At 44.4% G+C, this 72,089-nt stretch overlaps 1 protein-coding gene across 1 annotated transcript; it reads right to left on the bottom strand.

The window, feature by feature from the left end:
• Positions 1-42,998: 42,998 nt before the first annotated feature.
• Positions 42,999-64,771, bottom strand: LOC147732911 (uncharacterized). The gene is made up of 3 exons (XM_086954988.1): positions 64,695-64,771; positions 47,104-47,510; positions 42,999-43,609 (listed from the first exon to the last, which is right to left on the bottom strand). Exons 1-3 carry the CDS (start codon positions 64,769-64,771, stop codon positions 42,999-43,001), a joined length of 1,095 nt encoding a protein of 364 aa, XP_086811114.1.
• Positions 64,772-72,089: the final 7,318 nt, after the last annotated feature.

The following is a 72,089-nucleotide window of genomic DNA, read 5'->3' as shown; positions in this document are numbered from 1 at the left end:
TTGCTCTAAAAGAAAAGAAGCTGCCTTATCCACATCATAACCCCTCCAACGGAAAACAGAAAAGAAGAACTGCAATAAGCACCAGGAACACATATGTAACTTGAGCTAGTTGAAGGACAGAGGGGGCCCAGGGTACCCCCACGGGTCCCAATCGGAGGTCTCCTGGTGAAGGGGGCATTATAAGGAGCCCAAAGTCAGTTTCCAACAGCCGCTTCGTGTTGGACAGACCGATTTGGAAAACCTGTCGGAATCAAACATCATAAGAAGTCGGTCAGAAACAAGCCCATTGAGCTGTACGATTCAACTCTGACCGACCCAGACTCTCCGAATGCTGGTTGGAACCGATTCGGAATGACCAACCTGTTACATTCTATCATAATCAGTTGGTCGGAAATATTTCCGAGTCGGTGGGAAACATGGGTTCCGACACAGGTTAGGAAAATCCGAATGCCATGTGGCGCCTTTCCGACCGACATCTTAATAAGGCGCTCTGTGTTTCAGCTATCTCTTTCCTATACTTAACTACTAAAGACAAAGAAATCGATAATAAAAATATCACCACTAAAAATATCTATTTTTACTTATAACGATGACACAAATATTGCAAACAAAAATGTCATTGCTGTCAAATGCATTTATAAATTGTGAAAAATATTGCGACACAATATCGAGGACATTAATATCACAAAAAATAAAGCCATTTGATTACAAAATTATAGAATGACGGTATTTTACGTTAACCAAAAAAAGTCTAAAACATATATAATCCAACAACATTATAATCATTTTAAATAACTAGATTAAATTTAAAACACCCGAGAAATATTTATAAATTTTAAACATCAAATTATGATCAATCTAAAAACACTTCTACGACTAATTAAATATATACATTAAACAAAGTAAATGAATATTTATACATAAATAATACACCTAAAATAACACTAAAAACAGAAACATATTTAATACTATAAAAACACTAATTAGTTTTCGGCATAAAAGGCATTAACTGGAAAAAATTCTAATTAAACAACAACTAACGAGTAAAAACAATTATTTAGCAAACTAATCAATAAAACTATATAATCAATCAAATTAACAATATAAAAGAAACATAAAAAGTGATCAAGTCAACATTAAATACTAAAAATAAAACTACAATCTCTCAGCCCCACTAACTACAGACAAACAAATGTTTAAAATAAAACCAGATAACTTTTGCCCTAACAGAAAAGAAGCTACCTTATTCACATCATAACCTCTCCAACGGAAAACAGAAAAGAAGAACTGCAATAAGCACCAGGAACATATATGTAACTTGAGCTGGTTGAAGGACAGAGCTGGAAGGTTTACGTTTTTGTGCTTTTAATATTATTGTTCAAATGCTCCACAGTAATGCTTCCAAAGTGAAACAGAAAAACAATCAACCTCTGTTTCACCCCCTCTTGGTGTGCAGGCCTGGGTCTTTCTCAAGGCTTCTAATTAAGGTACCCTTTTTTCCATTTTTACTGCTTTTTTTACAGATAAATACAGACAGAAAACACGTTTTTTCTTGTCTTTATTCTAAATGTGGATAAAAACGAAAATTGATTTGCTTTTTGACTAATGCTAAATACTGTCTGTCATGACTGCCAGGCCATTAGCTGTGTGGATTGATAGGTAAGGGGCTAAAAAGAAACATTTTTCAGTAAAGAGGCTTTAACAGCAGTAGATATTCATATGGTTGATACTAAAATTTGAATATTTTCTTATAAGTGCATTGATTTATCTTCTGCTGGTGTTTGCAGCATTGAAACCTAGTATGTATTCAACTATAAGTGCATATTTACTGGTTAAATAAATGCAAAAATATACTAATTTCAGCTTCATTTTTCCACAAAACCCAAAATAAATATGGATAAATATAGATAAAATTAGCAAAAAATAAATATGGATGAATTCAGACCAAAATGTCAACAAAAAAATACCATGAAATCGGGAGCCCTACTTATAATAAAAGAAAATTAATTTGATTGCCAAATGCAAAAGGAAAAAATGGGGGGGACAGGAAAAGGAGGAGGAAAAAAAGGAAATAAAATAAAAACCATTGTCATTATCATTGTAACAAGTGCAAGCAGCACAGGGAAGCGCAAGAACAAGGAAGTCGGAATGGCCAACCCAGAATTAAACATGATTACAACAATCATCAAATATTATTGTGAAAGCATTAAGCAGATTTCCTGGTTCAAACTGTGATTAATTAGCATTTATAATAAATAAATACAATTTTTTTAGTTGCATGGGTCACTGTAAATGAAGAATACAGCAGACCCACCATGATTACCAACATTCTCAGTGAAAGTCTTTCTAAACTCAAAACCTTCTGTGTTTCTTTCCTTATCCTCTTCAACATTTCCATTGGCAATTTCAATTGACCTTCTACTGTGTTCACCATAAACCCTAAGAACTGAGTTTTGTGACTCTGAACTGAACACAATTTCTGTCTGATCACAACAAACCCTAGATCCTCCAGCAAGGACACTGGCATGTCTTTGTATTCCTCTACCTTCAGTCTCTCCTGATCCATTAACAATATGTCATTCAGATAAATGATGTGACGTCTACCACGTTCCCTTAACAACACTGCTACCGGCCGTAGTACCTTCATGAAATACCAAGGGGCAGAAGACAGACCGAATGGTAAACAAACAAACTTCTAAATTCTTCCGGCCTACCCGAACTGTAGAAATCTCTGATGAGGTCCCCAAATCGTAATTATCAAGTAAGCTTCTTTCAAATTTTATAGGGTCACCCATACCCTTTCTGTAGTACGTTTCTCAACAAATGCATGCCTTCCAACTTGAAATTATGGTACTCCATCCAATCATTCGGGTTTCTCATGTTTATCACTGGTCTCACACCTGTGCCCTTTTTCTCTGCCTTAAATGTATTGTGTACAATGCCCTCTAATTTTTCTCTTACCTCCACAATTGCTCCCTTTGCTATCAGTTCCTGAACTTCCTTGCTAACCATGTCTGACAGTTCTGTACTGCACCTTATCATTTCTGGGAGATGGTACTCAACTGCTTCTTTTATACAGTCTTGGCAGTTCGGGCTGAACTGTTCCCGTGAGGCACAGGGTCAGATTGATTTGCATATGATAAGGTAGGGATTGCCTTCAAGGTTTTTTTTAAATCAAAATATTTCACAAGTTAATTTATAAGAAATAAATCTCAGGCCCGAATAATTTTGGCCCAAGCTAAACAATAGCGAATCACCGCGTAAATTTACAGTGACATTTTTATTTAAATGAAGCACTAAACATTACATAAAACAAAGTAAGAGAGCACAGAAACCGGTGTATATAAAAATTACTTTACAAAGATTCAACCCTAAATCACTCAAGCATACCTGTATGACATACTCGAATACGGTTGCCACCACCTGATATCAAGGGTCAACTTCTGTATATTTGTATAGTCCTGAAGATGGTCTCTGTATTGAAACGATTGAGACCGAAACGTCGACCCACGCTTTTTCTTTCATCATTTTTTTGTATTCAATTTTAACAAAGAAGAAAAGCGTTACATAATGTTACAGTGACGGTACCTTTATTGTGTATTGTTTCCTTTCTTGTCACATTGTTTATATACACTTTAGTACCCTCTTTAAAATACAATTATAAAGTAATTTTTATATACACCGGTTTCTGTGCTCTCTTACTTTGTTTTATGTAATGTTTAGTGCTTCATTTAAATCAAAAAGTCACTGTAAATTTACATGGTGATTCGCTATTGTTTACCTTGGGCCAAAATTATTCGGGCCTGTGATTTATTTCTTATAAATAACTTGTGAAATATTTTGATTAAAAAAAAACCCTTGAAGGCAATCCCTACCTTATCATTTACATATCCCAAGCCCTCAAGGGTATATTGGGTTTCCCATTTTGTGATTTGCATATGGCCATGTCTGAACTAGGGTGGTGGAGTGAGCTAAAGAATGATGATGGATTAAACCCAGATCAGTTGACTAGGGGTGAGTGTTTGATTTGCTCAAGCGCTCCGTCCATCATCCCCTTTGGTACCGCTTTATATGATAATCTTGCATCGTCTCTAGTACCCAAGGATCCCTGTTACCCAGGTCTAGTTGCTGAAAAATTGAGTCTGCTCCCCGATTTGAATGGGGTAACAAACGGGTCTATTCTTACCTGATGCCCAGGAATGACAGTCTCAACAATTTCTCATACCTGGGGGCGTGGCTTAGCCTGCGACCGGAATGGCCACGCTGGGTTGATGCTCTCCTTGTCTAAGTAACCCATCCGACCGTTTCCCGATTGCCAAGGTGGCCCAAAATCTGAGGAGCGCTGGCGGAACAGCGGGTCGCCAACTGGTGAAAATGAGGGCTGGTGAATGACTCTGACGGTGAAGATATCGGGGGGAGACGAGAGGAAGCACGCGCGAGCGCAACCTACAAGATGGCGGCCTGACAAGCGCTCCCGGCATAACCTCTCGGCGGCAGGGCTTGATGTTCAGCGGTGCGGGGAATGGCAGTGGCCATCCTGTGGTGCCCGACCCACACTCTACGAAGCGGTAAGCACCTTGCAACCCAAAAAGAGTCTACGGACCTCCGGCGAGTGGTCCGCCTCCGTAACGGGGAGCCGTGCGGTCTTGCAACAGAGGGGGAAGGGAGCCTCTGTCATGGGGCCTGCACATCCCGGCTGATCTTGACTCGCGGTGAGGCACGACCGACCGCCCTGGCCCACCTGGTAGCTTGGGAGCAGTTGTATTCGGCGGTTGGGGTCGCACTGAGTCCCCGGCCCCTCCCCCCATTTCACCCAGCTACCGCGCTATAAGGCACCTTGCAGTTATCGTGCTGCCCACCACAGCTGAGCTAACGTCAATCCCTCTACTAGAGGGAAGGCCGTGCAGAGACCTTGGCTGATCTGCCTACACTGGCTTGAATACTGGGCGCAATATATTCTTCCCTAGAAAGGCAGTTTTGTACCACGCTGGTGAACACCATGGGAAAGTGAAGTTCTGCTATGCACACGTCATAGGGGTGCCATCATAAACGGCCACATTTCAATTAAGAGACTCCTCTGGACAGCTCCACATAGACGTCTCCCCTACAGATCCTCTGAGGTTAGTGCGGCATGGGCCCCAAAGATCTGAAACAGCACCAACTCCCTTTTGAAAAACTTGTGACGCAAATCGGGAACTGCCTGACAATATGGCAGCGGGTGTACAGGCGCCGATCGCACCAGTGGAAGACGCTGGCCAGCTGGGCTTATTGCTTCTGGAGATGAGGGCAGGGTTCAAGGCGCTGGATGTTCGCTTTGATGCCTTAGATAAACACATGGCAGACCTTGGGGCAAAGGTACAGGTACATGACAGATGCCTGGATGTGGTGGAATCCCCTACATCTGACCTGGAGGATGGAATGGCCCAGTCCCTGAAGAGAGTTGATCGTATGGAGAGAATATTGAAGGAAGTGGCAATCAAAAATGAGGATTTGGAAGTGAGGAGCCGCCGTAACAACATTCGCCTCGTGGGCGTGCCGGAGTCCACGGCCACTGGTCGCATGGACAATTTGGTGGAAACTATCATGGTAGATCTTTTTTGGTAAAGAAGCCTTCACCCCGGGCATTGTGGTGGAGCGCGCCCACAGGTCGCTCGGATCGAGTCCCAATCCTGGACTCCTACCTAGGCCAATTATTGCCAAAATAATGAACTTCAGAGACAGGGACACTGCATTGTGACTGGCCCGCGAAAAGGGAGAACTCACATGGCAAGGCTCTAAGCTGTCGTTGTACCCTGACTTCACCACTATGGTGCAGGACGCTAGAAGAAAGTTCCAAGGGGCTAAGGCTATTCTTAAAAATCTGGGGCTGAAATACGGCATGTTGTATCCTGCCAGGTTAAGGGTGGAAGTAAATGGCCGTTCCCGTATATTTGAAACCCCGACGGAAGTGCAAGAATTCTGCCATACCTACAAACTTAATAACAAATGCCCCTCCAACGCTGTTACCTCCTCCCCCCCTCAGAGTGGGTCTCATGCCAGGGCGGACCTGTTTTCTAACTCGGGCCATGGCTGATTGTTCAATTTGTGTACATTACCACTCAAGTGTTTATTCGTAGCTAAACACTGGGATCTGGATGATAAAAAGTATTATATGTTCTTGGTTGCTAGACCGTTGGATAGTGTACGCCCCCACCTTTGGTGAACACCTACAGATTGTGTTGATAAAGACAATATGTACCCCATAAGTATACATTTACATAGGTATTGAGCGTTGTGGGTATTGTGTACAACTACTGAAAATGGGTATTGCCTGTCCGATTGGGCGTGAAGGCTAGGTGTGGGGTGGCGGGAGGGGTATTGAAGTTCATGCATTGCACTGATTTTATGTTCTATCTAGTTGCAGACATCTTTGTTGGGTACAGGCCTTGGTTATTCTTTAATATTGCAAGTAACATGCAGATATGGCGCAAATAGGTCCAACTCAGGCCCTTCCAACGTTACCCTGGCTACATGGAACGTTCGGGGTTTAAACGACACCCGTAAGAGACGACAGGTGGTACACTACTTGGTCCGGCACAGGGTAGACATCGCCCTCATACAAGAGACTCATCTTCCTCTCGGAGAACGGTCCCGGTTTGCATCCTCATGGGGCCCAAATTGTTACTTCGCCAATGATAGCAATTATGCTAGGGGAACAGCCATTCTTATTCATAAACGACTCCCCTTCAAATTTCATTCTGTCATGCACGATGAGACCGGTAGGTTTGTAATTGTAGAAGGCACGCTTTTTAACTACAAGATTGCACTGGGTGCATCTGTGGACCTAACACTGATTCACCCGATTTTTTTCACACTCTCTACTCGAAACTGCAACAACTGGGCTCCACACCCCTTCTTCTGGGGGGCAACTTTAACGTTACATTCGACCCTGCATCCGACAGCATCTCAACAGCCCCTGACCCGAAACCAAGAGCACGCAAAGCCCTGCATTCTATGTGTGATCACCTCTCACTACTAGACTTGGGACGGGTCCACGACCCGGACCATACCATATATACACACTACAACGGTGCAAGGGACACTTGGACACAACTTGACTACTGGTTGGCCTCCCCTAACATCTCCAGATGGTTAGTCAAGTTACAAACATTGCCCAGATCTTACTCTGACCATTCCCCGGTTCTATTGGGACTGTTGATTCCCTGCCCTGAAGGGTTTGAACGACAGTGGCGATTCCTGAGCCGTGCTCTAGATGGCGAACTGTTTAGGCAGGAACTTTATGTAGCCATTGAAGAGTACTTTGACATAAATACAGGTTCTGTGGACTCTGAGGCAGTGTTGTGGGAGGGCTTCAAAGCTTATATGAGGGTAGTATGTATTTTCCAAAAGCGCCGGGGTACTTCGAGACCTGGATGGGTCCTAGCCCAAATGCTCCGAACTCCCTATGCGAAAACATACATCACAGAGTTACACTCCACATCAGGGAACACACTCATAGACCCGCTAATTATTCAGAAATAATTTTTATCCTTTTTCAAGTAACTGTATACTACCAAACTAGGGCATGACCGTTCTGGATAAGAGGCGTACCTTTCGGAAATAGCGTTTATATAGTTGGAGAAATTCATGCAAGATTTTTTAGCAGAACCCATCACGGCTGACAGTATAAATAAAGCCATTACTGCCCTGAACACATCCACAGCCCCTGGGTTGGATAGATTCACAAGCGAGTTTTTAACAAAGCCTACAAAGTTCTCTTGACCCCCCGCTTATTAGATGTCTATGCTGAGGCTCTGGAGAAGCAACAGCTCCCTCCTACCCTGCGAAAAGCAGTTATTATTCTGCTCCCTAAACCCGGTAAGCATCCCCTTCAATGTGGCTCATATCAACCACTGTCATTGTTAAATTTAGACTATAAAATCCTCGCGAAGGCTCTGGCATGTTGCCTCTCGCTGCTCATGGAATCTATAATATCCCCTGCCCAGTCAGGATTCATCCCGCATCGATCCACCGCCTTCAATCACCGTACCCTGTTTAACACCCTGCACAGAATAAACACGGAGGTACCCGCGGTGGCGATCCTACTAGACACTGAAAAGGCTTTTGATGCCCTAGAATGGCCCTTCTTTCTTTCCATAATGCAACGCATGGGAATGCCCCAGGGCTTTATTGCCACTACTGCCCTGTTATACACACAACCTACAGCTAGGCTCCGACCAAATGGTACCCTGTCAGCTCCCTTTAGCTTGTCACGTGGCACACGTCAGGGATGTCCCCTTTCACCTTTGTTTTTTATTTTAGCGATGGATCCATTGATTAGACACTTTCAAGAGAAGCACCTACACAGAGGCTTACAATTCAACATAGGCCCGCTGTTAGTTTCCCTATATGCTGATGACACAATCCTATACTTCCGTGACCCCCAAACAAACCTGGATCCGCTACTTAGCGAGATCCTCCGATTCGGCACCTTCTCCGGTCTGGTGATAAACTGGCGCAAATTGGTTATCTTTCCTCTTACGGCGGGGACGATCCGCTGGGTCCCGGAATTTCCACTGGACTGGTACAATGATTCGGTAAAATACTTAGGGATACATATTCACCCTGACTCTGACCAGATTGTGCGCCGTAACTATGGAGTAGCAATCTCCCAACTAGAGACGCAAATTGACTCCTGGCTCAAACTCCATCTCTCCATGGCGGAACGGGTCGCCTTAATAAAAATGATAGTACTCCCAAAGTTCTTATACCTGTTCCACAAAATCCCAATCTCGCTCACCAACAAGTTTTTCAGTACTCTACGGTTGCACTTAATCAAGCTAGTATGGGGCAACAAGACTCTCAGGGTGAAATGGCAAGTAATGACACTCCCTTGTGACCGGGGAGGATATGGAGTCCCTGATCTGCACTTATATTTTTTGGCTGCACAATGCAGCTTTGCACACACATGGTACCACCCAGACGTAAGGGTTACCTACCTACGTCCCGATTAGGACTTCGTCCTGCCTAACACACTTGCCACTGTTTTACCCACTGGTATCCCTCGAGACCCCAAAGATATACAGCCAGTTTCCACTACCAGCTGGGCATGGCATAAGCTGAGCCGTATCACCCGCACACAGACATTGCATTCCTCCTCCCTTCCACTACCTAATGCTAACTTATTACCCATAACTGGTAAAAAGCTGGTGCAAAGAACTTGCACCAAATTTAACATTACCATGATGGGGGATTTTTTTCCTGCATGCCACGTCTTAAGCCTGGAGGATATGCCTACCTTTTCAGATGCCACATTTATGGACAGGTTCATTCTGGCCAAACTACGCTCTGCTTTGCAGGACCGGTTTTCTGACTACCAGCTGGAACCCCCTCATTTCCCCCCTCACATTGGTGATAGCCAACAGCAAAGGGCTTCATCCTATATTCCAGTTGTATAGGGCATGCTCTGACCTGGTCCCAGTGGACGATGGAAGGGTACGTACTGCATGGGAATCGGACTTGGGCAACCCAATCACTGACGAGCAATGGTCGGCCTGCTGCAAGGTTACTAGAACAGTGTCTTTGAACAGCAGACATAAATTGATACACTTTAAGGTTTTACGCAGAATCTATGTTACACCTGCCCGAACACACAAGATAGATCCCTCCAGACCACACTCCTGCCAGCGTTGTCAGGCCCTGCAAGCGGACTTTTCACATCTTGCCTGGGCTTGCCTGCCAATTCACGACTTTTGGGTGGAAGTTCACAAACTTCTAAGGAAAATGATTCAGGTCCCGATGAATCCTTTACCTGAGATAGCACTCCTGGGATATGTAGTACAGATTCCACCGATAGTTCACAGATTTGCTGTCATCTCCCTACTTCTGGCTAAAAGAGAAGTCGCAATTTATTGGGGTAGCAAGAGGGACCCGACGACAACTGGATGGATCCAAAGCCTAGCGAGCTGTTCCATGAAGAGTGACTTTTATGCTGGTACTATTCCGCCCTCCTCCAGACCTAAAGACATTCTGAGCTTTCCTTGCATTACAGCAGCAAGCCCCCCCTACACAACAAGAACAGGGTATAGTGCCGACAGGGGTGGGTTAAAAGGGACACTACACTCATAGTGTGCCTGCGCATATCCTACATGAGTATAATAAATGGGTCTGAAGCTGCTTCTTGTATATGTGGACTAGTGGGAGACCGGGATGAGACCCCTTGGGTAGAGGATATGACATGCCACTTGCTGGGGTTTTAGACTATAACAGCTGTGCTATTGTTAACGCTGAGGTGTCCTACTGTGCCTTAAAGACTATGCTAAAATACTTATGTTGAAAATTTACCCTATATGTATTGCAATTGAACTCTTTGCTATGCTTGCTTTTCGCAAAATGCTAAATAAAGTTAAAAAAAAAAACAATTTCTCATGCCTCTTGGTCTCTGTTTCCGGAGATATAATCCTCCTGGTCGGTATGAGGTCTGATATTCATTGGGTCTAAAACCTTGTGAAAATAAAGCTCTTGTGATGCCATGACCACGTGTGGAAACAACCCCTCGTGAGGCCGGCCCAACCAAAAACACGTCTATCAAAGACTTTCTTAATCTCATGTTGAGATTTTTGCAAAGAACTAAGGGGCATATTACCAAGCAATAGCGATAATTATCGCTATTGCTTGGTTAGCGTGAAAAGATCATCGCCGAGCTGCGGCGATTTTTATCGCAGATAAACCTTGGTATTACCAAGGTTTATCGCAAATGCGATAAAAATCGGCCGCAATGCATGAATATCGCTGAAAAGTCTGCGATATTCATGCATTAGCGAACTAATGCTCTTAGCCATGTTATCCACCTCCCATTGGATAACATGGCTAAGAACTGCTAAGGGCAGGTGTTAGCTTTTGGAGATATTCGCGCTTAGCGCGAATATCTCCAAAAGTTGGTAATAGGAGATAGCGATGTTAGCGACTGTTTCCAGTCGCTAACATCTTGGCACGCCCACTTTGCATGTCATTAGTGATAAATATCACTGACATGCAAAGTGGGGCCCAAGATGGTCGCTTTCTCCTACTAGCTGTCGCTAACTGGTGTTAGCGACAGCTAGGTAATAGGGAGATAATTTTATCTCCGCTTTCTTGGCTTTTAAAGCCAAAAAAGCGGAGATAAACCCCCTTGATAATATGCCCCTAAATGCCCTTATATATTTTGACATTTCCTTAATAAAGTGATCTCCAAAAAATAACCGATTTGCAATCTCCTATGTTTCGCTATTTGCTAATTTCACCAATTGCGGATCAATTTTTTATAAAATACTTTGCCTACGCTCCACTGAGACAGTAGTATTCACATTTCCTAGCAGACAAACTGATGTCTGAGCCCATTCTCTTTATTCTTGAACAGCCAATGCTTCTTACCAATAAAAGCATCCTCAGCCATATCAAAAACGTTTGTTATTCGCCTTGGAAGATCCAACAACCTGTCCTAACACATCTGTAGTCCTTTATCCAGTCCATTAGTGGGATCTTGTCCCCTTTTGTCTATAAATGCTAGAATTTTGGCATCAAGATCGAGTCATCATCACCTTATTAGCCAGATTAGGCCTTCAACATTCTGACCGCAGTTGCAGCGTATGTTTCAACATACTTGGCACATGTGCTGCCTGGGACCATTCAGGTGAAAGCGGGTGCTTCAATAGTATTTGGCCAAACATAAAGTCTCCTAACGGATTTGTTACAGACTCAGCTTCCCCGCTTCCTATTCCCTCTAAAGACTCAGATGTCTCTATATATTTTTATCGTCTGAATCAAATTGAGATGAGCAACTCAACTCTACTTCTGCGCTCCTAGAAGACTCATCACAGAGAACTGCAGAATGTTTTCGGATGTTTTATACTTCTCATTTATTTTTTCTAGACCCTGCCATTTGTCCCCATGTGTGCCCTGGACACAACAGTGCTGTGTGTGTCCACAAAATCCAACATCTGCTTCTGCAGATTTTCTTTTCTTCACTTTTGTCAGGTCTACCTCAAGATGCTTTCTTTTCCTACTTACTTTGCCACTTTTTTTCCCTGTGACCCTTTAACACCTGACCAAATTCACTCCTCTTGAGGTGTCAAACCCCTTACTAGAAATATATCCTTCAATTTGTTCTCCTTCTTATCATTCAAATCACTTGACTTTTTTTTGCAGCATATTAGTATTATTTCCTCTAAAGAAATCTCCATATCTTTCTGAGTACTAGGCTGTCATTTCTAAACCCAACTCTGCTCAACTACTGTACTGTATCTCAAAATATATATATATATACCCTTATTACTTGCCACAGACAAATAAACACCTAAGCAACACAATCTAAACCTCCACAAACGACCGTATATGAAATACACTCTGTCAACAGAAGAAAACACAACCTACAAACTGGCTCAGCTATTAATAATTACAGGGAAACAGCCGTAAATAACTGTCAGCCATATCCCAATCTGTCGCATGTCGTTTTGTATTTAAATTCAGTAGTTTATCCCAATTGTCTAAAATGGCCGCTTGGTAATGCTTCACATGACCATACAACATTCCTTTAAAGACAGACCTATTGGCATTTCCAAAGCTTGTTTATATGTTTTGGAGCACTCCAGAGACAAAAGAACATTTTGGCCGAAGCACAGAACTTTCTTGCACTGCTCCTGATTGCAGTCCTTGACTATCATTACAGGCCATCAGCTGATGAGCTCTCGCTGGAGGCGACTGACTGGAGAAGAAAAAGCAGAATGGGAGTGACAGTGCAGACACATTCATATGTTCTTTGGAGTATAGGTACCTGTTTCTGCAGGTATACCCAGGGCCGGTCCTAGGATTTTCGAGGCCCTGGGCAAAAGGGAATGTGCGAGGCCCCTGAAATTTACATAAGTGACACCTTCTAATCTCGGAAAGCTGCTTTGTGAAGACTCCAACTGGGCCCCAGCTCCTCCTCTAAGCCACCCCAAACACCTCTTGTACAGCCCATTTCGGACTGAAGGTGAGAGAATTGCTTGGGGGCTGAGTTAAACCTATATGGGTTAAAGTGCCGACAATGGGCACCCTCCAGAGTCTCTGAATGGGCAGCCCGAGAGGTGTCTCCCTCCCCTAGGCCTTCCCACGCCATCCCTTAGAGGCTCCAGGAGGGGGGCACCCTTCCATGAGCCCAATTGTAAAGAGACTTATTTCTTTCACTTTGATCGGCAGGGGTACACAAGGACTGGTGGGGTGTTGCCATTGTGTGGGGCCCCATCCTGGTAGGCAGAGTGCGCGTTACAGCCTGAGTTGGAAGTGATGATGATCCTGAATTTGTGACAGTCAGTTATTCATTCATGCCATTCAGCAACACTAGGGCTATTTAATGGCTGTCATGTTATTCCCGCTGCCCGCAACTGCGGGGCCGGCGGCGGGGCCCCCCTGAGCGCGAGGCCCTGGGCAGCTGCCCATACCGCCCATGGCTAGGACCGGCCCTGGGTATACCAGGTATTTGCTCCCGGATTCTACGTGGCCAATGCACTAGACCGTGAGATTGATCGTGGTGTGGACAGGAAGGCAGGTGCATGCTGCAAGGCCGGAGTTGACTTGTGACGCATGTGCCATTTGAACCAAAGTCTGGCTGCCTGGTTCTGAAAACGTCTGGATGTATGATGAGCCATTCTAATCCTATCAGGCAACAGATGGGCTAGCGAGAATTGGTCTATTATTGAAGGAAACTTATTTAAGGTGTGAAAACAACTGTTACAGACTATTCCAGCAGCAGTAAATGTCAATACTTGAACTCACTAACATGAACCGGGTTTAGCACAAATTGTCCAACATTAAGCCTCTGTGTTAAATGACTGTTGGTTTTCCACCAACGCAGCACAGAGCCATAGACGAAATTGCGTAACGATATCCATTTAATGTGAAACTTAGAAAAATGTGCCACCTGGTCTGAAACACTCAATCAACCCCTGCAGGAATTAGTCCTTGCATTCTATTCCCACTTCTCTCAATTCTGCGTCAACACTTTCACTCATGCTCACGTCTATGAACTCTTAAGTTTCATGAGAAAGGATCCCTCCTTTCCCTAAGTCTTTACACCTTCCGGCACGCAAGCAATCACCAGTACTTGTCAACGTGTTTTTTCTTTCGGCTCGTTCCTTAAGCTACTGACATCATTCTAGCCTGGCCGAGATTTCCCACGTCTACTACAACTGAGCACTCAGAAATTGTCAGAAAAAGTGACTTTCTCACAGTTCTCTCATCGCCTTCCCCCCGATAAGACTCTTGGCTGCTTCCAGTCTGACTGCTTCAGCAGACACCGTGGTGAGAGCAGCCCATGTCTGCGAGTAATTCATCTTCCTCCAGGCTGACACTGGCTCTTCGGCCTTCATCATTAACTGTGACGTCACTTCCTCTAGACAGTCGAGGTTATGTTTTAAGATACAGTACATGCAATAATTACAACAGGTCCAAGCACAGTTCAGGAAAATCGAACGCAATATTTAGAACCCCTTGTTCTAAAACAACTTTCAGTTCAGTGTATTGAAGGAGTCACAGAGGGAAATAAATTCTGTTCTGTTTACCAAATCCTAAGTAGGCAGCTATGTTAGAAGAAGAATACCTCTTCTTCTGGGATGGAATTTGAGAGATCTGCTTCTCTTCTGTAGCACTCGAGGAGGATAGCATTTATCTGTGGCTCAGTATCGGTTTCATTCACTAGCATTTGCAATGCAACAGGTTTCACATTTACGAGCGTTTGTTCTATTGGCATTGTACATGACAATGCCTTATTTAAGTGTGGTTATTAAACCAGGTAAATAAAAAGCAGTGTATTTTACATTGCCAATGGTAAACAGACAAAATATTGACTAGAAAATATCGAATGGACATAATATCGAGTACAAAATATAGGCTGGACAGAATATCGAATGGAAAGAATATAAACATCAAAAATATCGTTTTGATGGTAAGTAATGTAATATCGAATTTTAAAATATAGATAGTCAAAATATCGAAGTACATAATATAGGTTAATTAAAATATCGAACATTAAATAATATCTAATTTTTTATAGTGTATTGTATGTGTTAAAAGTGTTTATTTATGGTATAATGTAATTTATTTAATTAATTTATTGTTATTTAAAGTTTGCGTAATTTAAGTCTGTAGCGGGTTGTGGGTTTTGTAAGGAAAAAGGGTGGGAAGTAATTTAATTATAATTAATTAAATATGTAAATTTTTTTATTGGTATTTGTTTATAATTAATTGTTAATTAATTTTTATTTTGTAATTAATTACATTTTAATTGCCAAATATTGTATTTAATTGATTAATTGATAATTATGTTAAATTAACTAATTTAAATTCTGTAGCGGGTTGTGGGTTTATAGGGGAGTAGGGTGGGAAGTAATTTAATTATAATTAATTAAATATGTAAATTTATTTATTGGTGTTTGTTTATAATTAATTGTTAATTAATTTTTTATTTTGTAATTAATTACATTTTAATTGCCAATTAATTTGATTTAATTGATTAATTGATAATTATGTTAATTTAAATAATTTAATTTCTGTAGCGGGTTGTGGGTTTATAGGAGAGTAGGGTGGGAAGTAATTTAATTAGAATTAATTAAATATGTTAATTATTTTGGGGTATTTATTTTATTTTAATTGTTAAGTACGTTTTTAATTACTAATGAATTAATTGTTACTTTTTAATTAATTAGTATTAATAGATAACTAATTGTAATGATTACATTAAATTAGTATTTGTAATTAATTAATTTTTATATTATATTAGATTGGTAATTACTTGTAAATTTTTTTTTATAGATATTAATATATATATATTTTAATGTAATATATGAAGTATCTACTTTCCCTACTGTTGCACTCACTGGAGTAGGAATAGTAATTTTAACCCCTACGCTATCCAACGCTTTCACTACTGTTGCACTCTCTGGAGTGGGAATAGTAATTTTTGCCCCTACGCTATCCAACGCTTTCCCTACTGTTGCACTCTCTGGAGTGGGAATAGTGATTTTAACCCCTACGCTATCCAACGCTTTCCCTACGGTTGCACTCTTTGGAGTGGGAAAAGTCATTTTTTCCCTACGCTATCCAACGCTTTCCCTACTGTTGCACTCTTTGGAGTGAGAATAGTAATTTTACCCCTAAGCTATCCAACCCTTTCCCTACTGTTGCACTCTCTGGAGTGGGAATAGTAATTTTTACCTCTACACTATCCAACGCCTTACCTACTGTTGCACTTTCTGGAGTGGAAATAGTAATTTTAACCCCTACGCTATCCAACGCTTTCCCTACTGTTGCACTCTTTGGAGTGGGAATAGTGATTTTTACCCCTACGCTATCCAATGCTTTCCCTACTGTTTCACTCTCTGGAGTGGGAATAGTAATTTTTACTCCTACGCTATCCAACGCTTTCCCTCCTGTTGCACTCTCTAGAGTGGGAATAGTAATTTTTAACCCTACTCTATCCAACGCTTTCCTTACTGTTGCACTCTCTGGAGTGGGAATAGTAATTTGTACCCCTACGCTATCCAACGCTTTCCCTACTGTTGCACTCTCTGGAGTGGGAATAGTAAGTTTTACCCCTACGCTATCCAACCCTTTCTCTACTGTTGCACTCTCTGGAGTGGGAATAGTAATTTTTACCCCTACTCTATCCAACGCTTTCCGTATTGTTGCACTCTCTGGAGTGGGAATAGTAATTTTTACCCCTACGCTATCCAACGCTTTCCCTACTGTTGCACTCTCTGGAGTGGGAATAGTAATTTTTACCCCTACTCTATCCAACGCTTTCCGTATTGTTGCACTCTCTGGAGTGGGAATAGTAATTTTTTCCCTACGCTATCCAACGCTTTCCCTACTGTTGCACTCTTTGGAGTGAGAATAGTAATTTTTACCCCTAAGCTATCCAGCCCTTTCCCTACTGTTGCACTCTCTGGAGTGGGAATAGTAATTTTTACCTCTACACTCTCCAACGCCTTACCTACTGTTGCACTTTCTGGAGTGGAAATAGTAATTTTAACCCCTACGCTATCCAACGCTTTCCCTACTGTTGCACTCTTTGGAGTGGGAATAGTGATTTTTACCCCTACGCTATCCAATGCTTTCCCTACTGTTTCACTCTCTGGAGTGGGAATAGTAATTTTTACCCCTACGCTATCCAACGCTTTCCCTCCTGTTGCACTCTCTGGAGTGGGAATAGTAATTTTTAACCCTACTCTATCCAACGCTTTCCTTACTGTTGCACTCTCTGGAGTGGGAATAGTAATTTGTACCCCTACGCTATCCAACGCTTTCCCTACTGTTGCACTCTCTGGAGTGGGAATAGTAAGTTTTACCCCTACGCTATCCAACCCTTTCTCTACTGTTGCACTCTCTGGAGTGGGAATAGTAATTTTTACCCCTACTCTATCCAACGCTTTCCGTATTGTTGCACTCTCAGGAGTGGGAATAGTAATTTTTACCCCTACGCTATCCAACGCTTTCCCTACTATTGCACTCTCTGGAGAGGGAATAGTAATTTTTACCCCTACGCTATCCAACGCTTTCCCTACTGTTGCACTCTCTGGAGTGGGAATAGTAATTTTTACCCCTACGCTATCCAACGCTTTCTCTACTGTTGCACTCTCTGGAGTGGGAATAGAAATTTTACACCTTCGCTATCCTACGGTAATAATATTTGATATTTTTAAATTATATTATGTTACTATATATATATGTTTTAACAAATATGATTGTAAACATTTTTTTTATAACTTTCATTAATTATTTAATTATTATAAGTTATTTTAAGTATATTTTACTAACTAATTTTTAATATTAATGTAATTTAACATTGTTTTTATTAAAGTCGATATTTTTACAAACTATATATTTGTAAACGATATTTTTTACTCAATATTTTTGTACTTACCTTTTTGTAGATACAAAGTCGATATTCTGTCTGTCGATATTTTTTCACCGATATTTCTGTTACTCGATATTATGTCCCTCGATATTATGTCAGGGATCCGTTGCCAATAGCTTAAACTCTCGAAAATTCGAGACCTATTTCACTGTAAATGCATTGGGTGCCCGTGCTATACTGATTTTTAGGTCGAGGACCGAAGGCTGCGCTTGCGAAGTCTCTGGGAGGAGATTTAATGTTTTGGAGTGTGGGGGCTTGAACCCGCCTCTCTCCTCCATAGGCTGGCTTCCTAAACGGAGGCCAGCCATTGGAGGAGAGGGTCATCACTCCTTTAAAGCCCCGTCTCTTTCGGATTCGGGGGGGTGTTTTTTTGCGTTCTTTCGACTTTGACGTCATCCGTCACTCAGAACGCCAAAAACACGCCCCCGAATCGGACGTTTGAGGCAGCCATTTCTTTTTTGGGTGTTGTTGTGAGGAACAGCCCCGCTGCCACTCCAGGTAAGTTTGTGTGTGCCGTTTTTCGTGCCCTTTGTGCCTCTGTGCTCCCCTGTCCGTGATCCCGTTTTTGTGCCTCTGTGCTCCCCTGTCCGTGATCCCGGTTTTTGTGCCTCTGTGCTCCCCTGTCCGTGATCCTAGTTTTTGTGCCTCTGTGCTACCCTGTCCGTGATCCCGGCTTTTGTGCCTCTGTGCTCCCCTGTCCGTGATCCCGGTTTTTGTGCCTCTGTGCTCCCCTGTCCGTGATCTAGTTTTTGTGCCTCTGTGCTACCCTCTCCGTGATCCCGGCTTTTGTGCCTCTGTGCTCCCCTGTCCGTGATCTAGTTTTTGTGCCTCTGTGCTCCCCTGTCCGTCATCCCAGTTTTTGGGCCTCTGTGCTCCGCTGTCCATGATCCCGGTTTTGTGCCTCTGTGCTCCCCTGTCCGGTTTTTGTGCCTCTGTGCTCCCCTGTCCGTGATCCTGTTTTTGTGCCTCTGTGCTCCAGCACTAACCCGGAGACCGTGCGTCTGCAGCCTTGCACTCTTGAGTCTCTGTACATTTCCAGTCAGTCGTTGTAGGACAGTGCAGCTCTAGACTGTGCCCTAGTATGTGCCTACACAGTCCTGTTCCCCCGCCCGGATCTGTGCAACCCACCCATGCTTCCTTAACACCATGAACACGAAGCCATGCGCGAGCCGGGCCAGAGTATCTCCAGCTCGAGACTCCTGAATCCCTGCTTCCCAAGCTGCGTCCCATTCCAGTACGTCTAGGACCGTTTGCATATTTCAATTACACACCACTAATTGCTTTTACCATGTTGTGTCACGTGATCATGAACGTTTTAGAAGTCACTTTTAACTTGAATTCGTTATTGCCAGGTAGATTCTTAATGCTGATTGGCTAAACGTGTTCATTCATCCCACAGTGACATGTTTCATTGTGGGCTTGCGGACTGCAGAGGCAGCAGAATTCCAGTCCAAAAACCAGCCTGCCTACAATGGACGCAGATCTGTGCTGCAGCCTGTGCTCTCCGAGTGTGAAAAAAATATATGATTGGTGAAAACTAGATCAGAAAAGAAGAAAGATAAATCTCAGCTGTTACAGTGTTTACTGGATCGCAATTTACAAGTGCATCTCAGTGGATATCGAAGTGTAGCCTGTTCATTACAGGTTATTTATTTTTTTATCTTTCAGAGGTCAGAAAAACCATTCTGGTTTTGTTTGTGAATCTTATTTACAGTCCCTTAAACACCCAAGACAGTGATCGTGACCGCTCCATAGAAATAGCAGTTTGTCAGAGTTTTTTTAGGCATGTGCATGTAATAATACACATTGCCAGTATAGTGTGTACAGTGTGCATTCATACTGGGTAGACATTCCACTCTACCAGCTGCGCTGCCATGCTTTCCTTGCCTCCTGATCACCTGTGAGATCCACAGGTCATGGTATTCAGCACGGAGGGTTGAAAGTGAAATTGAAACCCGGTGCATTTGATCCGGAGCTTTGCTTCGAAACTTTGTAGAGTTGTGTGGGGTGGGCGCTTTGTGACGGTAATAGGGTAATTTTTTCTCTGAAGGGAACATGTCAACAAAACTCTGATTTTCCGGCACTGGTATTTTGGAAACCCCACACCAATAAATCCTACTCACGTGGTGCTCCCCTGTCTGTGTTCCGGTGTTTGTGCCTCTGTGCTCCTCTGTCTGTGTTCCAGTTTTTGAGCCTCTGTGCTCCCCTATCCATATAACCGTTTTTGTGCCTCTGTGCTCCCCTGTCTGTGTTCCCGTTTTTGTGCCTCTGTGCTCCCCTGTCCGTGTTCCCGTTTTTGTGCGTCTGTGCTCCCCTGTCCGCGTTCCCGTTTTTGTGCCTCTGTGCTCCCCTGTCCGTGTTCCAGTTTTTGTGCCTCTGTGCTCCCCTGTCCGTGATCCCGTTTCTGTGCTGTGTGGGTGGCTTTGTGTGTGTGGCTCTGTGTGGGTGTAAGTGCAATAGGTCATGCATTTGCAAGCGATTATGCTATTGGCATTGTAAATGACAATGCCATTTATTTAACAATTAAGCTATTGGCAATGTAAATGACAATGCCATTTATTTATGATTTAAAAAAAATGTCATGACTAATGCCAATAGCTCTACCTTTAATAATGCAGAGACCATTGCATTGTAAATGCTTGTTTTTAAATGTTAGGAGAGAGCGTATCCTGCCTGCAACAGCAGGCAGGACAAAGCTTTTGGAGAAAATAGTGCTTGAAGGCTGTAATTAAAGCCTAAAGAGTAACAACACAGTAACAGTGAGGGTCCTCATGGGAGGTTACAAAATAAGAGACAGTGGTACTAAGGAGGGCCTACTAAGCCTAATGACCAATGAAAAGCCAGCATATACAGTGGACAATGACACAAGCCAATGAAAAATATGGGCAGAGAGTGGGCAGAGATTCAAGTCCATACCTGAATACAGCATGCCTAGCCGAGCAGCAAATGCACCGCCCAGGCTCGATCCAATAAACGGCTGCTGGGAATATGTTCACTTTATTTCTAATCTGAAGTCAGTTTTAGAATTTTTCAGATTCATATATACATATATAGTCATAGTATTTCGCCATCTCCCTTATTGTGCATGGTCCTTAACTGGACTACAGGAGTCCAGGGCATGTATCCCAAACCAGAAGATCACAGTTGGAAAGGAAATTAGAGCGCCCTTGGAAAGAAAAAGCTAGTTTTGGACTAGTTTGTGGGCAGATTTGCACTGCCAGATGGGCAAGCATGAAAAAACCTCTGTGTGGGACGTTTTCCTTTGGTCCCATTATGACCCACAGAAAAAAACAGCCTACACACTGGACTTTCTAAGCTGCTGCATCAAGCAGTGCCAGATCGTCCAAAAGGCTTATCCAACACTGCACCAGGTTGCAACAAGTCATTGCCTCGCTAGACATGGAAATACTGAGAATGGAATTGAAAAGGGGTATAATGTACGGGGATGCAAATCAGTTATGCTTGACAATAAGTGTTTATTTTAAAGTACTCAACATTTAACCCTTGTTTTGCAAAGTTTCTTCTGCTGTTGATTCCATAGCTCTCTGCATTGCATTGCAAGATATTTTTTGATTGTGATACAATCCAGTCAAGTCAAAAACAACCAGAGGAATGTGATTCACTTTCTTTGCATATATATATCATAACTCCACAATAAAAAAGTATGCAGAATTTTTTTCCACAAGTTTACATTTTAATGAGCTTTTAATACACAATGGTAATGTAGAGGGAAAAAAAACTTAGCATTTTCTGGAAAGAATATTTTATACAAAGCATTTTTTTGCTTAACAAGGATATATGTAACATAGGGCCTGATTAGAATGACGTGGGACTGCAACCGACAGCCCATCAGTGGCGGTCCCACCACCATCGTAATGGTGTTTTCCACCCGCCACATTAGGATGGCTGACAGATGGGTAGCAGTCGGAGAAACCGACAGCCACAGATCCGACGGGCTCAACTTTATTAAGTTACTCAAAGGGGAGGAACCAGGAGCTTTTTAGTTGGTCCTGTACAGTGCTCCTAATTAAAGGTATGAGAAAATGTTGGTGCGAAGTTCCTGAGGTGAAGGAGTGTTCAGGTATCTTATGGAATGCCCTCACACACCCCGAAGGATGTCATGCTTCATCATTGGGCAGTGCTCCTCGTCTGGCCGGCGCTGCAATGCCCAACGGGCACCCGTGAAGGGGTTCTTTGCCAGAGATCTTTTAGAGGAAGCCCTTTGGTGTGTGAGGGTCTGTGGTCAGGGTAGTGAAGTGAGTGTGTGTTGTGATTTTAAAATAGGTCTAGTACCACCCTATGTGAAACTATTTATTCTGGGAGTGTACTAACCTAACTAAAATGTGTGAGCCCTGGCTGGAGCCAATGATCCAACAGGGTCTGATTGGTGTAAATGATTGACATGTTTCTTGCCTTCAGCCCCTAATGGGTCGAGTGGCAATTCATCAGGACCGGTGTCTAAAGGGAGGATAAGGTAGTCCTAACTCTTACACTACCGCAATGCTGGTGCTGAGTATCATAGTGTCACCAGCGTTGATTAAGCGGTACCAAGACAATAGGCCTGGACTCGTTGAGACCTAAAAAGAAACAAAGTAAGATAAAAAATAATAACGTTGGCGATAGAACCTGGTATTGGTAACATACTAACCCAAACGCCTGCTGGGTACTGGTGGTTGTCAAAGAGGTGAATCTACACTTAGGGCTTTATTACGAATCTGGGGGTCCATAGACTGCCATACAAGTGGGTGTGCAGCGGTGGTGGTCCAGCCATCCCCACACAAGTGGTCCGACCGCTGTGTTATAAGTTTGGTGGTCAGACCCCCATTTGACGACTACAACCACCAGGGAACCATGTTCTCTGGTAGTGGCACAACAAACAGGGGCTCAAAATATGCTGGTGATGGTGGTGTGGCACCGCCATACATATTTTGAGTTTCCCCACTGCCAGCCTTACGTGATGGTCAGCATCACCATGTAAAAGCTGGCGGTGGGGACACAAAGGAAGCCCTACAGGGCCCCTTTACTCATGCAGGTAGGTGCATGCAGAGGGGCACCTGTTGTGCCCCCCTGTGTGCAATCATCCCCCTCCCCAGTTCTAGGACAACACCCTTTTTACTGCCTTGCCTGCCAACCCCCACACTGCCCGCCTGCCAGACAACGATTTGTATCATAATCTGGTTGGCAGCGTTCGGGTTTGGGGGTTAGGGAGCAGGCGGTGGTGATCCACCCCCTCCCGCACCCCCAAACTAGTAATAAGGCCCTTAAGCTGTGGTGATCTCCAGGCTACCTTTGGAGAGTTTACTACCACTTTAAAGAGACAGATCAATAATTTCCTGTGATTTCATCATTCTGCAAATAAGCATGTTTGAAACTTTAAAAATCCCACCACTTTTTGGTCTTAGAAGATTGTTAAGTATGTACTAGAACCACAAATTTGAATGTGCCTACTTCCTGTGTAGTGTTGCTACCTCTACTAGTGTGCTGTCCCCAGAGTCAATCAGACCATCACTTTCTTGTGTGACTGAAATGCAATGAAAGATATCTGGTAAAAAAATAACATAGAAGTTTTCAAATGGCATGGAAATCTTTGTAACTATGGAAAGGACAAGTTTAAAAACTGAAGATCATCAATTCTGAAAGCACAAGGAGCAGCTGGTGAAATTTTCTTTCCGGAATAAGTCAGCTGAAATTTCAGGCAGGTGTCTAGGTCTGCTTTGAACTAGGTACTAGTTTCACTAAGGTGCTCTATCATCCCCCAAGCTTCACTGGGGTAAGAGTGTAGGAGTGCCTGCATTGCAGAACATGATTGTTTATGTGCAGGAAGGTGTGTCTTCCTGCACATAAACAATCACTAATGGTGATTTGTTACTTCTATTTGCCCTGAATTCTGCAGCACACAAAGAAGTAGCAAATCGTCATTACTTCATTACTTGCTTATGTGCAGGAAGGTATCCCTTCCTGCACATAAGCAATCATTAAATAATGACTAAATAATGACTGATTTGCATACAAGAGTTACATTGGCTACCCGTAAGGAAGAGATCATACTTTAAAGTTTGCTGCCTCACCTATAATGCTTTGAAAGGCAGAGGTCCTTACTATCTGCAAAAGAAGCTCGTAAAATATGTACCTTGCGGAAATCTTAGATCCAGTACACTAGCCCTTCTACAGCTACCCCGCTGAGTCACACAGGGAGAAAAGCTTTTTCGTATCTGGCTCCAAGATACTGGAATAAACTACCTATGGCTCTGCGTGAAATCTCCATATATAGTACCTTCAGGAAACAACTAAAAGCTTACCTGTTTTAATTTTTGCTGCAGATCCGATTTCTGGCCCTCGGGTTCTATTTCTAGGCAAGCGCCGAGATCCCCCCCGGGTGAGTTGTGCACTATAAAAATAATCTTAACATAACATAACATAACATATGGCTGGGTCCAAACTGGGGTGTTGTGTTGAGCAAAAGAATGATGGATTAAACCCAGATCCTTGTGACTGGGGCAAATGTTTGCATTGTCCAGCATTCTATCCATCAATTGTTTCTTTTGCATTTGTCGCCTTAAGTGGGAAGGGTATCCCAGATGTGGGTCCCGTGATCACTGGACCACTAGATTCAAGCAAGCCTGGCTGATGAGGGGGATGGCTCAAAACCGGTCCCAGGATGCTGTGTTCAGTCTAAGGTGGACCTGGCTTGGCAGTTCAGGCTGGAATGTTCCCATAAGGAACAGGGTCAAGACTGATTTGCAAATGGCTGGGTCCAAACTGGGGTGGTATGGTGAGCAAAAGAATGATGGATTAAACCCAGATCCTTGTGATAGGGGGTGAATGTTTGCATTATCCAGTATTCCATCCATCAAAGGTTTCTTTTTCATTTGTCGCCCTTAAGTGGGAAGGGTACGCCGAGACATGGGTCCCGTGCTCACTGCACCACTGGATTCAAGTTAGCCTAGCTGATAAGGGGTGATGCCCCGAAACCAGTCCCAGGATGCTTGTTTTCAGTCCAGGGAGGACCTGGCTCGGCAGTTCGGGCTGGACTGTTCCCATAAGGAACATGGTCAAGTCTGATTTGAAAATGGCTGGGTCCAAAGAGAAGTAGTGTGGTGAGCAAAAGAATGATGGATTAAACCCAGAGCCTTGTGATTGGGGGTGAATGTTTGCATTGTCCAGCATTCTGTCCATCAAATGTTTCTTTGGCATTTGTCACCCTAAGTGGGAAGGGTACGCCCAGACGTGGGTCCCATGCTCACTGCACCACTGGATTCAACCTTGCCTGGCTGATGAGGGGTGATACCCCGAAACCAGTCCATGGACGCTTGTTTTCGGTCCAGGGAAGACCTGGCTTGGCAGTTCGGACTGGACTGTTCCCACAAGGAACAGGGTTAAGACTGATTTGCTTTTGGCTGGGTCCAAACTGATATGGTGTGGTGAGCAAAAGAATGAAGGATTAAGCCCAGATCTTTCTGACTTGGGGTAAATGTTAGCATTATCCATCATTCTGTCCATCATTTGTTTTTTTTGCAGAATGCTGCACACAGAAAAAGCAGAATCTAGGAGAAATAAAATTCTTTCTCCTTGTTGCGTCATTCTAACGCCTGTTCTTGGTGGTGTTTGTTTTGGGCACTGCTTTAGATTAACACATCTTTATAAATCTGGGGCAGAGTCAAAAGCAATGGGTTTTGCAGTCAAACGCCCACAGCAACACCCAGTGCACGCACCTTTCATGCTAAGTGATGCATGTAAAGGGGCCTTAATTACAAAGTGGGTTAATGTTGTTTTCTAAATATAGAGAAGGGCATATCGCCACCAGAATGTCAAATAAAGTGTCGTTTTGGTTGCAATATCCCCTTGTAAATATACCCCTAAGTTTCAACAAGAACTTTTTCAGTTTTTTTCAACAGTGATTCGGCACATTTCAAATCAACTGGGAGAGGGTTCCAGAGTGTTGGTGCAGTACCTGCAAATACACTGCAACTTTTTGGATTCCGGACTTCGTAGTATCTAAAGTTACTTATTGAAGACTTCTCAGGTTTCTTCAATCCGGAGGGAGTGGAGGTAACTAGATTGTTGAAGATGTAAAAAAGATGTAAAAAAAATTGTATTTAGTGCATACTGCCTTAAATATAATCCTGGCGTCCTCTAGCAACCAACACATCTCGAAATAAAGTTAAAATGTGGTCATGTTTTTTTGCTTCCCATATAAGCCTAGCCACTAAATGAATCACAGCTTTATTGGCAGTGAACGAAGAAGTTGAGGTACCCATGAGTAAAGAAAGCATTTCAACAGTCAATTCATAACTCGGTTATTATAATCAGCTGTATCAAATCAAATCAAATCAAAACAGACTTTATTCGGTAGTATTTCAACCATAAAAGTACAATAAAAACATACAGTACATACATCAAATTACATTGTAGATTCAGAGAATAAAAAGCTGTGATCATTGCATACAGTGATTCAATCATTGATCCAGGCCTAGTCGCAATTTAAGAGTCAATTTTAAAAATTCAAGAACTTGAAGGACACTGTTGCTGTGTAACAATTGTAGATATAAAAAGGCTGGTCGTATCTGATTAAAATTCATTTCTTTTAAAAGGGCAATTAAAAAGCGTTTACGGGGGAATTCATAGTATTTACATAAAAACATAAAATGCATCATGTCCTGTGGAGACTTACCGTCGCAGCCACAGGACAGAGGATGTTTACAGAAGCTCTCCTTTTTAGGTCTGATAAGCAGATGTTGAAATTGATTGAATCTAAATCTTGTAAGCAGGAATTTATCATGGGTGCTGAATGTGCCGAGTAGATAAGGCTCTGTTGACAAACATGTTTTTACCATAATGAATTTCCTCACACTAACTTTTTGTAGCTCAACACCCTCCCTCTCAGCCTTCTTGCGCTGGAAGAACAACAGCTTAACTGAGTCAACATCCGCCTTCACAATTCCTTCTGGATGTTCAAATAATTCCGGACGACCCATCTCGGTAAAACATGATTTTAAGTACTTCAACCAGGGAGTGCGTGAGGCATGCTCAAGAGCCAGGAAATCCTTAGCAATTAGGTGTGTTAGGGGGATTTCCTCACATAGCCACATTTTCAGCCAGCATAGCAGAGGTCGTAGGGTCAGGATATCACTCAGGTACCCTACTCCTAGTTCCTCATGTACTATGAAGTTTGAGGTAGCGGCCGAAACACACAAAAGCCGTTTAAAGAACAGATTTTCTGTGGTCTGAAGTTGTTCCCCCACCATATAGCCCCAAAGCTCACTCCCATATGCTGCGGTAGCTACAGAATAATCAGCTGTATCACATACTGCAAACAAGTCCAGTAGGATGAGATGCCAGGAAGCGCCAACATCCGATATGCAATGAACATCATATAAGGTTTTTAATATGACTGTCTCTGTCCACTTTTTAACCATGATTAATAGGCCGAAAAGAACCGATTGATTTTGCCAATGCTTGTTTTAATTATCCAGCCTATCAATCCACACAGCTATCAGGCAATCAGCTCTGAGACCACTCAAGAAAATAATACTTTTCGATTTCTTTCCTTAATTAAAAACACGAACTGACATGAAAATAGTTTGTTTTCTGTGTGCATTTATGCTTAAAACTAGTTACAAATGAAAATTGGGAGCATACATAATCAATAGAGGAGCAGCAATTAGTTTGATCGCTGATGTGGCACAGACAAAGATCAAAACCAAGTAGCAAAATTATTGAAAAACTGGATGATTTGGAAGAGGCGTGTAGTACAGTTCAGCATCTAAAATTAGTGGCTTGCGATCGGCCATACTTACCAGTCTGCATTTTCAGGATGCACTCATTAAAGGAAACTGACAAAAAGATAGCACATGCTGTGCCTGCCTGTGACTTATTTTAATTTCCCCTTAACACCTGTTTTTTTCATTTAGAGCAATTATATGTAAAGTATGAAAACTGTTGACTGTGGTTTGTTTCTAAATGTATTAAGTGCAGTACCCTTTACTCGACCAACATAAATTCTGCTCCCTTAATTGCTAGGTATTTTTCCTGCAGCGTTAAGCTTTTAAGATATATATTAAAATGACTGCAGTCAAACTTCAGTAACTGTGTTATCAAGGTACCAAAAATAGGGTTGTTTTTTCCAATAATAAATTACTGCATTGGTGAGTAGGGTTGAGATTTCACTGTTGAAAACAATACAGCAAAAAATGAAACGTGTATTTTTGCAATGAATGTTATGAAAGAGTGTGCTTTGTTGGAGCTTATGGCGAGCACCAACACTTTATAGTTTTAAAATGTATATTATCTGCAATTTACAACATAGATTAATTCGAAAGAATGTTTTTTATTTGGTAGTTCTGTAAAGTAGCATAAGTAAACTTGGCCACTTAACTGTACTAGGAGAATGATTACAGAATAAAAAGAGGAGTAGGGTAAAGGTGGTTAGAGTCTATCAGGGTGTAAAAATTAATCATTGGTGGGGGAGTGGCCTGGGTATGCATAAATAAGACATGGGTATCTCAACCCTCTGGTACCTGTCAGCCTCTTGGCCCCAATCCAGCCACCAGCAAGGCTCCTGAGCCCCATCACCAATAGGGGAAGAGGCAGTTTAGAAGGGTGGGGAAGGGGTTCAGCGATATGCTCAATTGTGAACTTAAGGCAGCGGAAAAGTGACAGAGCTGCCAAACCAAGCACTGAGGTCTTCCCAGAAAAGGCAACTGGAACGCAGACCGGAAGCACAAAACAGAAGAGGCCTGTGATTATGTTGAAGCGCAGGGCCCGAAACCAACATCCCGGTACACCCAGCATAAGAGTAAATCTGTTGCAGAGAAGAGGAGAGTGAGAGGATTTCAAGGTCAGTGAGTGGAGAATGCACCTCCAGGCATGGCCCATGACAAGAAATCCAGAACCACAGGAGACCACGCCTGTGCTCCGTCTGTAGCCAGAGCAGTGCGGCGGTACTGGGGGACTTTGTGTTCGGTCCTGAAGCGAGTACAAAAAACTCATAAGGTCCACACTTTCGCAGACTAGAAAGGTTAGAGAAAGCAGAGGTCAGCTTATGGGGATTGGGACATCCAGGCAGAATAGGATCAAGAGAAGGCACAAGGTAGTTGGCCCAGATCTGGAAGCAATGGGCATCCAGCACCCCCTCATAAATACTGCCCAATGGAGAGACAATCTACCAGGAACCCCAAAAAAGTGCAAGTACTTCCTAAGGGGCCACAAAAGTATATCACAGTGCCAAGGGGGTGACTTGGCAAGTCGTGAGACACATGAAATAACACCCAGGGAGCTACATGTATTTTTTACAATCGCCCCCTGCTGAATTTTAGACACATCCAGACAGACTGATCTGGATATGCAGGTGAGGCAACTAACATCCTCCCTTCCCCGGGGCCATCCATAGGTGTGGGTCTGAGCACCACATGAAGCAAGTATTCAGATATGATAACCTTGTAACATATGGCATCCATGAAGGGACACATTCACAAGATCGTTTAATTCCAAAAGTAACCTACAAGACAAGCAACAAATGGAGACCTCTCCCCACTGCGGTTTAAACTGGCCACAGCTGTGGCCTCATTGGAAGATAGTTCAACAGTGATAAAAGACTTTATAGAGAAGTAATTTCTATGCTTTAAGTGTGATTTGGTGACACTCTGGACGAGAATCTAGCTGGACCTCCAAGAAGGGAAAGCAGATGTTCAGAACCTGACAAAGAGATTCTCACACTTGGAAGATTTCGCTGAAAATAGACCAGTGAATCACCTATTGCTGAGGCAGGAGTTGAAAATCTTACACAACCAGAAAATAATCATTCAAAAGAAGGTTGAAGACATCCAGATCAGGAAATAACCCCATGGAGCAAAAGTGGTGAATATTCATGTTTACATTTAACAGATGTTCCAAATGCTTCTGCAAATGGGTGAAAAAGAAAAGCTTAAATTAGGCAGAATGCATATGATCTCAGACATTGGGCAACAGAGAGGATGAGCCCAAGACACTTTGACGACAGTACAATTGAAAATGGTAGTAGTGGACCCAAATGGGAAAATGACCGCACCTAGTACAGAGACTTGTCTATATTAAATTATAAGTGAGAAAATGTACATTACAATCACATATGTAAAAAAGTGGTGCACATGCAGTTAGTGGCCCTTATACATTAGATATCTAATGTGAAACAAGTAGATAGTTCATAGAACTGCAACACTAGCACCCTCAGTAATATTTGTTACAACCACATCTATCATGGATGCTCATCAATTAGAGCATAGCTTTCCAAACTTTTCATGTTGGTGACACACCTTTTTGGCAATCTTCTCTGAGGAAAACGGAACGCGAGCGCTGCGAGCTTGCCTGAACCACCTAAGGGGGTTTCAGGGCGGTTCTCCCCCGATAACGTTTTGAAAAAGTAGTGGGCAAATGGTGCAATTCTAAGCAAATTTGAGAAAGCAGGAAGGTTAATAAAGCAGTTGTGAATCTGTTCTAGCAGTGACTGGCAAAACTGAGCGTCAGCAGCATATCTTATTTTATTGTCTCTCATAGCACAAGAATTACAAAAAGTGAATAAAAACAACAGCACTTGTCCTACTATTTTAATGAGATATATGAGGTTGATAGGATGAACACAGCTCACAGCTGGTCAATATTTGGTTGAATATGAGATAAAGACACTCGCATTTCATCATCAAACTTTTTCAAGCGTCCACGTTTCAGTGTCTTTAAGTTTGTCATCGTTGAAAAGGAAACTTCACAAATATATGTAGTAGAAAACTGCAAGAGAATTTTTAACGCTTTATTACCTATGTTTGGATGCATTTCTGTAACACGAACCCACAAGCTGTCTAAATCACCCTCTTCATGCATCATTAACATACTTCAATCATTTTTTAATTCAGCTAATTCTTCATCTTCAGTAAGAGAGAAGTTCCCAATTGCAAGAAATGGATTTCTGATCCAATCATAGTCTTGGATTTCAACATTTGGGAAATAATGATAAACTTTCTCTCCGAGCAATGTTAAATAGTCAACAATCAGCGAACTGATATCACATTTCAGCTGGCACTCATCTGTTTTGGAAAACATTTAAAAACTGCCTTCTTTCACTTTCCTTTCCCAAATTTGTATTTTATCTCTCAAAGCACACATTTTATCTACCAAAGTTTGTTTTGAATTAGACAGCAGAATTCGTGCTGCTTATTGTCCTCAAAAATTTTAAGCGTAATTTCCTGTAATTCGTATACACAACAAAGCACGCAACCTCTCGAGAGCCAACGAATGTCTGTGTGCAGTAGGAGCTTTTTAAACGTTGCCCCATTTGTTCACAAATATGAGCAAATATTCTTGATTTAAGAGGTCGGCTTTCAATGTAATTGACCATGTGAATCACTTTATCCATAACTTCCCTTAATTCATTCCCAATGGTTTGCGCGACTAGTGCCTCACGATGTAAAAAGCAATGAGTAAATATGATATTTTCATTTTCTTTCTTTGCTAAAGCTATAAAACCTTTTGTTGAGCCAACCATTGAGGGTGCACCATCCATGCATATACCGGCACAATTTAACCAGGGCAAATTATTTTCCTTCATGAAGCAATTTAAAGTTTGAAATATATCCTCACCTCTAGTTCTCACTGGAAGTTCGAGGCAACACAGGAATTGCTCAATAATTTTGTCAGTATGAATGAAACGTATAAAAAACAGTAATTGAGCTAACCCACTGACATCTATTGATTCATCTAGTTGCAATGCAAAGATCATATTGTCATCTTGAAAAACATCCTTCATTTGCAGCTTAACGTTAGCAGACATATCTTGAATACGTCTTCCAATTGTCTTATCTGCCAAAGGGATTTTATTAACTTCAATCTCAAATTCTGGCCCAAATATTGTTCGAAAACAATAGCACAGCAAGATTGCCTAATGGTGGTTTCGGCAACAGTGTGTGGTTCCTTGTTTTTGGCAATTATTTGAGCAACCAAGTAACTTGCCTTTTGAGCTTTCTCTGATGTCTTCATTCTCTTTGTGAATGATGCAGACTGCTTCCTTATAGATTTTGAAAGCTCAATAAAGTATTCTACTGGTTTTGCTGACAAATGGCTGTGTTTTGTGGTAAAATGGTGTTTTAATTTATTTGGTACCATACTTTTATTTGCAAGTATTTCCCCACAAACCAAACACTGGGGACAAGGATGGTTTTCATTAACAGAAAATGTGAACCCCAGTTCCATATAAGCTTTATTATATAAACGGGGATTGGCGATTTTCCCTTTACACTTCTTACGTACTGAGCGTTCAGTTGATTCTTGGGTACTTTGCTCAATAGCTGCTACATTTTGTTCTTCACAAACGTCACCGTCACCAGCTTTTCGCTTCCGAATTATAAACTTATTAATTTTGATTTTCTGTTTGCCTTCTGCGAAAATGAACAAATGTGGAAATCTAGAGCTAGGAAGAACATGAGATGCGAAGTTTAACAACCTTATGCCTTGCTTATAGTCTTCATTCTCTCCAGTAACATTTCACGATTTGAGTAGTAGATAATCATGTGAAATCAGAGCTCTGAGCATAAGGTGGGACAGAAGTAATAACTGCATAGGTGCTGACTCTGGCAGACTCACGATGCCAAGTGAGCTGCCCAGAACCCACAATTATCTTCCATCCTTTATCAGATGGCCCTTACATTTCCATGCCATGGTCTTCCCCGCCAAACTAGATTGCTTACTTTCCTAAAAAACAAATTGGTGTCTCATTTTTAATCTACTTATTTGAACTGGAAGCAATCAAGAGATAATCACATAAACAACCACATATTGCTCTGCTATGACACTGAAGCCTTTTTGACTGGATCAGAGACAGGCAACCTAATTGAGATAGCAGTGCGCCACGCGGAAAACACGCCATTGAAGGTGGAAGCACCACGTCAACATTGCCCATGGGAAATGCAAATTAAGTTGGAGGACCACGTTTCTGAAACCTCTAAAATGGTTGGGAAATCAAACTGTTGCCCAAGCTGTGTTGAAAATAATGGTTGCCATCTTTCAAGAATCTAGTTCTAATCTAGTCAATAATATCATAGGACTGAAGTTTGGCCTATAAACAATAAAGCTAACACAAGGAGATGGTGGACGGAGCACTGAAAATGTTCAGACCCTCTCCCCCAGGCACAGATCGGAGTTGAATTCATCATCATTCTTTAGCTCACTTCTCCACCTCAGTTCAGACCCAGCTATATTACAATGAATGTACACTAGAAGAGTAAGCAGAAAAACACAGAACTGGAATCACAACCAGTTTTGAAAGCCAGAAATATTAACAAAGAATTTCCTTAAAAGACAAAAACGTGACTTTTGGAATGTACAAACAACCAGAGTGCAACACTATCATAATGGCTAACTGAACAACTCTAGTTTTACAGGTATATTCACAAACTTCTCAATCCAGCATACAGTAAGGCTCACTTCAGTGCACAAGTAACTGAGCAGTCATAGGTGGTAAGGATGTAACACAGGTTATTTGGATATGGTGGTTCAAGTGTCCAGCTTTACAAATTAATGTCTGTATTAGAATTAGAGAAGACAAATTGAGGCAGCTGGCTTCTGTGACTACATGATCCACATTAATCTTCTGAATAGACCAGGTTAGTTTTCCAATTACCTCAGGATTAAACATTTACAATATTTTTGTTGGACAGTTATCTGGTGATGAGCCTGAGGGTTTGGGATTAGCTTTGATGGCACTTTGTATATGTTTGTCGCACTACAGACTTCGTTCTGTGCAGTCCAATAAATTGTTGACTATTTCAATAGCACTTCATTGGTCCTTCTGCAAATAAAGGCGCATGCAGCCTATAATTGACTGGACGGATCAGGTAGCTAAAAGGTTTTTCTTTGGCCCCTCATGTGAGCACTGGTAGCATACAGGAACGGTACGCACCTAGATAAGTAGATGCTGGCTGTGGCTGTGCCGACAAGCCTGGACATGCGCGGCTGTATTTTTATAGGGCAAACTCACCTCAAAGTTATTCAATATGCTCGCTAAAAACAAGCACAAGAAAGGATCAAGCTGCGGCCAGTGCAACTGTAAGCACGAAAGGCCTTTGGTAGGGGTGGACATGAAAACTTACCTTGGGCATAACACAGAAAAACATGGGTGTCAAGGCTCTGTTGTGCGAGCCAAGCAGAGCACAAGTGGAGGGGTACACCCACACTGGCCTTTAATGTCTGCAAGTATATTGACTCAAGCATGTCTTGCACATTATGCACATCATGCACAGGAGGTCTGCCCCTGGAACAAACAGTTAAAATAAAGCATGCACCAAAGCCAGAAGCCCCCTAAAATGAGCCCAGCCCGGACCCATAGCTTTCGAATTTACAGGCACCGGGGCCAAGGGAGGGGGGTGTACATGTAATCTGAAAAGCAGTGGATGGTCAACTGTGTATATATACAAAGTTAGGCCAAAAGAGCAAATTACCTTAAATAAGTACGGTGAAAAGGAATAGCCTTGGGTCATTCTGCATGAGGATTTATAAACTGAACAAGTGAATGGGCCAAATGATTATCTGTCTGTCAAATACAAAGCAAATCAATTTAATACAGTGCCTCAAATTCCCACAATGCACAATTGGTTGATTGAAAGTTTACGGTCAACAGTATCATATATTGATGATAGACACTGTTGACATGAGCAGTCTGTCAAACGCTGGCTAAGGATACAATTGTCACGCCCACTGAGCTACGATTGGGACAAAAGCCAGTCGGGATGACTTCTAAAATGTCATTTTACTAAAGAAATGAGGGGTGATATGCTGCCACGTGTTTCCAGAAGCTTGACCATTGACTGCAAAACAGTAATGCAGTATCACGCTCAGGTGGACATTGGAAATCTGTTGAGAATTCCAGCCTCCCAAGTGTGTGTCTCTGAAGATACTGAGAACTCCAATACCTTACCAGGGAAAGAAGAGGAAAATAGAAGAGCAGACACATGAGCCCTAACTGGGACACTGAGTTACCAGGAAAACTCTGCATGGACTGGCATCTGGTATCGGTCTCATGTGCGACTGCGACTTGAAGAAGGGCGTTCTTAATAAGTCATTTATAACCAGAGGTCACTGCACAAGAATTTCCAAGTATGAGATGCTGCAAAGAGTAGGGACCCACAATCTGAGGGAGCAGCTTACCCTATTCCAGGGCGGTGTTGAAGATAATGAGACCAAACATCAATGAGGAGATCGGTTCTGATCCCATGAACACCAAGCAACAGAAAACTCCTGCACAGCACCAGATGAGTAGGAAAAACAAAGAATGTATAAACAAGACAAGGTAGCGACTGTGATGAGAAAGGGTGAGGGTATTCTGGCCCAGGCAGTTACCACACAGTGATTAGTGATTTAATATCCCTTAGATACCCTTTATGTATATATATGAAAGCTGTAATAATTCGAAGCAAGAGCAGAGCTCTGAAAAACAAGATATGACATTGCAGCTTTTAGGTGAATGGCCAAGACCTTAGTGATCGTTTTTCAAATTGTTGTTATTGATTTTGGAAATAAAATAAATAGCCAAAAACTGTTGAGAACAACGCTCAAATAGTATTGAAAAAACGGTTTTGAGAGTCAGAATGTATCACATTTGCTTCCATGTTTTTTCCAGTGTCTGTAGTTTTACAGAACTGTAAATAAGACGTAATAGTTGCATCCAATTCAGTGACACACAATGAATTCACTTCATTGGGAGGAAAGGACGAATCAGCCATGCATGAATTCAAAATCTGTAACCTACTTTCCATTTGAAGTCAACAGGCGACCACTTTACTGAATAAGCTATTTTGCTAGTTCATTGGTATTTGTGTGCGTGGTTGCTTCTTGAGCAGCATAGAATTACCCATGTGATTCTCTTATTTAACAATAACAAAACCTGATCTCTGCTGCCATAGGGAAAACAAATGTCCTAAAACAGCTTTAAAGTCCGGCCATAAAAATGTGAACAAATAATTTCGATACCAACGAAAATCATCCCTTGCAACGGGCGTTTCCATATTCCAACGATGCACAAATAGCTAAATATTTGGCAAATGTAAAACAGTAGATCGATGGATAGCTTCAAAAATGCACATGCGGTCCAGCAAACGACTATTTTTAATACTTAAGTGACTACTTATAACTCTAAAGTTTAGAGTTGTAAGTAGTCACATAAGTGATAAAATAGCCCTTTGCTGGACTGCATGTGCATTTTAGAAGCTATCCATCGATCTACATTAAAGCCTTGTGTTTTTTAACTAGCTCTGAAGATAACTCAATATCTTATTTACAGCCGTCGGAAACACGGCTGAATTAAGTCTGCACCAGAGAAGATAATGCATAAAGAGAAAATGACTACTTCCGCAATGCGTGAGTATATACTACGTTTTGGTAGTACTGTGCCAATCTTGAAGGTGTAGTAACTACACCTCCGAGCCATACTAGCTAAGTAACCTAGCTGGGAACACAAACAACGGCTATAAGATTGGAGCCATGCAGTTGAAATCTCAATACTTACTTACCGAGTGGCTGAGATGGGGGTAGAGGCGGCTCCGAGGTCACTGCGTCACAACAAGTCTGCGCGCTCAGGGCACAGCAGTGGGCAGCGCTGCAGCACTACCGGAGGGGGAGTTCAATACAATACTTCCACTGGCCTCTCGCTGTTTAAATCTAGGCCCGCGCCAGTCCCAGTGGCGGCTGGTGACATTTGAAAGTGGTGAAGGCGGAAACTGATAATCATACTGCACCGTAGCGAGCGAGCGTAGCGAGCTAGCCTGAGCCTCCTAAGGAGGGTTCATGGGGATTTCACCCTCGAGAAAATTTTGAAAAAATAGTGGAAAAATGGTGCATTTTCAAGCAAATTTGAGAAAGCAGGAAGGTTAATAAAGCAATTATGAAAGTGCAGGTATTACATTATTAAAGAGCTGTCATATAACATAGGTAGCTGCTTATTCAGTAGAACCACAGCCACAGAGTTTTCTAACAGCCTTCTGTGCTACCTTTCCATGAATCAAAACTTCAATTAGACAAAAAACTCTGATCTCTCTCTCTCGCTTGTGCAACTTAAATGTGGCATTCATCAGTGGTAAAAGCAAGAGCGTGAGGGCTGCACTGGTTTCTCTTAGGCCTAACACTGAAGGATTCGAGTTCCTCATGTAATGCAACTGGTGCTATGTAAAGCGCATTGATACCCTATATAAAACTCTATAAAAAAAGAAAAATACAGACCAAATAAATAAGAGATCCAGAATGGAAGACCCCTCAACAGAATCACACACAGTGTGAACCTAATCTGCTTCTGGGCACGCAGCACGGTGCCCACAGTAACACCATAAACTGGGGTGTGGCAAGAAGAGCACGGTGGATGCACATGGAGGAGTGGCTCTTGACTGTGGTATATTAATATAAATTAAGTAAACATTTTACTTGAGAGCAGAAGCCGCAAAGCTGTCAGAAATAAATGAGCACGTGGGCGGGACTGCACATAAACCACAGACCCAAACTGACAGCGTAAATCAAATTTATTTGGACAACAAATCTGCAGCTTTAGTTCAAGAACATACAGTATGGCAGCCAAGCCTCACTATTACAACAACATACCCTAACTAATAACTCCCCCTGCTTTGAGTCACCCCAGAGTGCGAACAGTGGCCATAAAATTAAAAAATACTCAAGACATAATTTCTACATCGTCATCTTCTATCTCACAACCATGCTTCACTAACCCACCCCTCACGAGCCACAAACATATCAAAATGACACAAAAACATGCTCCGCTGCGCTTGCAGTGTATCTAGAAGTGGACAATTGGCCAGAATGTTACTTTGCAATAATGTTCATGCTAAGAGCATTCACTGAATTTTGGTGCAAGGATTCCACACTCAGGACACCTGCCCGTAGCTGTCCATACGCAGGAGGCTGCCTAAAGGAACCAGATGCTTCCTTCCCTCCAACCTGCACTAAATGTGGATGTTTGGCTGTAGGAAAACTGCCTTCCTCTCTATTTCCACACTCTTTTGCTCTCCTAAACATAGATGTCCCACTCTACCTGTGCTGCTTCCCCTTATCCCTGTATCCTGTAGCGTACCAAGGGTTCGGTGAACCACAATGCAGGAAGGAAATCGGACCCTCACCCCACTGACCACTGTCCCATAGTAAAAAACACAACCACTAACCCTGGTGAACATTCCTGTTCCCTCACCCCTGGCGCTGCAGCACCTGCAGCACGTAAGGAATAGCCCTCTGAGTCCGCAGTTGAATGATGCATCCAAAGATCTCTCCTTTGATAACTTGGCATCGACTTCCACTCTAGATCACTCTTAGCATAGGAGTAGAGAAATATAGGTACAGGGGTATGCAAGGAGAGTAAGACACGGACATGATGGAGGCACACGGACGTAGAGGCACACATGAGGGAGGCACAGGGACGCGGAGACACTGTGAAACAGAGGCACGGGCACTGAGAGTTGTAGGTACTGGAGGAATGGACATAGAGTGGAATACAATTTCAGGCATAGCCGGCTATGCATTAATCCTGGCAGGCATGGGTCATTCCTGTTACAGACGCTGTGGGTAGGTAGACACAGGCTCTGTGAAGACACTGACACTGTAGGCCACCGTTAGCAGGGGATCACAGATAACTTTTACACTGTACCCTCTTCAAATCTGCACATAACTTTGCATTTTTTATAAAAAAAATGGCAGTGATGTTATTTAATTCTTTGTCAGCAAGCCTGCACTATTCAGATTTTAAAACCTGGGGTTGTTTTTCATCCCAGGACAGTGAGACTTGGAGACGGACAGTCACAGGGAGATACAGGGAGATGCAGGGATCTTGGCATATGGGGAGATGCACAGATGGGGGATTTGTGAATGAGATTGCTTGGATAATGAGCATTCACGAAGGCATACAGGGGCAAAGGAGATGTGAGATTTTGTAATGTTAGGAGAGTGTGGATGGGCAAACGTGTGGATGGGAGGTACGGAGGTAAGAATTCATTTGAATGAGGAGGCATGTCAATGGAGATGATCACTGATCTGAGAAGTGCATTATTGAGGCATGGGGTGCATGCAAAAGAAGCCACTGACGCAGGTTGGCACAGAACCTGCACATTGAAGAATGTGAGTTTAGAGACACAGGGTAAGTGGAGGATTAAATGACCCATCTCACTCGAACAAAACACTGCAAATGTCTGTTGCGATCCGAAGTGCCTCTACCTGATAGAAGTACTACGAGCAGGAAGACAAACAACCTGTACATGGCACTGACCACAATCATTTGGGTCAGGTCTGTGGAAGGTCAAAAGACCTCAAGGATAGAATGCAGAGTGCAAATGCAAGTCAGCCATCGCAGATACACAACAGCATGGAGGGCCCATAGAACTGGAAAACACGAATCTATACACAAATTGTTCATTAGTATTAGTATTGCAAGGGTTCGTCATGATTAAATGTGGAAAAAGTCCCTATTACAGTGCTCAGGAAGGAGACTGAAGTGGAAGGAGGAACAAAGAAGAGAATGACGGTAGGTAGGCAAGTAGGAAAGGAATCTCAAAAGGAAAAACAGCTAAAATATGAAATACAAAAATAATAAAAAAGGTAGAAGAGTGCAAGAAAAGGGAAAATACGAGAAAAGAGATGAGAGGAAGGAAGGAGGTCCGTGAATACTCCTCTCGCTCGACAAATAGCCAAAAATCTACCAGTTCTGTGATCAAATTAGTGGACTAACTCATGTTTTTAATTGCGTGCATAGAATTACTGGCATATTGAAGTTCATACTGTGCTGCCCCACAGGTTAGCAGCATTGATGAGTATACAGTAGGAAATTCGCTTTGCTGTGACTTAAATGGCCATCTGCAGTATACCATAGACATACGTTTTAAACTTGCAACTTGCAAGGGTCATGAAAGCCTGCTTGGAAAGTCTGCTTAGAAGCTACTAATTACAACAAATCGTGGCATTTTCAAGCATATTGTGATACAAGCTGTCATCCCATCAGAACAGCCAGTATTTACTTGTTTTTAATGTGCATTGATGGCTCTAGTGAGAGCAGTTCTCATACTAAATAGGAGCTGCCTCTCTCATCCATTGCTTCAAGGTTTGTAACTGAAGTCTGTCTAGACTGCTTTGGGTTGGCATCTGCATAAAGTAACTGACAATGGGTGCACAGTAATCTGCGATAGTAACACATTTTCCATATGAAGCCACCCATTGCGCTTTTTCGACTGTGCGTCAGAGTAGATTTGAATACCTGATTGGGACAACATTACACAAACCTTGGACCGATGGAGTTGGACTTTGTACACCAATTGGCATGCTAAGCCCAATCAATTAAAAAATTAATTTTTGCCTTTACTCGGCATCGTACATATTACTTTTCAGTTAGAAATTGCCCAGTTCCGGTAATTTGTATTTTTTTTCTATACTTCATATTCATCAATTATAGGTTTGTTAGTCACTCGCTCTAATAGTGTCAATACTGGTAGCACGAGATGGCGCCTTCCTGTGCTGACTAATACATTTGGCCTGGACCTGTCCTATGCAGCGATCAAAGTGTATAAAAAAAGTAGTGGAAGTATGATCCTGTGCGCAATGATAGTGGGGTTAATGCGTGAGGGACAGGGTCAGACACATAACTAAAAAGAACGAAATAATATGTATCTAGGCTGTTGGACTTTCATTTAGAGAGAACTGCATTATGACGCACACACCTGAAATTAAAAACAAGTGCAAACAAAGGTAAATTAAACTAATATTTTCAGTGCAGCAAACCCCCTCAGTACAACCTGAGGAAACGAACGAAAGGTCGCAATTAACCATAGTGGAATGACTATTCTTCCGCAAAATCTATGGGAACTATATTGGCCCAAAAAAAAAAATCTTAGATGCATCGATCGTTCCCCATGGATACCTGCCCCCCCTACCTTTGATTCTATGTTGCTATGTTAGTGGTCGGAGTCGGACTTCTTGGTGGAACAGCCTGTAATTAGTCACAGACTCGGGCTCTGTTCTAAAGTACATTCCTGTCTTTGCTGCTTCCTCAGAGAACAGCAATCTCCTCGAGTCTGCAAAGTGTGTCTTCAGAAGTTCGAAGCTTCCCGCCTGCCTGCAGCCTCTACCCCACCCCTTCTCAACTCGTCATAGGGCAGGTACCACCCCCTGTGACGAATTGGGAAAGGGTGGGGTTACCATCATCTCCACTCCTTGACTGGCGTGGATCCCCGGTGCTACAGGGCTTCAACCTGAAGCGCCCGGGGCATACTCTATCCACACGTCATCAGGGGGTGGAGACTGGAGCTCGAGTCTATGTATTTGCCGAGCTGAAGACCTCACAGGCCTCAGGGCTGTGAGCTCTTCCGCCGGCAAATACATTAGACTCAAGCTCCCGGGCCCGCCCTCAGGCAGAAAGTTAAGGAATGTATCGAACTGGTTGGCAGTGTCAGCACATCGACAGCCCTGCTCCCAACAAATGTGTGTAAATTATTTTGATAATAATAGATTTACAGAGGTTTTTTTTTACTTTAGCAATGCCGACGCTGGGGGGATGAAAATAAAGGGGGCGGAGCCCCGGCGCCCTTTATCAGAAACCGCCCCTGGTCAGTCCGCTGCTAAGACTTGGACAATGGACCCACTGAGCATCGGTATAGAGGAATCGAGCTCCGGACCATGAGGCTCCGCTCCACTCCGCTGCTTCTTGGGAGGGAGGGGTGAGGGGGGGTGAGCAGACACCAGACCAAATTGAGAGTGTGCAAAAGGCCGCTTTTATTGAAACAGGTGCATATTTACAACAATACAAACCTGGCAACCGCCTCACAAAACTAGTCCTCACTAAATAAGATGTTAACTTACAACCCCAAACGTCAGGCCCGCCCCTAACACGTCACAAACCCCGCCCCCACCCAGCACAACATAATTACAATTCAAACAATACAAAAACCTGATAATCATTTAAATATCATCCCAACCCACCGCAAAGCATCACATTGCAAAATTTACCCACCAACAACTTACATTGCCCGAAACCTTGTAACCACCCCACGAAACAACTATTTAAACTTTTCCAGCCATAGCCCAACTTTATAAAAAACCCAACAACCTTCATGCCCCAGCTGACCAAGAAAGCCCAATTTCCGCACAGCACCTGTTCCAAGCGACAATGAACAACATGTTGAGGTACCCCATATCCACCTGTTCCGACAAAAGACCTTAAAATTATGGAGATAAACAAATAAATAACGGAAATAAATAAATAAATAAATAAATAAATAAATAAAACCCGGGAAAAAGAAGAGAAAGGGCCAACCGAGAAAAAAGGGGGGGGAGGGAGGGAAAATTTTCAAATCACTATGAAGTCCCGGCCACCAGGTCATTCAACCTAAAATGGTGGCCGGGAGGCAGGGCCAGGGGATTATATAGCTGGGCTCCTTCAGTAGGAACCGAGGGAGCCCAAAACCAGCCCAAAACCAGCCCAAGGCTGGCGCTCTGCGCAACCCCCCCCCACTAGCCCCTCCCAATCAGCCCGGGGGTGGGGACCTCCCTACGGTCGGCTGCCCCCCCCCAAGCCCCCCTTGGGAGGGAGGGGTGAGGGGGGGTGAGCAGACACCAGACCAAATTGAGAGTGTGCAAAAGGCCGCTTTTATTGAAACAGGTGCATATTTACAACAATACAAACCTGGCAACCGCCTCACAAAACTAGTCCTCACTAAATAAGATGTTAACTTACAACCCCAAACGTCAGGCCCGCCCCTAACACGTCACAAACCCCGCCCCCACCCAGCACAACATAATTACAATTCAAACAATACAACAACCTGATAATCATTTAAATATCATCCCAACCCACCGCAAAGCATCACATTGCAAAATTTACCCACCAACAACTTACATTGCCCGAAACCTTGTAACCACCCCACGAAACAACTATTTAAACTTTTCCAGCCATAGCCCAACTTTATCAAAAACCCAACAACCTTCATGCCCCAGCTGACCAAGAACGCCCAATTTCCGCCACCCAGAAAAGAGGGGGAAAGGAATTACCCTCCTCTCTTTCTGCCCCCCAAAACCGACCAACCAAGGAATCAGAACCTCAACCCAAGAAATTTTGAATCTTCAAACACCTGGAGAGCACCTCTCGCAATTCCAATAGATATAAATCCATCCCTATACGAGATAAGTGAACACCATCGCCGCGAAAGAATTCCACATTGTCATACCGGATGTCCTTATGGGACACCCGCCCAAAACCCAGATCTCTACAAAAACAGGAAACCTCCAGATTCAACTTCCGCCGAGCCTTATCAATCGCCCTAGGTTTGATCGCACCCCTCCAGGTTCTTCTAGGGACCAATTCTGTCCACAAAACATGGCAACCCGCCCATTGTTGACGAATAAGAGAAAGATCCTTCTTCATTGCTCTCAATAAAACCACTCCCTTCACTCCACAAATGTCATTCTCCCCAAGGTGCAAGAGCAACACGTCAGGACAAACACCTCCCACCAACCAAGAATTCAAGGCTGGGATAAGCTCCCTCCAAATCATACCTCCCTTCCCCTTCCACACAACATTAAAAAGACGAGAATTAAAACCAAGAGTGGAACCAAAATAGCTTCTTATAGCTTGATCTTCCGCGCGCCTAATGAAGGAATGTCCCACTATCCAGATCGTCATGACAGTAGAACGGGGGCCGGCCACTGAACCTGAAAAAGAAAAGCAGCATCAAATTCAAGAAAAATTATCATCCGCAGGCGCCACAACAGGATCAGTCCGCACATAGCGCCTAAAACAGTTGGAGGACCAACGCCCCAAAGACATAATGTCTTGCTGCGACCAACCCCTGTTATGAGCTTCTGTTGCTGCTCCAATCCTGAAGGAATGCGTACCATACTGTGTCTCATCCAACCCCAAGAATCGCAGCGCTTTACGCAAAACCTTGCGCAGTTGGTACTCAGTCACCCTGGAACCATCCATATGTCGGAAAACAGGGCCCTCTAAGGCGGCCCCCGAACAGTCCCTCAAACGCCTAGCCCACCTAAAAGGACACGTCTCAGAAGGGGAAGAAGCTTCCAGCCAAATGCCCCTCCCTTTGCTGTGTTGATCAGTTTTTGCCCGAGCCAACCAGACGTGCAACCCCGTCTCCAAAAATCGAACATTCTCCCACCCCACCCCAAGAGCAACTTTCGACCCCAGCAACTCAGAAACTCTGAAAGCCCCAAAAAACATCCAAACCATAAGAGTAGAAAACAGACAAACCTCAAACTCATTCAAACAAACTGAGGACAAAACCTGCAAAACTCGGGCTAACGTCTGCCAAGACAAAGGTCGGCGAACCATATGTTCCCTACCCCTCTCCCTAGACCAACCTTCCAGCATGCGCTTACCCACCTCCCCTGCCGAAGGAGAATAGCCCCACAGTAATTTGCCCATGAACGCAATACCAGCCAATTTTCCAGCAATCGTCACACGTGTCAGGCCCCTGTCTATCAAGTGAAGAATGAACTGTACCACATCTTCAGATCGTCTCCAGCCCGGAGCGCGCCAGTCGGCCCCAGATTCCAAAAACTCTTTCCATGCCAATTCATACGCTGTCCTAGTGGAAAGTGCAAGCGAACCTACCACCAACTGCAAAACCCTGTCTCGCCTACAGTCCACAGATGTTCTGGCATGCGGGTCGGCGTCCTGTCCGCCTCCGAGGCTAGCCCATGGAATCTCTCCCACTGTGAACGAGACAAAGCATCCGCAATGTCATTGTCCACTCCAGGAATGTGTAAGGCCTTAAAACTGATGTCATACGTCAAGCACCCCAACACAAAGACTCGCAAGAGCTTCAAGATGTGAGCATCCCTGGCCGACTGCCGATTGATAATGTCCACTACAGCCTTGTTATCAATTCGAAACAGCACTTTTTTGTGAGCAAGCTCCTGACCCCACAGAGTCAACGCCACCACCACAGGGAAAAGCTCAAGGAAGGCAATACTCCTGCCTCCGTTCTTCCACGCAGCAGGCCACTGTTCAGCACACCATCTGCCCTGCCAGTAAAGACCGAAACCATCACTGCCTGCAGCATCTGAAAAAATTTGGACGTCCCAAATCCAATTCTCTTCTCTGTACAAAGGAATGCCATTGAAAGAGTGTAAAAAGGCTACCCACATCCGCAGATCCTCCTTAACACCGGCTGACAAGCGGACGTGATGGTGAGGTAAAAACTGACCAGACAGGGCTCTACCCAAACGCCTGCAAAAAGTTCGACCTGCCCTGACCACCCTACAAGCAAAATTAAGATGGCCCAGCAGCACCTGAATTTCCTTCACTGTCACCTTAGCCTTGTTCAACATCACATGTAAGAGGTCCAACATTTTTGCTTTTTTATCCACCGGTAAGCGTGCCTCCATCACAGTAGAGTCAATTTCAATCCCCAAAAAAGACATGGTCGCGCAGGGGCCCATTGTCTTTTCGGGTGCCAAGGGCACACCTAAAAATTCCATCAGAGTTTGAAATGTTCGCAAAGCATTCTGGCAAGCTGAGGAATTGGGAGCGCCTACAAAAAAGAAATCATCCAGGTAGTGGGTCACAAGCTGGTGTCCTGACGTGTCCGTGAAAAACCATTGGAGAAATGAGCTAAAAGTCTCAAACAGCGCACAGGATATGGAACAACCCATTGGAAGAGCCTTATCAACATACCACTTTCCTTGAAATTGAATCCCCAAAAGACCCCAATCCTCAGGATGTACAGGCAATAAACGAAAAGCAGATTTGATGTCACACTTTGCCATTGCCGCACCAGTGCCAGCAGAAACAACCAGGGCCATGGCCACATCCACTGAAGAATAAGACACGGAAGCGGCCTCACCATCAATGAAATCGTTAACTGATGAGCCCTCCGGCCATGACAAATGTTGAATCAAACGATATTGCCCAGGCTCTTTTTTAGGTACCACACCAATTGGGGAGACAATAAGATTTTCTAAAGGCCAATCGTCAAAAGGACCCGCCATCCTCCCCTCACGCACTTCCTTATCCAATTTGTCTTGTACCACCTCTGGATGTTCACTGGCTGACAAAAGATTCTTTGACCACCGCCGCAACCGCGCCCTGTGTAACCAAGACGAAAACCCTCCTGAAAACCAACCAACAATAACTGAGCAGCTTCAACATTCCCATAACCCTTCAGAGCCACAGCCAAGTGAAAAGGATTAACTGGCGTATGAGCCTTTGGGCCCAGTTCCAGAAGTGTTTTTCCCTCCCCTGTTAGGTTGAGGCTGCTGTGCAGGAGCAGGGGCGTTGGCTGACTGCTGTGACCACTGCCTGCCCCTTGTAACTCGAGGCCCCCAACACCTGGACAGTGGGTGCGTTCTACCACATTGTGAGCATTCGTGCCTAAATTTGCAATACTCTCTCGGGCAGTATCCCCTGTTAAAATCCCAACAGGTCCCATCGGCAGGTTGACTTGACGCAGCTGCACCCACCCCTCCCCGAGTGGGCTTACCCTGAAAGGGCTGTGAAGGTAATGGATACCCACTAGCTGTGAAAATCGTCTTACCACCCGCTGATGCTCCCATAGTGTGTTGCCACAGGTCATTATCCAACTCCCCCCATTTCGCTTCAGGATCCCAAGCCATCCGAGCCCGGAATTCCTCATCGTACTGTGACCAGGCATAACCACTGCCCGTAATCTGCGCCTTTCTGATCACATCCATATACTTAAACAGGGCCACACAGCGCTCAGGGAATTTCTCACAGTACACGCTAGCATATATAAGAAATGCCGCAGTCCAATTTTCGATGGTCAAAGGAACCTTAGGGCGCTTGGCCAACTCGTACTCTTCCTCCTTAGACCCCTCCTTAGACCTAACTTCCCTGTGTAAGAGCTTCAATAATTCCACGTACTCCCCTTTCCAAATCCTTTCCTTAGTGGACAGCATTAAATGAGCGCCCAACGGTTTTGTGATGCCCATGTAAGGCAATTTCTTTATTTTAAGCTCCTTGCTGTGTGGGGGATCCTTACCTACCTCCATGGGCTCTGTAACAGTCCCGGAATCCACCTTAGAACCCACACCCCCGTCACCCGTGCCCACTCCCTGATCCTTAACATAACGACCTTTATGGAGCTTAAGATCCACGCCCTCTGCAGGAGGATCCCCCCCCGTTCCAACAGAAACCATCAACGGCTTGTCCCGTGCACCAGCCAGCTCACCTGGATTCAATAAAGGCAGTTGGGCCGGCCTCGCTCTCCATGCCATCTGTTCAACGTCGTCGCCTGACCGTGGAACCCTCACCGCGGGGCCGCTCTCCCGGGTTGGTCTGGAGACTGTAGTTCTCGGACGCACCACCACCGGTGCCTGTAAAACATCATCAGAAGCGTGAAAAAGCCCCCCCCTTGCACCCTCAGCACGTATCTCACCCTCCTCAGGGCTCTCCTCATCATAATCTAAAACCAACGATTCCTCCAACCTAGGAGGGGCCAACACCTTTGGCGGACTTCTGAACCCAACCTGGGCCTTACCAGCCCGTACAGACACCTGAGGCGGGGGAGCCGACTGGACCCGTCTGTACTCCCCCCAACGTTGACCAGTTTTATACACTTTAGCCAACGATGAATCCCTTTGTTGATGAGAAGAAACACGTGGGGCCAGCGAGGACGCGCCGGTCCCGCTTCTGCCAACCCCGCCGATATCCAAAGAACCTGACAATGGGGCCAGCGAGGACGCGCCTGGTCCGCTTCTGCCAACCCCGCTGATACCTGTAGCAAGAGAAGTTGGGGCCAGCGAGGACGCGCCCGACCTGCTTCTGCTGACCGCGCCGAGATCCTGAAAGGAAGACGTTGGGGCCAACGAGGTCGCGCCTGACCTGCTTACGTTGACCGCGCCGGGGTCCCTCGCCGGTACGGGGTATGCCGCGCCAGGCTCCACCCTCCCTTCTCCTCGGTGCAACTGGGCCGCACTCCACCCTACCAAGTCTGCCTCTCCACGACGCTCACTGACCTGCAAAGAAAAAGGCCGAACTGATGTGCCTGGACCCTTACTACCAGAACGGACAAAACTATCCACACCACTAGCCATACAAAATCCAGAATCCTGAAACTGCACCTGACCAACCTCCTGAGAAACAGACCCCTTAGATCGAACTGACAACCCCCGCCGAGGAGGGGAAGGCTCCACGTCCTCACCACCACTACTCCAGTTCAACAACTCCTGAACAATCTTAGACGCAGGTCCCGAAGCCATTCCACCCTGCCCTCCCTGTTGAATATCCGAGCGGGGCGGCTCCAACCTCCCAAGCGATCTGCCCCCAACAGGCAAACCCGGAAAACTCAAAGTGCCCCCAAAACCACTCAGCATATCAGTGCCCTGGACAGGAGCAGCCCTGCCCGCATCCCGAATCCCCTCTGCCCAGGAAGGAAAAACATCCAAACCCTCCCAAGATCCAACACCCACCTGCCTATCACCACTCCCCTGCAAATGCACATCAGCAGCACCACCCCCAGCCTCCTGTGCATCACCCAACACAACCCGACCAGACCGTTCACCTAACAAACCTGCCCCTGCCCTCCTCTCCATTTGTGCCCACTCCCCCTCCCCCACGGAACCACTGAGCACAGAAACTACCTCCCCCCGGGTTGAAGCAGGGGGGGAAAACAACAGGGGGCTATAAGGCACAAAAGCCGTCTGCACTGTACCACCACCCACATCACCGACATGCAGAACCTCCCCAGAGAAACGGACCGGCGTCGAAAAGCGATCACCACCAGCCCCTGCGCATACCAGCGGGGTCACCGCCTGTCCACCCCCCCGAGCCCCCAAAGCCACAGGGTCAACAGACTGTATAATAGGCCCAACAGCCGGCAACACATCCTCACCGCCAGCGCGAGGCCCGGGTAAAACAACGTGCGCATGCGCGTCAACCGCCAACTCCCCCCTCAGCATGTCCGCGTCATGCGACACGGAGGCAGAAGCCGAGCGCTTCCTGCCTCCGCGTTTACCGGCCCGCTTGCCTCTGGCCGCGGGGACCGAAAGCGACCTCACCGGCAGCCCCACAGACACCAGGGGAGCCGGCATCACACCCTCCTCCATTGGCGCCTCGCGCAGCGCGACCGTCTCCACCCCCTCACGCGACACAGTACCAGGGGCCGCTCTCCTAGAGCGCGGGCGGCCCCTCTCACTCACCGGCTCCCTCCGTGACTTCTTCGGCGATCCACACGCCGCGACCACCGCCGCCACACGCGCCGAGGCCTGTCGCCGAGGACGCGCCGCGCCAGGCACGTCACCTAGGACCAAGTCCAGGCGTCCAGCCTCACTGAGAAGGCGGATCGCCTCAAGAACTCTGTAATCCTCCCCAGACATGTCGAATAACACCACTAAACTCGCACAAAGAACTAATAAAAATTTTCAAATCACTATGAAGTCCCGGCCACCAGGTCATTCAACCTAAAATGGTGGCCGGGAGGCGGGGCCAGGGGATTATATAGCTGGGCTCCCTCAGTAGGAACCGAGGGAGCCCAAAACCAGCCCAAAACCAGCCCAAGGCTGGCGCTCTGCGCAACCCCCCCCCACTAGCCCCTCCCAATCAGCCCGGGGGTGGGGACCTCCCTACGGTCGGCTGCCCCCCCCCAAGCCCCCCTTTGCCTTCCATCTGTATGTCGCAATCACGTCCTGACTGAGGCTTGCATTCCCCTAATATCAGCCAGAGACTTAGATGTCATTGCGTCGCATCTCGCGCCGATTCGACACACCCACACATGGGGAGTGACACAATAACATGTCGCGCCACACAGTTTGGAAAGCTGTTAATTAGAGCATAGCATCCTTTCCAGTTTAACAGTCCTTTTTGTGGAACACACAAATACTTTTCCAACGGACGCCAATGACAAGATCCAAAGAGTTTTCACTGTTAGGTTATTCTGTGCAACAATGCTTCCAGCAAGAGATCTGGCAACACGCGTTCCGTCTTTTTAAGAATTTTGCAAGGTTGGAAATACAGATTTAATACATTGTGTTGATGTATGCATATACATTGCAGCTGCCATACAGGTAGTAATCAGTTTCATGAGATAACATTAAAAGTAAAAACTCTCCTACGGATTTTATTCAAAACGAGAAAATTCAATAAATTGCCAAACAGATATATAGAAAAGAGGATGAAAAAAAGAGCCTACAACAGACCCGATGAGGAAGGAACAGAAGGTGGCCATCCACCAACTGCAGGCAACAGGCCATACTCGCACACTAGAGACAGGAAGGAGTAAGGGGCATCAACTGAGAATAGTGATCGAAGGCACTAAGACCCATATCAGGCCCTTCCCTAGTGGTACAGTGAACTGGAGGTGTGAGGAGGATCAGCAGTGGGGCAGGGGTCTGGAAGGGTATTGTTACGAGTAGTAGGCAATGAATTAGTCCTATAAGGGATATGCAGTGGAGACTTTGGATTGCACCAACATTTAGATCGTGTAATCGACCTGAAGATAGTATCCTAAATGTGAGAAGGCCGAACTACTAGCAAAGCATCTTATAACCTTCAAAATACTTAAAAAAATTAGGTAGTGGCCTTTGTCTCATCGAGTCAAAGCATTTAATTAAGAAAGACTACTATTGGTTGCGTTTTTGGTATTTACTCTTCCAATATTTATCATCAATTAGGTCTGAACAGGCCAAGGTAGGCATTTGCCTAGCACTACACACAGGGTTTTCCCTGACTGGCGCTTCATATATAAAAAAGGCATGTGGTTGCTCCCGAATGGATGGTTGAGTACGAGGCAGTAGGTTATAACTTCAAAAAAATACACCAAACTTCCATTAGAAACCCCCTTTAAGACCAATCCCTCAGGAGGTTGATAATGATGTTCATGAGGCCACTAATAGTGGAGAAGACTAGAATATTGATTTGAGGCCAATGCAAAAGAAGACTGGAAGGTAAAGGAGGGAATTCAATGGCTGAAGGAGTCGGGGCTGGTGCACACATGCACCTTCACATTCTGCAGACGCTATACTAGTTACATTATTCAGCATCGTGCAAGTCCTATGCCAGAATAGTCATCTTATAGGCCACACTATGTCACAGTGTAACACAAGCATAGAATTGAGTCTTCTCCTCTGACCATGCCTGAATGATGTGCCTCTTGGCGTGGAACAACCGTGAACCATATGAGGAAAAGATTGACAACTGAATGACCCAGTTTTGCATGACCTGATTACTAAATCCACTATAGCAAAATCATTAGGGAATGCCTCTATTTAAATGACATGACACAGGGAACTGTAGCTTAAATATGACTTGCGGTGCTTTGAAAGTGGTAATAGCTTTGTTACAGAAAGCTATGACCCTAAATAAATTTGGGAGAATATGAGGGCAAAGGTCTTCAACAATCTAAAGGTAGTAGAAGAGCGATACAATCGCAAAAGCTGTAGGGGAAAGTCTTCAGTATTAAAGGCCTGATCTCAACAGATTGGAGTACTCCTTACAAAGATGGGCAACAAACCTGGGAGACTATTAGCATCCATGTTAAAGTCTGGAGTTCCATTGATTTTACTAGTGACTCCATAATGCTGAACAGGCAGGCCCTGCCACACTATCTGAATAATACCAGCCAGCTGGTTCTCCACCGAACTCTGAGAATTTAGACGAACCTGCAGACACCTCGAAAAGTTTTGGAGGAACTCCAAAATCACAGCAGACCTCAACAACTTCAAAGCAGCCACCGCTGCCCACCACAAGCTCATCAGATACTCAAGTAAGAAAGCACTCTAAGACAGAATCTCCACCCACGCACACAACAGCAAGGAACTCTTCGGTATCATCATAGAAATCGCCCAACCCAACAGTGCGACAACTGACATCCCATACACCCAGGACCTCTGCGACAGACTCAGCGCCTTCTTCCATCACAACATCAAGACCATCTATGATAACTTCGACAATGAAAACCTACATGCAGAACCTACACCCACTGTTCGCTACACTACACAGCTGGCCCTTGACAGCTGGACTGCCCTCACCATTGAAAACACCCTGAAGATTATGAAGTCAACCCACTCCGGGGCCCCCATAGACCCCTGCCCCCACAACACCTACCAAAGAACTGCAGATATCATTGCCCTAGCTTTTACAAATCATCAACCGCTCCTTCGAGACCACCTCCTTCCCTGACAACTGGAAACACACCGAGATCAACCCTCTCCTCAAAAAACCCTCGGCGGACTCCACCGACCTCAAGAACTTCAGACCGATCTCCCTACTCCCGGAACCCTGCAAAAGTCATTGAAAAAGCGGCCAACAGTCAGCTCGCCTCCTTCATAGAAAAACACAACACCCTCAACCCCTCCCAATCAGGATTCAAGAAGAACAACAATACCGAAACCGCCCTTCTTGCTGCAACAGACGACATCCACTCCCTCCTCGACAGAGGAGAGACTTTGGCCCTCATCCTCCTGTACCTCTCGGCAGCCTTCGACACAGTCTTACACCGCACCCCATCCCACAGACTCCACGGCGCAGGAATCAAGAACAAGACCCTCAACTGGATCCACTCTTGCCTCTCCGGCAGAACGCAGAGGGTCAGACTCTCACCCTTCCTCTCAGATCCCACAACGACCACTTGCGGAGTCCCCCAAGGATCGTTCATCAGCCACACCCTGTTCAACTGCTACATGGCCCCGCTCACACCCATCATCAGATCCCACGGGCTCAACATCGTATCAAACGCAGACGACACCCAACTTCTCTTCTACCTATTCAACGAAACCAACATCTTCAATCGCATCTTTTAAGAAGGAATAGAAGCAGGCGCCAGGTGGATGAAGAACAGCTACCTACAACCAAACAAAGACAAAACCGAAGTACTCATCATGGACCCACACCTGATACCTGCAACGACACCTGGTGGCCCCCACCCTCAGGAACCCACTCTCCCCCACTGACCACGCATGCAACCTCAGAATCAGCCTGTATTCTGAACTTAAAATGGACCCACAAATCAACATTGTCACTTCCTCCTGTTTCCACACCTTCAGTCTCCTATGAAAAACCTTCAACTGGATTAACCTCGAACACAGGAAAACCATCACCCACGCCCTCATCAGCAGCAGACTGGACTACGGCAACGCACTCTACAATGGGATCAACAAGAACCTCACCTGCAAAATCCAGAGCGTTCAGAATGCCTCCGTCAGACTAGTCCTCAACCTCCTGTGCCACTGTCACATCACCCAACACTTGCGGGCACTACAATGGCTCCCCACCGAGAAGAGAATCACCTTCAAACTTCTCACACATGCTCACAAAGTCCTCCCCAATAACGGACCCGCCTACATAAATCACGACCTCTCACTCCACGCACCCAAAAGATCCCTCCGCTCAGCCTAGCTCTCCCTAGTGGCGGTGCCACGCATCAAGAAGAACAGAACAGGAGGTCGTTCCTTCTCCTTCCTTGGGGCAAAGGCATGGAACACACTCCCTCTCCACCTCCGACAGACACCAACACTCTCCAAGTTCTTGAAGGACCTCAAGACCAGGCTCTTCGAAAAATTACCTTGAACATCCAGGAGCTGCAAGCCCCCCACAGCACCTTCAGACCCTATTGGTGAGTATTTTGTGGTTAACAAACCCTGTATTGATTGATTGATTGTGAGAGTTGAAGACTTGACAGGTTGACTGTTAAAGTCGAAATTGCTCGGCCAAACCAGAAGGAAGACACAGTAAATGCTGCATAACAACTGAAACGTTTCAAGGTGCCTGGCCCAGACAGCTTTTCAAACCTCCATTTATAAAACCTTCTGGCCTTCGGTGGTACACTTCATTACAAGACTTTTCATCTCTCGCTGACTCATCAGGAGTCACTAGCTCCATGGCATAGGCAGCGATCTTTGTGATCTTCAAACTGAGGGATGAGAATGGGGGAATGCTGGTCCTATAGACCTACCTTTTCATTAAATATTGACTCTAATGTATATATGAAGCTCCTGGTGATGCGTTTCAAAAGATTCCTTCCACTGCTACTTCACCTGGATTAAATGAGAAAAATTACACATGTTACAGTTGCACCACTTTGGCTCAGGGGGTATACTATGCCGCTTTCCCTTAAAACTGGGAAAGACTTTGACAGAGCAGAGAGGAAATGTCTGGGAGAAACAATGAGAGCTTTCAGACTTAGGCACAGATTTATGAACATGTTTAGAACAAGCTTCTTACGGATTCCTGCATGCGTGAATCTGGATCAATGGTACAGACTAGTACAGATAAAGAGGGGCCTGGGGAATGAGGTAGGGTTGGTCCCTTCCACACCTCCGCTTCACTCTATATATAAATCCATAGGCAAACAAAGTACACTGCAACCCTGACATGCGGAGGATCTGCCCCGGTCCTGACATTTTCAAACTCACAATCTTTATAGGTGAGGTACTAGTCTCATGGATGTAGTCCATCTCTTTGGTGCTGCTATCTAGGCTAGATTCAAGTGTCAAAGTCTTGGGTTTCAAAGTCAGTATATATGAATCAGAAGCATTAAATCTCAATGTCACCCCTGGAACACTGGTACGGTTGTGTGAGATAGATCAGTTTCAACGGAGCTTGATTAGATACCATTGCCTCAGCGTAACTCCCTCTTGGAGAGTCTATATGCTGCGGCTACTTGTACCATATCGTTTATTGAAAGGGACTAAACAACAATGGTATATCTTGGGTAGCCTGGCACCTGCCAGATGGCAGTTCTGCCCAGGAAACTCTTGTTCCTCCAGGCCCTACCAAAAATAGTGCCCTGAGAGATGCTGACTAACATTCAAAGGTTTTGTACTAACCTCTTGGGGAGTGAGGAGAGGGCTCTGTCAAGGCTTCCCTACCACAAGATCAAAAGGACTTTGGAACCCAGATTTTTTCACCTATTACAAAGTGTCCTATTTCCATTTATGTGGGAATGGTCGAGAAGAGAGACAACTAGGCAGTGGTGTTGTATTGACCACATGCTAGCACAGAGATTGTTCTGGGAGAATCTAATCTTTATTACAATATAAAAACAAAGAAATATGGCAGCATCGAAACAATTATGAATTCCAAAAGGGCAATTTTGTCTGTTTCCTTAAAATGTCAACACTACAAAGCAATCTACCTTCATTTCATCAAAATGAAGCCAAAAATGCAGGATACATTCATATCAATTCACTTGATTTGTAGAGTTTTACTAACATATAGGCACTCTGCTATAAACTTTAATTTAACTCAGCTTCACATTACATTTTTTTGCATAGTCACTGTCCCCTTTTTCAGAAAGAGTAACAGTGCACGATAATAGCATCAATACATTTAGACACTCACACAGAATTGTGAATACACGGACAGGCCACCCTTCTACTTCCAAGCATTCTTAATGCCCACATTGCCATGTGACTGCTAAGAAGAGCATGTTATGATGAGGGCTGACTTTTGTAAACAAAGATGTTGGTAAAGACTTACTACACGGATTAAACAGTGTTTGACCTGCTTTACGCTGCAAGAATCAATAGAGAATTTACAGATACCACCTGCATGTCATGAATTTGAAATATTTATTTATCAAGAAGGGAGCAAATACTTCGCCACCAGATTGGAAATATGATTGTGCCATAGATCAATGGCCAGAAGCCCGGATCACTCATGTGAGAATCTATTTTAAACCCGGTAAGGAGGTCGTAGTAGGCCTAAATAACAACAGAGCCTGTAAGTCAAAGGTGCTAAGGAGTGATAATTAACACTGGTATGATTGCACGGAAGTGAACCTAACTAAAGACTATCAACAGTAGCTGATTAAGTCCTATCAGCCCACCCAATGGCGGAGCCTCATCATGTAGGACTCCAATACCAAGGTAAGTATGCAATCGCCCAGCTGTAAATTAGCGATGCATTACTCGGCCGAGGTAAGGTCACCACCGTATAAAAAATCAAGATACAAACTATTGGAAGGTACATGGGGGGTCTGGGTGATAGTTCAGAAAGCCCTGGGAATCTCTAGATATAATCACCATACTCCACTTTGGAATTCTGGTCTCTTCCCTAATCTGTGTGATGACGGGTTCTGGAGATATTGGGAGCGACAGGGTATTGTGACACTGGGGCAAATAATGGTAAGGGATGAATGTAGATCTCTGGAAGATCTGAAGCAGCGACGTACTCTCTGCAGGGAAGTCAAGATTACAAGTATGTTCAGCTGGTTAATACAATCAAATCAAGGAGGCCTCGTATTACTCTTGATAAGAGGTGTGCCCTTTTGGATTATTTGAAGGGGGGAGGTCGAAGAATTAGGGGAGTATTCAGATTATTTATGGAGGGATCTCTTGATGATATTGTTAAAACTGAGGCAGGCTGGGCCTCTAAACTGGATGATCCGGATATTGACCTGGACAGAGCCCTCTTAATTGATAAAAGATTCCTAAGCTCTTCTAATTTAAGAGCACAGCATTTTAAAACATTATTTAATTTATACTATACTCCCTCCAAGTTATATGACTGGGGCAAGAGGGCGGATAATAACTGTCCCAGATGCTCTAAAGGACCTGCCGATATTATCCACATGTTTTATCAGTGTGAGAAACTTGCACTAATTAAAACGGAGATGGAGGCATTCTTGGAGGGGCTGCTAGACGTTAAAATAGATCTATCCCCAACATTGATGATTGCAAGATGTGACAGTAAACTGAACTTAAATATTGAGATTGAAGCTTTAGTCTTTATCGCAACAGCTGTACTTCGCATATTAATTTCAGCCGCTTGGAAAGATACTGAGGCCCCAACCTTTCAAATGTGGTTATGTAGGCTGTTGGGAATGCATAATGTTGAAGCAGCACTCTATGAACTTAAGGGTAAAAAAAAAAGAGAAATGGGGCTGAAGATCTGGGCACCTATAGCCGCTTGGAGGGCCACTAGACAATAGTGGATATATACGGCGGCCAGTAATGTCTTAGGATATATGATTTTGCCTACGACCATTTTATATATCTCAATCCGCATGCACAGTTATATCCTATCGTATTATCTTACCTGATATCTTTTACACCATGTTTTATTATACATCCCTTTGGCTCAATGTATCCGGCTTATTAATTAACCAGTCAATGGTGCTCATTTTATCAGATTTTAATTAATGGGATCTGGTAATTTGATTCTGTACTTCTCTATTTTTAATATTGCTGGAAGATCATATTTATAATGAATTTGTATCATTGAAAGATTTGCATATTGTTTTTACACTGTCAAGAACTCTCAATAAAAATTTTACAATAAAAAAGGAAATTTGCTGGTGCTCTGTTCAGGCCAAATGGTAGCACTGTTACTTGAAATATATCATCAAGGGTGGAGAATTATAATTACTAATGGAAGCCTAAATTTCCTAAAGATCCTAAAGATTCTAAAGATCCTAAAGATTTCCTGCATTTCCTCTCAGGTCACTGCCGTTCTAGCTATGGGGTTTCTTTGCTATGGGGTTTCTGTTTGATGATTTTCCCTGTGTCAGTCACTGTTAAGTATTGTATGAAATAAGTTTGTCCTGGGTTCTTAGCAAAAGTATAGGAAACCACCTCAATAATTATTGTATTGCGTTCCTTACACTAACTCCTAATTGTTCATCTATATTCAAACCTTCTTCCTCTTGCTTGGTGATGTCAGATAGTCTTACATCTAAAGGAGTAGCCCCTTCCCATTTTTAAAAATATGTTTGTGGTAAAATTGTGCTTCTTCCTTTTTCTGTGGTAACTTCAGCTAATAGGTTCACCTGTTCCACTCTTTTAAGTATCTTATAAGGGCCTTATCATGGGCATAACAACTTATTGTCAGCAGAGGGAAGAAGAAGTAGCACCCATTCGCGTGGCTGAAATGTTCTCAATTTGCCTTTTCATCATAGTCCTGTTTCTGCTTTTCTTGTACGTTTTCCGCATTTTCTTTTACAAATTCTCACAATTTAGCAATGTGACTTCTCAAAGGGTCTGTTTTAGAAACGTCCCTGGACCCACACCATTTAGGAAGTTCAAGAAGTAAGAAAAATACTATTTTCAATAAATGTATTTATTTATTTAATTTTGATGGTTTTATATAGTGCGAATAAGACCCTTGCGGTATCAGAGCGCTTTAAAGGGCTAGAAATCAGAAACAAAAGAAGACAGACAGTGAAACATTGAGTCTTTATGAACAAACATCCGTAATGGGAATTAAATCAAATGTTCATGTGAATTTCCTTAGGAGAAGAGACTTTACTTCTTTCTTAAAGGAGGTTGAAGAGGGATTCTGTCTGGCTTAAGGTGGCAGAGCGATACCTTTTAAAAGTTTTAATTCTTTTAATCTTTTTTGCTTTATTTTCCCCTCCTTGTCTGGTATTTAGTTTTTGTTAGGATTTACCATTTATTTTAAATGTATATGAATTGTAAAAATGTATCTTCAGATGCCTCATCTGGTTGTATGATTAAATCACTACCTCGTAAATCATTAGTGCCTAAACCACAAAGGATAAACAACAACCCAATCTAAACCACTAAGTAAAGAATCTCGACTTACTGAACCACAAACTCTCCCTCAAAACTAACACAAACCCTTCCACCCCCTAAAAACTAACTCGATCCCCTCCCACCCTTTAATACTAACACAAACTGCCCCAACCTCCCCACCCCCTTGAAACTAACTCGATTCCCCCAACCCCCTAAAAACTAACTCGATCCCGTTCGAACCCCTAAAAACTAACACAAGCCCCTTAAAAGTAACCCAAACCCCTCTTACCTGTGCCTGTCCAACGCTCCTCTAAACTCCGCTCTGCACTAACACTAGACCTTCTTAGCCTGAACTACGCACATGCATGGTTCAGGCTAACTCGTTGTTCATGCACGTCGTTGTTCCGGTTGCGTGACTCCGAAACCCATTGTTACGGAGTCGTTCTTGAGGATGTTTCCACCTCATCTACTGTGCAAGACATTAAGCTTTGCCAAAGCCATGAGAGTTGGCAAAGTTTTTTGATGATTTAAAATAGTTTTCTGGATCTAGAAAATATAAGTCTTTTATACACTGTCCTCTGGGGAGTCTCACATTATAAGAGCCATAAGGGGAAATGCAAAGCAATTTCCAAATCTTAGAAAACAACTTTGAAATATCTTCAATCATTATATGGCACACAACATGTAATCAATTATTTCAAGGCAGAAAAGTGAGGATTCCGCTAGGCCTACATCAAGTGCTGTAGTAGTTGCAGAAACACAAACACATGTAGAAAACACGTTATGTAACAATTGTTGGCAAACTCAATAGGCCTGGTGAGTGCTGCCAGTCTTTTGGTGTTTATAATACTTGTTTGGTTCTTTTGTGTTTTGTAAAACTTTAATGTTGGGGGAGAGACTGCTGTGCTCTTATCAGTATGATAAAAAGCAGTGCTATTGTAATCCCTGTCATTAAAATAAATTACTTTGTTTGGCAGCATTCTCCTTCAGAAAGAGCAGTATACTGGCACAGTGAAGTTAGCAATCAGCAGACCCATTGCTCTATCCTGTGTGCTGTAGTGGGCAGAAGAAAAATGTGAATGACACAGCAACAGACCAATGGATGAAGAGGGCTGCTTGAAAGCCCCAATATGTACATTTTATGTACATCATTTTAGTAAAACCAAAAGGGTTTGGCTAACACCAGACCTAAAAAATAATCCAATTGTCAGTAGAGTTGATTCCCAAATCTGATTACTTTTCACTGAAAAGAACACCTTAGTGTCTTGCACCCTAAATCAAGCATTCATGATTGCCCCTCCTTGTAATTCTGTTCTTCATGATACTGTCCACATGAATAAGACTCAGTTTTTATAGATGAATCTACAGCCGAATGCTGACAGGCTGGGTGTCAATAGATACGCAGATGGGCACTGGAAGGTTGGTTATATACCTATGAAGGGTGGGGAGAGAGAGAGAAAGAGATTTGCACATTAGTGAATGCATATCTGTCTGCATGGGATTCTGAAGGGTGTAACTCTGGTATTTAGAGTGTCAGTATTTTGGTAACTGACGGTATGCTGTTTAGGTCTCGGCTAGACAGTGCATGCACTGTCTCAAAGAAATATATTGTATATACTTTGTGGGCTTCAGCCCACCCAAAGCCTTCCCATTTGCTGTCTCTATCGTAGCTCTCATATTCTTTCTCCTATTTTGTCTATTGAATGCATTTGTCATGCTGCTTCCTGTGCTTAGCACTGCCCGAGAGCATGGACCAAGTACAATCTCCCTCCACTGCTTCTATTTTAGGATCTGTTTCAGGAACTACTTTTTTCTTTCTTAAAGAGCACTTAACACCAGTGCTTGTGTTTTCACTCACTTTCCCAAGCTCCGCCGTGAACAGGCTTGTAAATCTTGTTCTTATCTCATCACATTTGCTGTGAATTCAAAGACGGAAGTCAAGAGCAAGACACTGTTTTTTGAAGGTGCCTGTTTAGCTATTTTACACATGATTGGTGTATGTCAGGTCAGGCATCGGTATGATATACTTGTAATTCTAAGTGTCTCTGATTGGCTTTCAAAACACATGGCTAATTCACACTTCTATCACTTCAATTTAAAGACTTTATTTGGGTGTGTGTTTACAAACAAAATCAAGCGATACAAAGACTTTGAGCGCATGTTGTAAAAGTAATTCAAATGCGTTCACAATTAAATATAATGTTGCACCGGCATATCAAAGTTAAATACTTTCAACATACTGTGTTTATTTTATTGTTTTGATTTGTTGGTGCAACATTACTTTTAATTCTGAGTGCATCAGATTTAATTGCAAAACATAATCTTAGATGAAGGCTTTTAATCACATGATTTTCTTTGTAAATACACACCTAAATAACCTCTTTCCATTGTAGTGATAGAAGCGCAACTTAAATATGTGTTTTGGGTGTAATCACAACTAAAAATGTTTCACCAGCAAATCAAAGTACAAATAAATGCAATGATTTGCTGGTGAAGCATTACTTTTAATTCTGATTTACTTTCAAAATACTCATTTAAAAAATACTTTCTATCGACTTTACGTTCCAAGTTTCAGATATGCACTCACATTAAGCCTTTCTGAAATACACAGAATTGCCTGTTTATATTTACATCTTCCCTTGACATATTATTTCATCATTCCTGTGTGCTTGATTTTTATTTGTCACATCCATCAAATTAAAAGCTGATCATCACATGGAAACAACAGTGACTGTGTTTTTTTAAAACTTTATTTATAAACTTCACAAAGAACTGAGCGGCCATATACAGAATCCTTCGAGACAATATCCATCAACTTATTTCCATTTCACGCATGAGAGTCCCAAGCACATAACACAGTTGAATACATTTTACATTTGTCCTGATTTATGCGTTGACACCAGCGCCAACGTTTGCATGCTATGATCACCATCAGACTCACTTGTCTTTTCACTACCTGGCCCCGTTGGATTCAACGATTCTCTGCTTAGCTCTCTCCAACTTGCTATAACCTCACCCAACTTTTCGTCCCTGCAGCAGGTTTTCATATGCAGTTCCTCTGCCAAAGACCATTCCCCCACATCTCTCATCCAATTTACAAAAAGAGGGGGCCTGCTCACCCATCCAGCAGATAGCAACACTCCGTTTAGCCAACACCAACGCTAGCTGTAGTAGCTTGTTGGCCATTTTCCTCTTCTTACGCTGCGGTACCAACCCTAGAAGGCACTGCTTAGGCGTGGCCTCCAGTGCAATTCCCACCCTCCCACGGAGACGGGCTACTACCTCAATCCAGTACTGATGGACTTCTGGGCATACCTACACCAAATGCACAAACCCTGTGTAGGCACCATGACATCTAGGACAATCATGTGAATGGGAGACATCAATGCCTCCCATTCCCAAAGGGGTTAAAAATTCCCCTAAGGAACTTTTCTACACGGTTGCAAGCCTGGCCACGCCCAAGGCAGAAGCTATGCCACCTAGCCAGGAACTCCGTGAAAACTTAGCTCAGTTTTTTACGAACAAGGTTGGAAGGATTTTTGTATCCTTGGAAGCTCAGATGTTACAGAGCCTGCAGGAATCTAGGTTTAGGAGCCTGACTGCGGACACACAGGGCATTAAACTGCTTGCTTTTGCTTCAGTTAAGGGAGAAGAGATCAATAGGCAGCTGCTGAGCACAAAATCAGGTTCACCTCATGACCCCTGCCCGGCAACGGTAGCAAAGCAAGCAGCAGCCCCCATAGCCGATACTCTAGCAGTATTATTTAACCAGCTATTCGAGATAGGGGATTTTCCATCGAGCTGGAAGCGGGCCTCTGTCAAACCCCTATTAAAGAAGCCCAACTTAGATATTACTGACGCCAACAACTATCGTCCGATTGTAAGACTACCATTGCCGGCCAAGATCATAGAAAGAATCATGAACATCCAGCTCAGTGCATACCTAGGAACCACTCAAAGTCTAGAGAGCTCACAACATGGGTTTAGACCTGGCCACAGTACGGAGTCCGCCGTGATCAAATCAACGGAAGAGATCAGGAAAGTGATGGACTCAGGGGGTCGGGTGGCCTTGGTTTTGCTGGACCTATCGGCGGCCTTTGATATGGTCCACCATACCATCTTGGTGGACCGGTTAGAAGAATGCGGGGTCCAGGGGAATGCCCTAGACATCTTGAGATCTTTTCTGACTAACAGGGTCCAGGTGGTCGCGTTGGGTGACTTTGAGTCCAAACCCTTTCAACCACCTTGCGGGGTCCCTTAGGGGTCCTTGCTTAGCCTGACCCTGTTTAATGTCTATGTCTCCTCCTTGGCCCCGGTCATCTGCTCCAATGAGTTCGAATTAACATCTTACGCAGACGACACACAGATAGTAGTGTCTCTGCTACCAGGGAGAGAGGATGACGTGGCCGGTAAATTTCAGGAATGCATGACTGCTGTGAGCACATGGATGGCCAGGAATTGCTTAAAGCTTAACTCGGCCAAAACCGAAGTGATATTGTTTGGCTCCACGGTCAACTTCTGGAGCCCGAGGTGGTGGCCGGAAGAGATGGGGATTCTCCCCATCCAGGTCAGTAAGGTTAAGAACCTGGGGGTCGTGATAGATGATAGACTCTCATTCAGACCCCAGGTAAATGCCTTAGCCTCATCTATTCACTGGACTCTGAAAATCCTTCGGAAGGTTCTCCCGTTTCTTCCAGTTGACTGCAAAAAAACTGTGGTGACGGCCTTGGTGCTTACACGACTTGATTACTGCAATAGTCTACTCCTTGAAGCCCAGCAAGGAGTACTCAATAAGCTACAGATATTACAGAATGCAGCAGCTCACCTCCTCACAGGCTTGCCCAAGTTTGCACCTATTTTGCACGGACTTGTGAAGCTGCATTGGCTTCCAGTGCGGAAGCGGATCTTATTCAAAAGCATGTGTATTGTATTCAAAGCAGTCCATGGAATTGGTCCAGCGTTCCTAAGGCAATATTTTCACTGGTACAGACCAGGCAGACTCCTTAGGTCAGCCACTCTGGGACTGATTAAGATCCCATGCACTAGGAAAGTGTGTTGGGGGTAGAAGCTTCAGGCGAGGGGCTGCTGTTGCCTGGAATGCCCTCCCGGTGGCACTACGATTGTCTCCCGATTTGATGACCTTTCGCAGAAGTCTAAAAACTTGGCTGTTTGTAAATTAAACTGGAGGCCTAGATATAGGAGCTATCTAGACAGCGCCAGGACACCGTACGGTAACAGTGCGCTTTACAAAAGTCAAAAATAAATAAAATAAATAAATGCGATGGAGCCTCGCCAGGGTCATATACACCCTTTGCAAGAAGTTATAATGCAGCAACTTCAACCAGGCATTGCAAGACACCTTAGCCATTAGCTTACATGCTCTCACTCAGTCCTTTTCCAACAATGGCATCTGCAAATCTTCGTTCCAAGTTTCCCACCCCCAAAGAGGTAGAGAACCCGAGTCCGCCCTCATGGTCTTGTACAATAAAGACACCAATCTGGACCACCCTCCAATGTTAGCAATATGTATAAGGTCTCAGTGGTCTGGGGCATATCAGGATACATGGGCCATGCCACCTTGGCCATCTCCATCAGGCCAGCATATTGCAAGTATTGCCCCTCTCCCAGATCGAACCCTTCACACGCTTGCTCAAATGTGAGGTAGGTGTCATTTATATACAGATCCGCCAATACCATGCAGCCACCTTCTCTCCATGCCTGAAGAGACAGGTTTTCCACCATTCTGCGCACAGGAGCCAACTGCCAAATGGACAATTCCAGGTGGAAGTGAGCCCGCCCCAGCACGCCTTCCACAACTTTCTGCCACAAGCAGGCTATTTGCTTAACCACATAAGGCAGCTCCGCTTTCGCCCCAGCACTATCCATCAAAATCATAGGGAGCTCCTCTGACTGCACTCCCCCATCAAGTAATCGCTTTTCCCAGTTATCAACCTCATCCATCCACTGCAGAGCCTGCTGGAGATGGGCAGCATAATAGTAAAGCTCAAATCTGGGCACCTCTAACCTGCCCTCTTCATACCATTTCGAGAGCACCAGCAGTGCAACCCTACAGCGTTTACCTGCCCAAAACAGAGTCACCAGTAGAGAATTCCACTGCTGAAACACTTTCGGGGGGGTCGGGCACTAGGCATTTTACAAGGCATATAGGCATCTTGGTAGCATTACCATCTTGGCCACAGCTATTCTGCTCATTAGGGACAATGGGAGCGCATTCCAGAATTCCACGAAGCGCTTCAGCGCTTCAACCACCCTGCTCATATTCAGCTGGAGCAACTACGCATCCCCATGATTCACCTGCACCCCTAGGCATCGAAAATGGTCCATACCCTACCTCATTCCCAGGCTAGGCAGCTCCCCAGCCTCGTTCTCTCTCAGTTCTGCTAGGGAGAACACCAGGGAGTTGCGCATATTTACAGGCAGCCCTGAATAAATTGCAAACTGGTCCATTAACTTCAGCAATTGGGGTATGGCATCATGCGAGGATGCAACATAGAACAATGCATCATCCACATAGAGTGAGATATGGTGCGTGCTGTGTCCAACTTGTATACACCAGCAGCCCAGTTCCTGTCTTGTCCATGTCGTCATGGGCTCTATGGCCAGTGCAAACAGAGTGGTGACAGCGGGCACACCTACCGCGTGCCCCGCCCCAACAACCACTGCACCATCTGGTTTGTCCTATTCGCATGCATAGCGCAGGATTTGTATATAGAAGTTTAACCCATTTTCAGAATCGTGGTCCAATCTCCAGCCTTCCATGGATTTCTTGCAGGTTCCCCAAATCAACCATGTCAAATGTTTTTTCAAGGTCGATCGACACCAACGCCATCTCCTCAGGGGCCTCCTGCGTCTTGTGCAGTATGTGAGCCAGCTGTCGCAAGTTCATAGACGTGCTAAGGCCCAGGATGAAGCCACACTGGTCCTCTTCAATCAAATGGGTTATGTGTGGTCCCAACCGTTTGGCTAACACTTTACATAAAAATGCTATATCTCTGTTGATCATCGTCAGGGAATCAGACAAATCTCACCCTCGCACATCGAGGAAGGCAACATTCCGCTGTAAAATGACTCACTAAAGGTTTGTAACAATGGCCGGACCAGCACCGCCGAATATGCCTGGTAATACTCAATGGGCAGCCCGTCGCCTTCCGGTGTCTCAGCCCTTGGTATGCCCGTTATCGCCTCCCTCAGCGATTCCTCTGTAATCTGCACATCCAGATCCGTCCTAGCTTCCTCAGATACCTGCCTCAACTGTAGGCCCTCCAAAAAGGGGATATAAAGGTCTGCATTTACCAGAGGATCTACCCTGTGTACTGTCTGCAGGTGGTGCAGGAACACCTCCAGCATAGCTGCCGGAACATAGACAAGCTCGCCCGGCTGAGCTTGGAGGCTGGTAACCAAAAGTGGGGCCTGTTCCTTACACAATATTGAGGCTTATCTCCCTTTGCTTGCAGCCGCTGGTGAAATTTCTTGAGAGTATACTTATCCAATCTATCCCAAGTATCTGCAACCTGATCCCACAATACCCGTGCTAATTCCAGGGCGTCATCTTGCCCCTGCGGCCCTGCCTGGAGCTCAGCCAACATTGTCTCCCCATCCAGTAGCTCTGACTGTAGTTGCCTTCGAACACCATATGTCAGCCCCCATAGCAGCACCCCTGATCACTACCTTCATTGCATCCCACTAAAGGGTTCTGTTGCTTGCAGTGCCCCAATTAAGGGACATACTCAGTCAATGCATTCGAAATTGCCTCCTTCCTGACTGGGTCCTCAAGGATATTGGCAGTGAGCCACCATCTGAGGAAGCCCTGTACCTCCATCGCCCACCACACCGAGCAACATACATGCGCATGGTCAGACAAATAACACACCAGATGTATGACCTCTGCTGCCATAAATCCTGAGTGCTCAGTAGCTAAAAGCCTATCTAAATGGCTAAGCGTATTATGAGTGGGCGTAAAACAGGTGAATATTATTTGAGTCGGTGCTGCTCCCTCCAACCATCCCAGACACCTAGGTCACTAATAAATATCTGCAGCTGCTTAGTCATACGTGGCTTGGTGCCCCTTCTAGGGGGTCATCTATTCAACTCCGGGTCCACCACACAATCAAAATCTCCCAGCTATAGCAGGGGCTTATCCAAATCGACAGTAATCAGGTCCTGCAAAGCTGCAAAGAAATTGGGTTCATCTATATTAGGAGCATAAGTATTTAGTTTAATGATATATTTGCTATCTAGCTTGCCCCGCAATAACACAAAGCATCCTTCTACATCCGCTTCAGTGTACTGTACAGGAAACGGAGCTCCAGGTGCCACCCAAATCAACGTCCCCCTGGCAAAGGTAGAATACGACGAATGGCACACCTGTCCCCTCCACTTTTTGGGCAGACGCCCTGCCCCAGCATCATCCAGATATGTCTCTTGCATGTACGCAACAGTTATGTTATGCCGCTTAAGGAATTAAAGGACCCTATGTAGTTTGACGCAGGTGCCTAATCCCCTAACATTCCAGCTGAGAAACTTTATCACATCTGCCATAGTCATACATTTGCAACTTCTGCCCAACAACGTGCCAGGACTCAACACTCTACTGCAACAACACGCTCTTTTGCTTAACACACCTAACATTCACACAATAACAACTGATCCAATAAATCCCCCCACCCACGGACAATGCTCGACCAACGTCACAGTCGGTTTTGCCCACCAACCTCTCATGCCAGGACGTGCACCGTATCCCACTAAACCCAACAGGGGCAACAAAGAAAGACATCACATCTCCAGTCCGCCCACCCACCATAGTTCAGACGTCCCGCTGCCATTCTGGAATACACCTGCAGCACATACGCTCAAGCCAGGAAGTATCTCTCCCCTGCATCGCATCAAACCAGCAAATAGCTCACTCAATTCCCCTCCCCCACACCCAGACCCCACAGCAACAACCAGCACCATACAGCATAACCGCACTCCTGCGTAGTAGTCCTGGGCCAGCGAACAGCACCGCCTCCCAGCAGCCAATAATTAATCACTGTCTGTTCCACCCTCAGGAAGATCCTCCAACAGAGTCTCAGGCACAACGTCCATTGTTAGTGGCAGAGTCTGATCCTGCGTGCCCGGCTCAGCTGAGACAGCTCCCAACAGGTCAACATCCGCAGCACTCACCACAAGAGGATTAGACTGTAATTTTCCATCCTCACCCACCATAATCCTTCTCTGTGACCTTTCCGGAGCATTTTGCGATTCCATTTGATTCTTCTAATTTTGATGCCCTCTATCCGGCTGAGTCCACCATCATCACTTCTGGCCCCTTGGTTCCCCAGGTGGCAGGCCATCTCCACGGATCTCAAGCCATTCCCAAACCTCTTCCGGGGAGTCAAAGAATTGCGCCTCACCCCCCGGGATCACCTTCAGCTTGGCAGGATATAGGAGCATATAATGCATGTTCAGATCCCGCAGGATAAGCTTCACTCCCAGGAAGGATTTCTGGAGGTCCTGTACTTCCTTAGTGTAGTCCGGGTAGATAGACATTTTACTGTTTTCATACTGGAGAATCTGATGTTCCCTTGCCGCTTTCAGAATGCAGTCTTTATCCCGGTAGTTGAGGACTTTAGCTATGATAGCTCAAGACTGTGCCCCCGGAGGCGGCGGAGGGACAAGGGACTAACGCGCTCTCTCAATCACAAACACATCTGAGAGTCCCTCAGGGCACAGTTGGGTGTAAATCCAGCGCTCCAGGAACTGCTCAGCTGCCCCCATTTCCGCACTCTCCGGGATGCCCAGCACACGAATATTACTGCGTCTCGCCCTCCCCTCCGCCTCCTCAGCACGATTCTCCAGGGCCCTCATAACAATATTCATCTGCGCCACCTGCTGATTGAGGGTAACCACCTCTTCTTTCAGTTCTGCTATATCCCGCTCAGCGCTCGTAACTTTATCAGCTACCTTCCAGAGATCAGCACGCAGCAGGTTCACATCCACAGAGACGGTATCTATTCTGCCTTCCAGCGCCTTCCTGGCTCCCTGTATAGCCACCATAAGTTCCGCCCTAGTGGGCTTCAAGGCTCCCCCCACCCCCCGAATCCCATCCGCCCCCCGTCTGTCTGGACATGCGCTGATCTCATGCCAGAAGAATCTCCTCAACATGAGTCCACCAACCAAGCCAGCTGATGCAATATCACTTGCGAGCCCCCTCTCCACGCACAATGCCCTCGACTCTGTATGATTGCACACACTGCTCCTGCGTCCCACCACAGCGAGCCAAAATCAATTCCAGTCCTCCCCTAATGAACCCACTCAAGCAGCAACACAGTTTAGAATACCCACCACTAGGGCACCGCGATCCACATTAACAGCGAGTAGGGGAGGGCCTCACAGTGCGCAGCCAGTTCAACTCTAAGGCCGCTCCCTATCGCAACCACCTCTTCAGATCCTTAAGGATGTTCTGACAGGTCTGCATGGATCCCACACGCCCACCCGGGGCACCACAGGATTGCCAAAATGCCAATTAATATAGCTGCAAAGTTCAGGCACCTACTCACAGGAAGGGGGGGGCGATGGACGGTACGCACCACCCCGAAATCCAATCAGCCCTAATCCAAGTTCAACAGCTCCCGGGGGGGAGGCCCATGCACAAATGCATCCCCCAGACAACCCCAGCCAGGCCCAAAGCGGACTGCTCTGCCCTCCGACTGTGTTATCTTTATCAGCATTAATTTCCTTCATATTGTTGTGTTTATATCTAGGACACTAATTCTATATTCCCGATTTATGCCCTTGTGAGGTTATAATCAATAATATCCTGATAAAGGCATAAGAATTAGATCCATATTCAGTAATAGCCCATGCAATCCAAAGCACAGCACGGCTACTCCCATCGACTCCTAGAAAGCACAGCGCGTTCTTTAAACAAACCAAGCCTCCAGCAGCCCGGGAAATCCCCCCTGCTTTTGTTTTGATTTGAACAAGAACTCCTGAAGTCCAGAAAGAACTGTTAGTTCTTAGTGATGTCTTATGTCCAACCTTACGTCAAACCCGGCACCTTCCAGGTATAAAATACCAACAGTTGCCTTAAGCAAACACACAGTGGTTTGGAGCAGAGCGGCCATCTACTTGCCCGAGAGCCCAGCTGATGCGAGAAGCCCACGGAAGCCGCCCCTCCTGTTTGACGCACTGAGAGAGACGCTGTCTTTTTCTCCAGCCGAGAAAATCCAGCTCCGGTGTTTCCAGCCTACCCTTGCGGGTTGCTGGAATATCGAGTCCTGAGGAAAAGAGATACCAGACCTCCCACATTCTATTACCAAGGTACGGAGCTGACTAAACCCTTAAGAGAATTTTTGATGCAGATTCTTGGCAAAATAATCTTGACCAACTTAACTTAAAACTGCTACTTACTCATCCCTTCCCAAGTATTAGGCTTAGGTCAGGTACACCGGGGTAGGCTTAGTTAGAAGCACCAGTTGAGTACGTTAGTCAATGTATTTATGTATGTATTTATTTTATCCATTTTAAAGTATCAGATGGCTAAGAAACCATATAAATGCTTTTACAGTATTATTTCATAATACTACTTTTACTGTACGCACTGTACTTTAATTTAAGTATTGCAATTGTGGCAATTCATTTCTCTTGCATGAGAAAGAAGACTGCTCAATAAATAACACCTTTCTATTGAAAACGCCCGTCTCTCTATTTCTCTGCACTCTGGTGAAACTAAGTATGCACTGCTGACTGAGTGAAAAAGCTGTCTATTGTTTTCACACGACTCTAGAGATACACTCTTATTCTGAGGGAGCAAAGTTGTCATGTTTATGCGGTTGTCGGAAACTGAATCCCTTCTTGTCTGAGCCAAGGGAGCTTGTCCCTCCCTATTCATTCAAGAAAGACCTCTGAGCTAGCTGGCGCAAACCTAAATTAAGTTTAACATAGTCAGTAGAGACCTTGATGACCTAAGTCCTACGTCTACACTGCTGTTTATGTTATTCCAATGCGCAGAGCCTATTGGGAAAATAGGAACTACACTACAATATACCTTTTACTAATCTCTCTTACATGATGGAACAAGAAATATATAGTGGAAACAAACATACTCAGTAGGAACATATACACTATTCCATGCATGCAGGGAGACCACAATAACACAAAACAATTGCTTACATCATGCCAACTAATGTAAATACCATTGTTATTACATTGTTGTTACATTAACCAATTTTTAAGCAGAGAACTGCTGTAGAGATTTCACTTCTTTATGTCGATGCGGGTCTGCTGTGCTGCTTTCAGTGCTCCGGTCCCCGTAGAGGCGAGGGCACACTATACGTTCCGCTGGTGACACTGCAGGGAGGGCAGGCCTCACCTAACACCAAGTGTGCAAGGCTGTGCTTATATGCCATTGGCATTAACAATGCATTGACAATCCCTATAGACATTAACTTTGACAACGCCTATAGGTCTTGGATTGCCGAGACCTATTGGCTTTGCCAGTGCTTGTTATACATATGTCATAGCTTTTTCATCCTGCAATTCAGATTTGTGCATGGTACAAACGAGACTTACAGGAAAAAGAATATATTTAACCTAACTGCTCACATACATAACACAAATAAGTGATTTCATAGGACAGCATGATGCTCCCAACAGTACTTGGCACTAAGACACCTCTCACAAATATCCAACAGAACATATTACTGAACATTTAGCCTTCAGCCAACAGAGCATACATATTAAATAACCAGCAGCCGTGCTGCCTCCAACATGGCATATAAACAAGATTCACCATCACACAGATATCTTCCAGAACACAGTGAACAAACCATTTCACATACATCCAATACATCTCAGCTGAGCAATATGGCAGCTATAACAATTCGTGCAACTGCACATACTACCTGGACACAGAGCATAAAACATTCCACCAGTACATGACACAACACACCTCACATACATCAAACACAGCTCAGATATGCCGAATGGTAGTATATCACAGTGCATAAAGGAGTATTTGTCTACATGAAACAACATATGCAAAAATCCAACAGAACACATCACGGCGACCAATTCTCACACATCTAACACAGCTCCAATATGGTTTATGGTTGTTTATGACAATGCTCCCTCCAACACTTATCACTGCCACATACCAAACATAAATATCCATCAGAACCCCTTTGACAAAATAGCACATATTAACTCAACAATGGTAACATACATATTTGGTGCTAAATGTTGTGTGCAAACAGCACTAGCAACCAACATTTGTCATGCATAAACACATTAACATGATTACAACTAACCTCAGGGTGAAGGGCATATCACTCAAAGAACAGATGAGTAAGCATCTGGTATAAGCTCACAAATAAACATGTCAGTGGCTAAATCATACAGCTCACTGAATAAGACATCTGTATCTAGCCTAGAGAACAACAAGATCATAACATCCCAGTACATATCTTCACAGGGCGACTTAGACTCCAATATTCAATGGAAATCCTGGGAATGTGTGTAGAGGCACTCCAAAACAGTCACAAATGCCACAAGGCCATACTAATGACAGCCAAGTGTTATACAACTTCTATTAACATAACATGGCACAAGCCAATAGATTGCAAGTCACAAGGAGATTAGCAGATGGGCACGCAAATCCTGACTTTACAATCAAAAGATGGGGAGAGATAGAGGTTGAGGTTACGTTCACCCTCCTAACTGAATGAAGTTTCACAAAATCTGGAAT

Source organism: Lissotriton vulgaris, chromosome 2_1, assembly GCF_964263255.1.
Source record: "Lissotriton vulgaris chromosome 2_1, aLisVul1.2, whole genome shotgun sequence".
Lineage (NCBI taxonomy): Eukaryota > Metazoa > Chordata > Amphibia > Caudata > Salamandridae > Lissotriton > Lissotriton vulgaris.
Note: the sequence above shows the minus strand (reverse complement) of the source record. Positions and strands in the feature narration are given on the sequence as shown.

Coding starts and splice junctions, on each gene's coding strand:
- LOC147732911 (XM_086954988.1), bottom strand. CDS start 64,771: ATGCGCAACTCCCTGGTGTTCTCCCTAGCAGAACTGAGAGAGAACGAG. Junction 47,511..64,694: donor CTGCCTAGCCTGGGAATGAG/GTAGGGTATGGA, acceptor TCATCAACAAAG/GGATTCATCGTTGGCTAAAG. Junction 43,610..47,103: donor ACTGCCTTTATTGAATCCAG/GTGAGCTGGCTG, acceptor TTTCTTTTTCAG/GTTCAGTGGCCGGCCCCCGT.